The sequence below is a fragment of the Hippocampus guttulatus genome, chromosome 3 (genome assembly GCF_054856545.1).
Source record: "Hippocampus guttulatus isolate MCC_2025c chromosome 3, RoL_Hgut_1.0, whole genome shotgun sequence".
NCBI classification, from domain to species: Eukaryota; Metazoa; Chordata; class Actinopteri; order Syngnathiformes; family Syngnathidae; genus Hippocampus; species Hippocampus guttulatus.
In genome coordinates this window covers 26391159-26462736 of record NC_141263.1, presented here as the reverse complement: position 1 = coordinate 26462736, position 71578 = coordinate 26391159, and the positions used below count along the sequence as shown (strand labels likewise).

At 43.4% G+C, this 71578-nt stretch overlaps 3 protein-coding genes across 6 annotated transcripts; all 3 read right to left on the bottom strand.

The window, feature by feature from the left end:
• Positions 1–2568: 2568 nt before the first annotated feature.
• LOC147208014 (high-affinity choline transporter 1-like) lies at positions 2569–10875 on the bottom strand. 2 transcript variants are annotated; one of them, XM_086107756.1, is made up of 9 exons: positions 10780–10875; positions 10148–10373; positions 9540–9653; positions 8520–8675; positions 8297–8445; positions 7187–7330; positions 6924–7077; positions 5461–5678; positions 2569–5373 (listed from the first exon to the last, which is right to left on the bottom strand). In XM_086107756.1, the coding sequence occupies exons 2-9, from the start codon at positions 10329–10331 to the stop codon at positions 4699–4701; spliced, it is 1794 nt and encodes a 597-aa protein (XP_085963882.1). In that variant the 5' UTR covers positions 10332–10373; positions 10780–10875; the 3' UTR covers positions 2569–4698. The 2 variants fall into 2 exon arrangements, with proteins under 2 accessions (XP_085963882.1, XP_085963883.1); XM_086107757.1 differs by lacking the exon at positions 10780–10875 and having other exon boundaries at positions 10148–10464.
• A 1953-nt stretch (positions 10876–12828) lies between these two features.
• On the bottom strand, positions 12829–17572 carry arl6 (ARF like GTPase 6). Its single transcript, XM_086107755.1, has 9 exons — positions 17427–17572; positions 16245–16394; positions 16036–16097; positions 15890–15958; positions 15720–15814; positions 15134–15263; positions 14555–14610; positions 14397–14441; positions 12829–13941 (listed from the first exon to the last, which is right to left on the bottom strand). Exons 2-8 carry the CDS (start codon positions 16362–16364, stop codon positions 14416–14418), a joined length of 558 nt encoding a protein of 185 aa, XP_085963881.1. The 5' UTR covers positions 16365–16394; positions 17427–17572; the 3' UTR covers positions 12829–13941; positions 14397–14415.
• A 1055-nt stretch (positions 17573–18627) lies between these two features.
• LOC147208012 (ephrin type-A receptor 6-like) lies at positions 18628–61349 on the bottom strand. 3 transcript variants are annotated; one of them, XM_086107752.1, is made up of 21 exons: positions 61040–61349; positions 52016–52080; positions 47612–47740; positions 46467–46616; positions 46227–46388; positions 45901–46129; positions 35481–35636; positions 34325–34675; positions 26068–26192; positions 25804–25966; positions 24894–24999; positions 24127–24197; positions 22889–23014; positions 22088–22273; positions 21900–21961; positions 20988–21203; positions 20745–20912; positions 20476–20669; positions 20060–20164; positions 19583–19732; positions 18628–19391 (listed from the first exon to the last, which is right to left on the bottom strand). In XM_086107752.1, the coding sequence occupies exons 1-21, from the start codon at positions 61119–61121 to the stop codon at positions 19277–19279; spliced, it is 3111 nt and encodes a 1036-aa protein (XP_085963878.1). In that variant the 5' UTR covers positions 61122–61349; the 3' UTR covers positions 18628–19276. The 3 variants fall into 3 exon arrangements, with proteins under 3 accessions (XP_085963878.1, XP_085963879.1, XP_085963877.1); XM_086107753.1 differs by having other exon boundaries at positions 20745–20894; positions 61040–61348; XM_086107751.1 differs by having other exon boundaries at positions 20745–21203.
• Positions 61350–71578: the final 10229 nt, after the last annotated feature.

Below are 71578 nucleotides of genomic sequence, written 5' to 3'. Positions count from 1 at the left end.
GCATTTCTTAACGGAGCATCTCTATTTTCAAGACAACATTAGTTCGACTTGACATATCCCAAGAGCAATCTCTTATCTTCCTTGAGAGACGAGGTCACCTCAGCCTACCCGAGCTGACTTTGGGGCGCAGCCCAGAAGTGGTCACTGATCAAGCACAGGGTTGCCCCAGACTCAAACCTGGAGGCTCGATAATATTCTCCATGAGATTGTGTGGGTTAGTCCCAGGACCACGTGTTGTAAATTCACTGGCAATCAGTCCAGGGTGTACCACATCAGTCAGCTGGCATAGTTTCCATCTCCCATGTGACCCAGAACGGGATAATAGAAAATTGACGAATGGATAAAGTGGTCCACGACCTTTTTTTGTGTCACGGTCCAGTTGAGACAAGTACGTGCTGTTTGCAGACCGGCAACCATTTTTTTTTTCATTGCTTTGAAATTGTATATTTTAAAGCACTTGTATTGACAACAAAACGCCGATTTAGCAGGTTTCTTTGATTGCCTTGTTTTTGACGACAAAAGCCCGGCCAGCAGCTTCCTTTCACAAGAAGCTCTGGAGAAACCCCGCGAGGAGGGTGGGGGGTGGGGTGGGGTGGGGGGGGGGGGGTGGGGTGGGGGGGGGGGGCTTCTCTTGTCCGAATAGCTTCATTTTCGGAAATCATGGCTGCGCGTTTTAGCCATATGTTCGGTCGATTATGTAAATATGACTTTCTGTTTACTGCTCTTCTTCTTTCATTTATGGGTGCATTCTGTTCATTTTAACTTGCAAAGCAATGTTCGAAGGGGGACTTCGATTGGCACATTTCTGTGCTGCCCGGTACCAAATGGGCCGGTGGTTGGGGACCGCTGCTGTAAGCAAAAAAAATAATAATACTAAACAACTGCGGTTGAAAGTGAACGTTTCATCACGTTTACGGAAGACTAAAATTCAGCATTTGGCCCATCCGGGCAATTCCGAGATGCCATGCAAGTGTGCCTACAACCAAGTGGGCTGTGAGCAGCATAGAGAATGACATCAGAGCAACCGTAACGAGTTGTTTTGATCATCAGGTGATAAATTTGACATGCGTTTGTGAAACTAAATTGGCATCTATTAAAAAGCTGTGATGCTTTTCATATTCAGCCGTGACAGAAAATGTACTCAAACCGCTGGAAAGATAAGCAGAAAATACGTATTTTTTTTTCAACCGTACTATGGTGGCTTCAACCAGTTTGCATCCTGGTTTCGAAGCTCAGTCGGACTCGATGGGTAAATCCGTTGTTCATTGCTGAAGAGCAACATTTGAAGACCAAAATCTGCTTCGATCACCCATCCAATGACTTCAAGAAAAACGCTGGAGGGCATTCTAAATATAGCCAGTCCTCACCAATGAATGACTCTTTTGGTTCCGATCCAAACGGTCTCTTCGTCAGAGTCCGACGTCAAACCGTCCCCCAACTATCTCCCCTTTGTAAGTAAAGCACAAAATAAATGGATTGACTCGGGCAGGCGATAGTTTTCCGTCATAATTGTTCATTAGCGAGAGTGCTCGGTGAGGCCCCCACTACGGATGGAGCTGGGATGTTCGCCCCCCCCCCCTCCCCCCCGCCCCCGCCCTCCATCCTGTCCATTTTATGGAATTGGTCTTAGTTCTCAAGGACACAAAACAAGGACATTTAAGACGAAGGAGGAGTTGCAAGGGATGGGTGGGGCACACGCGTCATCCCTGCGCATTACTGTCGATGGAGATCGTACACGCCCCCCCCCCCCCCCCCCCGCATCCAAGTCAACCACAAGTGACCACCAGCAAACCCCGCCCAAGCCGAGCGGCTCCCGCTCCGGTCCAAGACGGGAGTACAGCACTTAAGGTAATGTAAATAAGCGGGGGCGGCAGAGCTATTTTAAGACGTCGCCTTTCACGATGGCCACGGGTGGGGACAAAGACGCTACCCGAGCGATCGTAATTTCACTCACGTTTTCAGACATGTTCTCTGTGTCTTCCAACAAAATGGCCGAAGGGGCCCGTAGAAAAGAAAAGCCCTGACGTAAGATGCTGTTAAGAAACTACACAGAGAAGAAGAAGAAAAAAAAAATGCTGTGCTGAATTCACTCCATTTTATTTCACCCAGTACAAAATCATCGGGATCCAGTTACATTTTCAAGTAGATACTGAAAAAAAATATGTATCTGGAGCCAGATGGTTTTGACAAAATAAAATTGAGAGGAAATTCAACAAATATCTTGTGTCTAAACAAGATATTGTACCTCTAAAAAATTTGATGGGCTTAAATTTACCCAATTTTATTTCATTAAGTGGTTGCATGAAATAAAATCATCTTGCTGCCGATATATTTTTATTTAGACTACACATCGACTTAAAAGTTGTATCTGCATCCCGATGATTTTATTTTGTGCAACCACAAAATGAAATGGAGTAAATTCATCACACCCTTTTTTCTATGTAGAATAAAATAGTTTCAACAAAAAAAAAAAAGACATCCAGCTAAAAATATTGCCACTTCAAAATGTTACTAATAAGTTGTTACTATGTTACAATGTTACTAATAATCACACAATCAAACTAATAATCACAATTTGCTATTCCAAAGTAGACTTTATATATTTCTTTTACATTATAATGTTACATTTATTTATTGCGACATCTGCTATGACAACAAAAATAAATAAACATTTAGATAACATCCTTCCTTCTTACATAATTAGCAATTTGTTATTTCTATGCCTTTCTCCCCATATTTATACAAACACACACATCACAGAGAAAAATCATCTGTACACGGCCATGAACAACACACACATTATAGTTTCGTAATTCAAAAATGACTGACACATTATTCTGCAACAATACGACTTGCAAAAATAAAATGCACAAACAGCAAATTACTCTTTTTTTTATATATACAGTATTACGAGATGATTTGAGATTACATTCATATTCATGTGGATATTTTCTTTTATTCTACAGTCAGGCCTGTGGAAATCCACACGTCTCTTCGCACGATTTACATTAAGGCAGCAGAATAAAAAGTGTCATTTTTCGCGTCGATGCTTCACGCAAAATCCGCTTCTGAAAGAGAACTACTGCGATGCTTGAAGTCAACTATTTTCACGATTGCTTGTCTAAGTTATTTGAAGCTTTGTGGATGGGTTGCCCGTTGATTCGCGGTCATGATCGCTTTATATCAGAAGGAACAAAATCCGTTAGGGTGGTTGGAGTGTGTGTTTCGTACTTGTTTGATTTTAAAGTGATAATTTGCATTCAGTAGCTTATATACCAAGAAATGTCGATTGAATGGATGGCAGCAAGGCTGAGGGAGATTTCGGGTCAGAAAGTTGCCCTTCAAACTCATCTTTGACTAAGATGCTGACGCCGTGCTTTTGTTGTCATGATAAATTGGAATATCATATATTCCTGGTTCAGGATGTGGCATCGGTAGCCCTCGCGTCACATCCTCAAGGACTTGTCGGGTTTGACCGGCGTCAGGCGATTTTATTTGCCAAGTAAACTTGTGCTGTCAAACGAAAACGGTTTCGCGTCTTCTTCATACTTGTGTCGTTTGACATTGTCCGATTGTGAAAAGAAAGAGAAGCCGATGATGAAATGGAGCGCCGATATGAGTGAACATCTAACGTGCGGGAGAGTTTGGGAAAGTGTTTTTGATGTGCTTGATGAGCATTTTCACGCTAGTATTGAGCAGGACGGCAGATAGTATGAAAACAATAAAATGTTTGAAAAAAAAAAAAGTTGAATTAATGAACATAGTTCTCTATTCTGAATGTTCGCTTCCTTGTTTATTGCAAATTCATCCATCCATCCACTTTCTGATCCACTTTATCCTCACAAGGGTCGCAGAGGGTGCTGGAGCCTATCCTAGCTGTCTTTGGGCAGCCAAGCCAAACGCAGGGCACACATTGATGAAAAAACCCGTCCACGCTCACACTCACACGTAGGGACAATTTAGAGTGTTCAATTCACTCACCGTGCATGTTTTTGGAATGTGGGAGGAAACCGGAGTACCTGGAGAAAACCCGCGCAGGCACGGGTAGGACGTGCAAACTTCACACAGGAAGGTCGTAGCCAGAATCGAACTCTGCACCGCTGCACTGAGATGCGGATGTGCTAACTGGTCCACCGCTGTTTATTGCAAATTAAGTGGACATTAATTAATACACGTTGGTGTCTGGTCAAAGGTGATGAAGTGGCACATTCGCCCAAATGTCATTCCCACTCGGTGACGGCATAAAGGTGAGTGTGAGCGGTCGTCTGCTTATATGTGCGCCGTGATTGACTCAAAACCAGTCCAGGGTGCAGACTGCCTTTTGCAGTGTCAGCTGGGAGAGGCTCCAGCTCCAGTGGTACCGAAAATGGATGGATGGACGAATATCCATTTTTGGGGTAGTCGAGTGTGGAGTATGCTATATTGTAACAGGACTGGTGATGGAGAGTGCACGTACTGTGTCGAGAGCCAGTATTGATGCAATGACTGGAAAATAAAAGTTTGAACGTGCGTTAATCATTTTCAGCTAATTTGGCGGGAATATATTGCTTGTGGAAATGACGCTAGTGTCCCGGTTCCTGTCAGTCAGTGTTGTACCTCATGGTCCCTTGGGGAGGACGTTTGCTCATCGTCTTCTTTTCGATTGCCAGACGGATCGCTTCTCTCGCCGTCTGCTGAAAAACCACATCCTGCTCTTTTTCATTCTTCGTGGTGGTGGGAGGAGTCAGGGCTGGACTCCTCCTCTTCTTCCTCCACGGTGTCCGTCGGCAGCGTGTCGCGGCGCGTGAAGGCGGCCGCCAAGGTCACGCTCAACCGCGGTTTGACAGGCGCCATCTCGGACAGCCCGATGTTGTTGCCGCGGGCCACCAGCGTGGTCTTATCCATAATCTCCCCGCTGTGCTTGGACACGACGGCGTCGAGAAAGTCGTATTTATGAGACAGCTTGCCGCTCTCAAACAGGTACTTGGCCAGGTAGGAAAACACGACGTTCCCCAGAAAAGAAGCCAGCATGGAGGCCGTCTTAAAGGGAAACTTTTGAATGACAATATCCTCCGTTTCGCCGGTGATGTGGTGCTTGCGCTGCTCGACGGTCCACCCGGGGTAATAAATGAAAGGGGGCAGTTGCAGGTAGGGCTCCCCGCCGCCGATGCGCAGCACCATGCCAAACAAGTACGCGGCCACCGAGCCGTACGTGTTGGTGCCTTTGACAAAGAGCACGCTGATGAGCTGCGGGAAGATGATGACATAAACCAAGTCGGAGCTGAGGTACCACAGCCCGTAAACTGTGCCCGTAACCAGCGCCATCAACGTGGCGAGACCTCCGAACACAAAGATGGTGATGCGCATGACCCACACGATCTCACGATCCGATGCCTGCGGAGACCAAAGGGGAGCGGACGGACGGCCGATTACGACGACGACGTTTTCGCCGAGCTTCGAGTACGGGCCGCACGTGCTCACCGACTGTCTGAAGGCCAGCTGGTAGATGTTCCTCGCAAACATGGAGCTCGCCGATAGGATGGAGGAGTCGGCGGATGACATGACCGCAGCGGACACGGCGCCCAGGCCGAAAAAAGACACAAATGGCGGGCAGAGGTGCTGGAGAACGATGGGCAGGATCATATCGGCCTCTTCCTTCTCTTTGGGAGGAACGGCGCCGTATGTGGTTTGGTTCCAGTCTGGATGAGGGACGGGCGTCGCACTTATTCACAAAGTTGAGTTGAGTTCATTCACATATAACATCAAGCCATGTGTCAGATTATTTTAAAATGTTTTTATAACAAAAAAAATTGTTTTTTTCTCGCAAAATTCAGTTGAAGAGCGAGAGGAGTCGGACAACAACCTGGGCATCGCGATTGGGAAAGGATACAGTGAGTGCCAATTGATTCCCTGCCAGATGCACGAAAGGAATTTATGTCAGTCCAGTCGCCTCGACTGTAAAGCTATCGTGCAGCCATAATTTTGCACTGGGCGGTGTTATGCACAAAAAGACTTCAAGATGAGGAAATATAATCATATAAAGTACAGTCAGGGCTGGAGAGTGACACGTTTCATTTTCTCTGTTTGATTTATTTCGCTTTTGGATCAATTGTACTTGTCGGAGTGATTTTTACGCAAAGTTTTTACTTTGAGTATTCTGGTTTTAGATTTATTCATTTTTTTTAGGTTTATTCATTCATCCATCCATTTTCCCATCCACTTTATCCTTACGAGGGTCGCGGGGGGTGCTGGAGCCTATCCCAGGAGTCTTTGGCCAGTAGGCGGGGGACACCCTGAACCGGTTGCCAGCCAATCGCAGGGCACACAGAGACGAAAAACCATCCCCGCTCACGATCACACCTCGGGACAATTTAGAATGTTCAATCAGCCTGCCATGTTTTTGGAATGTGGGAGTAGACCGGAGTACCCGGAGAAAACCCACACAAGCACGGTGAGAACATGAAAACTCCACACAGGAAGGCCGGAGCTGGGATTGAACCCACAACCTCTGCACTGTGAAGTCGACGTGCAAACCACTGCCCCTTTTACGTTTATTTAAGTCATATTACAAAGTAACAATACTCTTGCATGAGTACGCCTTTGGGTTACTCTGAGTGCGGGTAAAATGATTCCGATGAGGACAGGAAAAGCCGAGTTCGATGGCGAGTTATCGCGGAAGAATCCAAAATTTGGAGCGCGATCCGCTAATTTGATCGCCTTTGCCTTCTTAGTGAGTTAACATTTAAAAACGGATGGCTGCTACATTATGAATGAGTGGAACCAGCTGCTATTTACTCAGCTCTCTCAGATCTAAAGGCAACATGGGACCACCCTGAGCGGCGCACACCAATCAAGAACACAAACACGGCCGTACGCGCGCATCCACACAGGCGTGCACACAACATATTTCAGACACACGCCCGCTTGCGTGCGATCGGCCTCACCTGTGGAGGCCCCGATAGCGCCGATGAGAACGGAGGGAACGGCCATGACGAGGCATCCGAAAGCGGCGATAAAGGACAGGACTTGTGCGTAAGTAGCCGAGGAAGCCGACAAGACTCGCTGGAAATACACCTGCCATGGAATGCCGCCGAGCATCTGCCGTTACATGACACAACAATGAAATTAAATTAAATACTTCCGAGAATGGCACCATGATGGCAGTCTCAGAATCATTCGACCAAAAAGCCGGCGTGGGTCACGGTACCAGGAGGCAAAAATTGTCAATCCAGACCCAGGTGTCACTCCTGTTGACGCTGCCTCTCCATGGCGACTGGTACACATGCTTCACTGCTGTCACCGTGATGTCTGACACGGCTGGGTTGGTCAGAGCAAATGGGACGCTGATCCACTGCAAGTGGAAAAGCAATTGGTGGAAACACATAGAACAACCCCTCACATTCCGCCTGATATTCAAACAGCAGTCATGGCATTAGGTGTACCGTTGTTTATATATGGCGGTGGCTGGGGGACCAGTTTCTTATGCCGAAAAAGGGCCTTAAACTGACAGGTGTTTCTAATCTGGCGCCCCATCATGTGGTTGAATATGTTCACAAGTGACATAGAGAGAATCTCATCATCATACTGCTGGTGTACCGAATGAAGTGTCCAATAAGTGTGCTGCAGAAGAACAGGGTTCGACGTGACCAGTGGCCTGATGGCCCGTGGCCATGACATCTCTATGTCGGGCCACTTCTCAACTTCACACACTGGCCCAACAGGGCTAGTCCAAAAGTCACAAATGCTGAAAGTGGCCCGAAAGTGCATACCGTGTTTCACACCGAAATACTTTTCTCACCAAAACAACCCAGTTGAAAAGTATGTTGTCAAATAAACAGGATGGTCGCACACTTGACTGGGTAAAGGTGCATGAATCTAGGTTAGCCTCATGTCGCTAGGTTCGGCTTGCCCGATCGCTGCTCGCCTTCATCGATTCCCACAAGTACCAGTGGAATAGAACACGGGCAGAAACCGGACAAGCTCAAGCTAGCGACATGAGGCTAAGCTAGATTCATGCACCTTTACCCACTCAAGTGACACTTTGTCGCCGGATGATTAGGTCCAAAAACTTATGGACTACGCGAGTGGCCTGGCGAAAACTTTCCTCATCATCAAGGTTTTAGCACTTCACACAGGAGCACAATGTCACTCCTGACACTTGTTGGAATGTAGCATACGAACAAGTGAAGCTAATGCTGAGTGATATTGGTCATCTTTTTGTCATTTGTTTCTATGCCAGTTCTTCGAAATTAGAACTCACTCATTTCATATTCATCATTGATTATTCCCTTCCCACATTCTCTCAGAATGTACCTACCAGGCCAACAAAGATGCAGAAGAGCTGCACAACGTCCGTGTAGGCCACGGAGTAAAGTCCTCCCACCAGCGTGTAAAAGATGGCGATGAGGGCCGATATAACCACCGACATTTTGATGTTGATGTCCACGATGACGCTGAGCGTGGCACCTACGGTCACAAACTCCGGTGAGGGGACAACGGGACATCGATGATGAACTACACTGAGGCAGTCGTAAACGTACCGAGAGCCGACAAAATGGCGGCGGACCAGAAGATCTCCCCCATTAATGCGGGTATAAAGAGAAGGCCGCCCATGCGCTTGCCGTATAGCTGCTGGAACGGGTCCAGCATGGTTACATAACCTTTTGAGCGCATGGGCTTGGCGAAAAAGAGCCCTCCTATGAGACAGAGAATTCATGTTTTCACACAAAGATGGTTTCCAAGGAATTTAATGAATGAAGAAATGGTTCAAAATATTCAGGTGTTTTAAAAGAAGACTTGAAGAGAATGAACTGTAATTGGACAGCTGTTCATGCTTTCACCGGTCATGTCCAAAAATGACATCTCACTGGCGTCGGGCTGAAATCTCATATCTTGCAATTTGGGAAAATGGTTTATTTTAGTGCTGTCAAACGATTAAAATACTTAATCGCGATCGAATCTATAATTTCATAGTGAACTCAGAGTTAGCCGTAATTAATCACACATTTTTATCTATTCAAAATTTCCTTTGATTTCTTTTTCTCCTGTTTTCCCCCATTTTAATGTTCTCATCAACATGGAATCGTGGATCAGTTTTCTTTGTGCAAAATGCAAATATTTACTGAAACAACAATTTCGACTTTTAATTTTACATTAACATTTTTCACTTGGAGCAGTTATTCAAACTTGGAGCACATTTTCTTATTTTAGAGTAACGTAACATCGGTGACGTGGTGCCGCATTAATCTCGCGATAAAGGAATTAATCGAGTTAAAATGGTTTTAAATGAATGCCGATAATAACGCGTTAAACTGACAGCACTAGTTTATTTTTTTTCAAAAATCCATACGATTGGTCAGTCAGCACGTATGGGCCTCACTTGACACCGATACATGCTATTCAATGCACATCCTGCACAGACCAAGCATCTCAAAATGATGTTAAATCAACAAAATAATCGATGACCGCAAGCGTGGTTGGATGCAAGCATGCAAAAAGATTGCCCCCAACTCATCCAAATGGTAAGACGACAGAAAATACGTGCAAGTAGCCTCACTCACCGACAACAAGACTGAGGGCATATCCAAAGGGGGCTTGTGCCCAAGCCAAGCCATAATCTGGCAGGTAAACGTATTCGGCTGTGCCATTAATGTATCCTCCACCAACCCAAGTTGCTGAAAGTATCAGGAACAAAAAAAACGAATCATCAATCTTCAGAACTTGCATCGCAGGGCGTATTAGGACATTTTGCCTGTCGGTCTTCCACACAGATTGTACATTCAGTACACCTGCACGTCTGGTTTAAATTTTCCCCCACTCCACATCTGCTTTCACAAAGGCAATGATATTTTTGATGAGAAGCATTACTTGTTCAATACATGCATGGCGTGCAATAAACACCGACTCATTTATAAAAAAAAATGATTTGATTGCCGATATCCAACAAAACATTAAAGCGGTACTATTTTGGATACTTCAAGAAAAAAAATGAACACGTCAACAACAATTACAATGATCTTAGGTGTATTTAATAAAGTGTCCGGGAAGAGACAAAGCGATGTTAAGCAAAACTGAAGGCAACTTTTGAGGTGTAGACTGACACAGCAACCCCACGGAATCAGTCATTTGCGATTGTGCGTGTATGAACAAAAGCGCGCAGTCGATTTACCCGTCATGGTAAATCCTCCGACGAACAATCCGATGTCTCTGCCTCCGACCATGATGGTTTCGCTGCGGTCCGTCCCTTCGGCCTCCCCGGAGTGTTTGTTCTTCCATGCCGCCCAGATGCCCACAAAGAGGATGAGCAGGTAGAAGAGCGCGATGGCCACAAGCCCCTCGACATGGATGGTCATGGTCGCGCCGGTCTTGCGCTAAGAACGAGGACGCATGGAGACCTGCGGCGCGCGCGCGCGCGTTAAGTGATGCTCATCCATGGCACAGTCAAGCATTTTAAAGTACTTTCCCACATGAAGCTGCGCCCCGGTAACCAGGAATTTACGCTTCACAGCGGACGAGTAAAGGTCAGAGAAATCGGGCCACAAAAATGGCATTTATTTTCTACCGTGGGAGCTTGGTTCGTCATTTTGGAGTTCAACACGGAAAATAGCTCAAATGACCCATAGCGATAAGTAACCACTGATAATAATTACACTCGTGAAAAGAATCTTCCGTGCGTAACGTGGCCAATTGCGCCCGCAATATGACTTGCCCATATCTTTTAAGTAACAGAAACTAACAATCTAGTGGGGAGGAAATGGTTGACAAAATTATCAAACTGCCCCGAGGTCCTTTTAAACGTACCTGAAAAGTTTCTCGCGGCATGTGCTGGGCTCCTCGGACAGGTCGCTCCAAAGAGACAATGGCGGAGGTCTCTTGGGTGGCTTGGTGGGCTTTTAAGAGAGGGGGGGGGCGGTCACCGTCAGAGGAGTAGTAACACACGTCAGAGGAACCGAATGGCTCCCACCTCTCTCAAATGAGCAACTCGCACATGCGGGGACACGTCATGCGCGCTGAGGTTCAAGTGCGTCTCGAATTTTGAATTCCGGGCTGCTTTCAACGTGTCAATTTTGACTGAAACCATCGCAGAAAAGACCCTCCGTGCATTCATGGATATGATCACATAAAAGTCTACTGGGTCATTTCTTTTTTTATTTTGATCACATTCGGCTCGCAAGCCCAATTAGCTGACTCACCGCAAACCGTTTTTCAGTGTGACTGAGAAAGAAAAAAAAGAGCTTTGACGCATTAACCGAAGGACACTGCGAATTATACTGGATCAAATGTAAGATCGTTCTTAAATTTAACACCTCGTTGAAATAATTCTTAGCAACCGTTGTGCTGTGGCGTCAATTGCTACTGTGAATAACACCAAAAATGACAAAACGAATACAAATCTCCAGAAAATGAACCACCGTAAATCAGGCATGGTGTGGTCCAAGAGAATAATCTTCCAAAACAAATGAGTCAGAATCGACTGAATGGAACCATATATATATATATATATATATATAATTTATTTTATTTTTTTTTCTGCAGAGCGTTATGAGCTAATCTCCACAGTCGGAAGAATTCTGTGAGGCTCAAAGAGCACGACTCGACAGGTATTCAAAAAGTCATTGGACGTCCCCTGACAGGACAATGACCCGAAGGAAGCAAAACATTTTTAAAGCCAACGAAGTGGTTCTGTCAATGGCCAAGTCGATCGCCTGACCTGAATCCGATTGAACATTCGTTTCACTTGCCGAAGACAAAACTGAAAGGAAAATATCAGTCACTGCTTAAGAGTGACTGAAACTGGCCAATACTTGATACGAGTGCGTCCCTTGGAGTGGAGATGAACACTTGAGTAATTCTAGACCGTATCATAGAAGTACAACGCCTGCCTTTTAAATTCAGGATGTAGTGTTAAAAGTCCATCAATTAGGTGGACCCCGCTAATGGCGTCCTGCGTGTAATGTAAGATCGTCGTGTCCAAGCTGACAGGCTCCCAATTAGGATGACTCCCGGAGAGCAGCAGGGAGAGATCTAATGACACATCTGACTTTCTTCCTGGCGCGCGCACACACACACGCACACACACACGCACGCACGCACGCACGCACGCACGCACGCACGCACGCACGCACGCACGCACGCACGCACCGGGGGTGCCCACTAAGCCGACGCATCCAAACAGAAGCCTTATGCTGCTCACAAGCCTGATTGAGATCGCGCGACGTCAAGTTCAACACTCGAGCACACGCAGCGCCCCCTGCTGGTAAAGCACTGCAATGGTTTCAGAACCAGGGACAGAGATAACTGTTCGAACGGCAACAGCACGTTCGTTTAAAAACAAGAATAAAAAAAACAAGATACGCAGGGATCCTCGGTTCACATCGACATTATTGTTTACAAAGTCCTTGCCAATGGCTTGCCATGAACTGGTTTTCACAGCAGTGTAAAAATATGTCACATTTCGTTATTCATGGCCGAGAGTTTTTTCATACACTCACTGAAATCACCACATTAAATTTCGCACTACAAATACCGTTTGCGTTTTTATTACTTCCGAAAAAGACAATATTGTACTTTTATCAAGGTTGAGTGTACAGACATACAGTAACTTGTTGGGGTTACAAAGCCAAAATACCTTTTGGCCAAAGGGTCTCGGGAGGCCTAAAACAAAACGATGGAGCCTCTGAAACAGTGTTTTAATTTTAAGAGTTCAGGGCCCACCGGCTGGCCCTTTAATGAGCAGCTGTTCCTGGCAGGGCTGTTGGATGGAAGGGTGAGCAATGGCCAGAGAGACAAGACGTACGCATACACACCCACACATGAACTAATTCATGAGACATGGGAAGAGACCAACGCTTCAAAAAACAAAAAACGCTTTTATTCTTTGAAAACATTTCCACTGAAATAAAATACATACATCTTAAGATGATACATTATTCTCGCACGATCATTAATAGCTGATTTTATATCGTCCTAGTATTGTGCTTCGGCGGCTATGTGAGGCTCATTTACATATAAAAGCGTTTTTTGGGGGGTTTTTTGCAGTCTGTAGAGCCTCAAAGTGTTACACACACGTACAGAACTTTGCACTGCCCTCAGACATAATATCATTCATTTCACAACGGAGGACATTGAGAAATGAGCTGAAAGCGACACAAACTGCCCCATCGTCCAGAATTTTTTTCCAATCTCAAATGCAATGATCCGACTACACATGTGAAGTGTTTTACTTTTTATCGCAGCAGCGCAGTGTTCTCGTGTTCTCTAACGAGCCACGCTGAACGTGGCAAATCAGGTTTGGCCAATTGATTACAAACCTTCACAGGGCTCAGGCCTTCGGCCTCGAACGACCGACGTGATCACATTTTCAAACGAGACGCATCTTTTGACCGCACGTCTGCGTTTAATCAGTAAAGTAGCCCGGCTGGATCGTGAAGGTGAACTTTCATTGCGCCACTGGCGTAAGGCAGAAATTCAACTCGTGCTACGTACTCGACGGCTTACTCGTGACCGGCGTTACTCGTGGGCTTTGGAGAACTGTTTAGTGGCAGCTTCTAAAAGCGCGCCGTGTTCGAGGGCCACATAAAAATGACGACGACAACAAAACATGAGAAATCTTAAAAGAAAGCTGCACATGCATTAGCTGCAACGAACGATGGTGTGACGGCTTTGCCACGGCACTCCCTGCTCGTTTGGCCCACGGACGAGAGCTGCTGTCACTTTATTACCCCAAACCTTTTCTCATTCTCGGCAGCACGTTTTTTGTTGTTGTTGTTTTTTTTTAAACTGCTCACTGTCAACTACTTAGAGCTTAAAAGACATTTATAAGTGAATGATGGCAAGTTGTGGGCATTTCTTAAGTGGATAGAAAACAGGTGCACAATTGAAGAGAGGTGGTCAACGGGAGAAAGACGACGCTTTGGGTGCCTTGATGACTACCAGGCTGGGATTGTACATTCCTGAAAATAACTACAAAAAAAAAAAAGACATCAGGAGAGACTTGTTTGGAATCTGTAGCTACATGAAGGAAAGGGAAGAAATCAAACTTGGACTGTTCAGTGAATGCAATTCATTCTTAGGTGAATAGTTTGGATGCATAAGCATAGCTCGTGTCGGAATCAATTATTTTGCCCAAATTTGTTACATTGCTGGTTCATTCCTATCATAATTTTGTACCGCTATTCCATACTACTGTACACACGCAAGGGCTGCACAGTGTGTGTGTGTGTGTGTGAACATATATGCCGAAATAAATTGCAATGCAGCTATGATTCAACGATGAATGACACCCGCTGACCATCTACAAGTGGAATTCTAAGGAATTAAAAAATACATTTGGAAAATAATATTTTGTTGTCTTTGGAGAATCAAAACATGCACTCAGATTTGTATGCAAACAACAACAATTTTTTTTTTTTTGGTACCTCCTGCAGCCTGGTGGTCTCATGTTCTCATCGATTTGATTTGATCTGAAAAGAGCATCCAAAGTGAAACAAATCAGATACATGGTCAATTTTCAAAATACTCATTTGGGATACGCACGCGCACGCACAAGGATGCACACACACGCCACTGGGATTACCTTGTAACCATTCCACACCCTCCTGTAAACCATCTCCTTTCAGCGCGTCAGTTGCACTGAAAGAAACACCAACATTCGCATGTTAGATCATTAAAACATGTTGCCTGTGAACACGTTACACGTCCGCCGTTGACTCTCAACAAACAGCACCGCAAATCTCAGGACAAACATGAAATGGTTTACGTCGGGTGTCAAGCAGGACGACGCTTTGACGGACGTAGCTTGAGCTCCCGTCCAGTTTTAGGTTTAGTCAAACAAGTAGTACTGCTCAGAAATTGAGTTCCCAATTTTTTAAAATATTTTCCATTACTGAAGAAGCATAGCCCGGAATGCTTTCAAATTGCGGTCAAGTATAGCTTGTGGCGATCCCGCGTGTCCGCCATATTGTGAGCGAATCACCGAACACTTTACACGCACACCTCACTTGTGTTGCTGAAAAGCAGCCCGCTTTTGAAAACCGCTCAAAATGTCTCTCTTCTGTTCAATTTCCAACTCAACGCGAGCAGCTTGCGCATGCTTCCCAACGCCGAGGAACGATTTCACTGCAGATAGCAGCGCCAAGTGCAAATCGAGTCCTACCAGATGTGCCAAGGTTTGTCCTTGATGTTGTCCAAGCACAGCAGCTGGGAAACTTTCACTGATGACAGAGCGTCTCGGACGTCCATCTTGTTAGCCAAGAACAGGATGGGAATTCGCTTGTGTTTAATGTCTGCGGTGAGACAAGACATGGATGTTGTGAGATGGATGGCGTCATAAGCTAATCATTGAGACAACTCAAGGAAAAAGAAATACACAAATGCTACAGAGAGCAATCATATGTACCAATGCAGGCAACACGGGCCAAGATCACGAGCGACTCAAAGGCTATCAAGGATCGAGAGAGCCACAAGTTATGTTTTTTTGCAGATCCGCAGCTATTTCTGGCAAAATGAAAAACTCTCAAAATATTTTGCAGAAATGTCATCAATCAACATGCTGAACTGAATTCAACTTTTCATGTTAAATTTGAGCTCACGTCAGAAATGATGTGGTTCAAAGTTTGGCTGCCAGTGGCCAGCAAGTGACACGCAAATAATTACATTGACAAGAATGCGCAGCAATTTAAAAAGAATCCATCATAACGGCATGATTCGGTCCCTCCGTGCGCGCGCACACACAAACTCACCAGGATGGTTTAACAAGGTGTCCAATTCCTCTTTGGCCACGACCATCCTGAGCTTATCCGCACTGTCGATGACAAAGATGACAGCCTGGCCCTCCCTGCACAAGACAATTTGCGCAATGTGAATAAACGTATCCGGAACGCTGGCCGCAACGTCTCTGTGACCAACTGACTTGTAGTAGTGCTCCCACAGGCTTCTGTATCTGCCTTGGCCTGACATGTCAAACACTGTGAAGGAAAGGCTGCACAAAGACGAGACATTCCGTGACTGGTCAAGAGTGAAGGCACAACAAGTGAGCGTGAGATGCCGAAAAGCGACCTGGACGTCTTGAACTTCTCGATGCTGAAACCAATGGTCGGGACGATGTCTTGTGCTTGAGCCTGTGAATGAAATGAAAAACGTTACATCATCACCTAGCGGTCTGTCGTTGAATATATGTAGGTCATACAGAGTTATGTCTGACCAAACGTGAAGCTTCATTTTGAACAGAAGCTATGGATAGATTCCCCCCACAAAAATGGACTTACATGCGACGGCTTGAGTTTGTTGATGATGGTCGTTTTCCCGCTGTTGTCGAGGCCCAGGCAGAGGACGTTCACTTCTTTCTTGAAGCCCAGCCATCCTGCCAACTTGTCAAACAGCCCCATTGGCAGCAACCATCCGCACTCGCGCCCCCTCTACAACAGAGGCCGGCGTCATTGTGCGAATGCGGAGGGAAACGTTTGCATGTGGGGGAAAACGTCTGGTTTTGTTTCCCGTTTGATCATGGGGATAGCGGATCGTTCAGAAGTGAGTTAGTCGAGTTGGGCCATTCTGCCGAACCGATTATTTAGCCATCCTGCTGCGATATGCTTGAAGATGTGATATGAAAAGGACAAAATTGCATACTGGCTTTGAGTGTGCTTGAAAAGACAGGCGGGAGTCCATCTGTGTCCCCAGATTCTAAAAACACTCCACCTGTTCAACCTGCTACCCATGAATAAAAAATGTTTACAGATTGAGTTGTACAGTGCCATGCACAAGAATTTTGGCCCACTCTTCCTCGTAGAATAGCTTTAATTCAACAACATTGGAGTAGCGCCTCCTTCATATTAGGTCAACCCAGGTGATCTTATATTTATATCTATCATGCGCTGTTAGTGTCTTGCTTTGACATTAGTGTTGTTATTTATGACTGCCACATTACTGGTGAACTGTGCAGAATCTATATCCCATACCGGAGTCTGCTGTGATAGTCCGTCAACCCCAAATCAACCGACAACGCGTTACGTTCACGCTCATTTATGCAACCGGTGGGTTCGATGAGGCGCAGATAACGCTGGCTGTAGTGTCATCGACGATTCGCCCGTTAGCCGTTAACTCCGACTAAAGAGATTGTAGCGTAATTAACATTCACGGTCCTATTTTGTTAATCTTCTCTGTTCTGTAACCGTACGGGGTAGCCCGAGCTAACCCCTTGATAGTAACGCCAATTTTACGCTTCAGCTCGGATGATTTCTATCAGCAAGAAATTGAAGTAAAAACAACGTCTTAAAGTGTACGTTGTGAGCTCCATCCAAACGTTGCAAAATCCGACTCTAAACATGCAATTGATGCCACATAAACAGCCACATAAACAGCTAACGTCAGAGCTAGCAACGCTAACGGTAGTTAGCATACCCCTGGTAATTCTTACACAGACGCCTTTGTTTATATGGACTGAATATTACCTTTGATTAAACTTGGTGTTCTTGATGTGCACAGAAATACAGTCTGGGCTCGTTTATTCCATCACCGATGAGTCGTGTCCATTGCTTTCATTCATTTCTCGTACGCATTTCCATGGTGCCCAGGATACGCTCCTGATTTATGCTGCATTCGAGGAACTCGGAATTTTACCGTTTCCAAATCAACAAACAACAAGCGGAACGGCCTACGCTCATACGTGACGAAATCATTTTGTGCTTTGTGCTCGCAAATACACGTCTATAGCTCTTTCATGATTATTTATGTACGTGTTGTGTTTTATTTAGCGCGACAGTTTCTTGGCAACACTGTGTTGCAAGTGACAACAAACCTCGAGTCACTTACAGGATGCTACCCGAAAGCCAAAGTTACTATAATTTTAAACGTTGCAATCACTGAAACCACAACGGCAAAATGTAATACTCATCAATAAAATCGATACGATTACGTCGTGAATAAAGAACGTATTTTTGGAATAACGCATTTGAGGATGTAAATTTTGTTCAAATGCTTTGTATATTGTTATAAAGATTCAGCCATTGCACCACTTTAACCAGGATATTCTCAGAGTAGCAACTGAGCTTGGAGTGTCACAGTTATGTCATCTGCAGGTTGCAGCACTTTCAGAGAGACTACAAGTGTTACAGAAAGGCATCAAAGAAGGAAATCCATGGGAAAAAATATGAATTTTGCCGTTCAGTGTTTGAGAAGAGCGAGTTGAAGCATTGAATCGTCGCATGCTACATTTTAGCGAACCCAAATCAGTTCACATGTAAAGGTTATAGTGCCATAGGTTCATCCTGAAATTCCAGCAAAAGCTTAATTTCCTGTAACTCTTTGTGAGTGAAGTAGTGTATTGCAACAAAAACGTCTCTCTGTGGGACATTCAAATGTTTACACCAAAAGTGTCTGACGTCCAACCAATCTCTCCATGCCCTTCCTTGATGCCTATACAGTATAAGCGCCTCAGTGACAAACTCACCTGACAATTCTTCATGTCCAGAAAACGTGTCACTCTCTTGAGTGACAGGAGGAAACAATGACTGTACATGTCTGTGCCTGTGAGCGCATCCATGGATACTTTTGTCACTGCATGTGTGTGTGCGTCTGCCATCAGGTGTGAAATGTGCCTCTGCATTTGAAGTCCGAGAGATAACGCCAATGCATTAAAATAGAGTCGTTTATTCAGGAAGAAACAGCCAGCTTTCACGTAACTTTCAGTACAAGACACACTGCAACACCATGAGGATAGAACATATTTCTATAAAATCTTTTGACATTCACTCGTCTTCAGTTCAAAAAGAGAATTGCGTTAATTGTTTTGACAATTCATATTCCTGGTGAAATATTTAATAAACCAGCAACACATTTGTTATTAAAATAACCTAGGGGCGGCATACATGAGCAAACGTTCTCTCCACGTAATCTCTGGTCTTGAGGTATCCAATTTGAGACCATTCAAAGTCAATAATGAAAACCGTTGGATTGTCACCTGGAAAGAGCGGAGGCATTGACTGGCACTTGAATCAACACTGGAGGAACAAAAAAAAAAAAAGAACAAAAAAATCTTAAGTCTTAAATTCAAATGAATTTGAATATTTTGCTGAGTCAATGAGATCACATTTAGCCAGAACTGACTGAGGTTCCTCATTGTTGACTGGCCGCATTGACAGTAATCCGTGACACGATGCCCGCGTGACGTGTGTTGAACGGACTCGGCGACGTCAAGCTCCAGAATCGCTCTCATCAGCAGCGTGTGACACTTTGTAAACCCGGCAGTCTGGTGTGCAACTCATCAAATGTCTGCACACACGTCTGGCTTTGTGTGACGGCCTCACACTTGAAAGCCGCTCTGTTGAATATGGTGAAACTGCAGGCGCAGAGACTGTATGCTGCTTATGATCCTCCTCTGGTGGCCAATCAAACAGATCCCAATTCGCCTGATGTCACTGAGGAGAGAAAAGAAAACATTTTTAAAGAACCAGTCATAGAAAAAAGACTGTTAGTTCCCGATGCAGCATCCACGTGGGAACAATCGTCTTATTTTGAGTGACTAACACTCCGACTGGAATAAATCCAAGGGGGGGGAAATAAAGTAAGCGCAGAGGGTCAAGAATAACACACATTTGGGCTCACTCACTCTACGCTCATTGTTGAAATGGAATCCAGCGTTGTATATCCTGCTGCAATGAAGTTGTTCTTGTATTGGCTCATTTTGATCGAATCAAGCCAGTCTCCGATAGAGATGAAGAGAGGGTAGTCGGGCATGGCGTCGGGAGAATCAGGGAAGCTGAAGACAGCATTTAGGAAAGAAAAGGAGCAGAAGGATTAGAAGCATAATTAACATCCTTTGAAGGACCGACTTCAGCATCCATCCACTCAATAAAATAATTTATCGACTTGAAAAATGTATCTGGATCCAGATGATTTTATTTTGTGCAATAAAATGTAGTACATTCACATTGTTTTTTTTAGTGTAGTGACGCTAAACCAAGAGCCATTACAGAACCATTTCCCCGTTGTTCCCTTTACCACCACTTTTTTTCCCAACTTGATACTACCACATGACATTGGAAGAAACAAATCCAGTGAGAAATGTTGACTGTACTGTACTTACTCTGATAATAACGCTTTTCTCTTTTCACCATTGCCGTCCACCTGCATTGGGGCCATATGGTGCAGTGACCAAGTAGATCCAGCAGATGGTGCTGCAACTACAAGACTGGAGGGGAACAGTATGGCCTGCGTGTCACGGTCATTTCATCAAACAAGTCAGATGGACATGTGAAGGATTGTTCTGCTTTTAGTTAGGGGGACGATACAAGGCACAATAATTGTTAGTTGAACTGCCCCAATTTAAAATTGTATCGAAGTTTATTGACTTGAAATTTGGAGTTCGCTCAATCTTGATTTTTCTCGGGTGTCGGGGTATACAGTACCTTGTAATCAGGTATGCGATTCGATGTCGAAATTCAACCTGATAAGTGACTGATTTGCTCCTGGAATGCAACGCGAGTGCGAGATGATACGTACTTGTGTGACTCGTTCACCAGCGCGAGGAGCCCACTGGGGTTAATTATGAGTTTGTCCAGGAAACAAAGCACGTTGTTGAATCGCGGACGCTGACTCGGCTCCTTCTGCCAGCAGTGCAACATCAGCTGGTGCAACGTGACAGGGCAGCCCATTGGAGCGGGTAAGCGATATCCCTCCTCCATTGATAAAATGACCTGGGAAAGTTGGAAAGTTATTCTCCGAGGTGTGCCGCTGTGCCGTGCTGTGTCAATCTGGTGTCGACATCTTACATCTTGATTGGACATCTCCCAGTAAGGCCTCTCGCCATATGACATCACCTCCCACATGACAATGCCGAAACTCCAAACATCACTGACTGAGGAGAACTTTCCGTAAGCAATCGCCTCTGGTGCTGTCCAGCGTATTGGTATCTTTCCTCCCTGATGATAAAAGCAAGACTGAATAATTGTTTGAGGACAGCCGACCTTGGGCAGAAGTCGATGACCTGCAGCTAACCCGAATGAAAAACTCACGTTCACCGTGGCGGTGTACGCCGCCTCGGTATCTTCTTCCATGACTCTGGACATGCCAAAGTCGGACACTTTACACACCAAGTTCTCGTCGACCAGAATGTTGCGAGCCGCGAGGTCTCTGTGAACGTAACCCATGTCTGAGAGGTAGGCCATCCCCACTGCCACGCCACGCATCATTCCGACCAGCTGGAGCACCGTGAATTGACCGTCGCGTGTCTGGAGTGGAATATGGAAAGGTTACATGGTGCCTCAAATAAGTAAAGAGCAAGAATGGGTTCAACACACACACACACACACAGACACGCGCGCACACACACACAAAGTTACGGATATTTGGCTGCCAGGTGAAATGTGTAAAAAGTTCACACTACAATGATATCATAAAAGTAGGACATTTTTTTAATGAGAAGGGTGCACGAGTGATTTCTTCATCTCAAACAATTCATTGAAAGTGGGGTAGCATTCATCATCCGGTTTCTCAGGCCATCGTTCACAATGTCGCAGTCACCAGCATGGGATGGGGCCAAAGGTCGTCCACTTCTACATCTTTCTGTGACTCTTCCAGTCCCTCTGTATCTTTGTTGCAACTTGGTGATGACACTCTGACACTCTAAACTCAGTGGCCACTTCTGTCTAGGAATGTCCCGTTTGAAGCATCACAACGGCAAGGCCCGAATTGAACCGGGACATTTATTGGTCGATTCAAGAATCAAACGCCTGTTGTGAATTTTGCCGTTGAGCTCCCCATTAGAGAGCAGCAACTTGTGCAAAAAGAACTCAAACATTTAACATGTAAAAACCTATAAAAGGTTGAACGCATTTTAGGCTCGTCCTGAAATTTCACCTGAAAGCCCAAATATTCCGAATCTTTTGTGAATACTGTGAATATATTATGTGAGAGTAGATTCCAACCCGTAGGAAAGAGTCCAGCGCTCCATTTGCCATGTACTCCACCACTATCATCACAGGTCTGCCTGTGGAAATAGAGGCGGTATGAAAGTCAAGGCAGTTCCGAAGGTTAATTAGAAAATACCTATCAAGACATATACGTGTACTGTAAAATGTTCATCGGGAGACAGAGAAGCAGGCCAGCATCTTACTTTTGGTGACCACTCCCTCGAGTCTGATGATGTTGGGGCTGTCAAACTGTCCCATGATGGACGCTTCGCGTAAAAAGTTTCGCCTCTGATGCTCCATATAGCCGCCTTTCAGGGTTTTGATGGCCACGGCGATGTCCAGCCTTCCAGGGATGCGCAAACGACCACTGCAGACCTCTCCAAATTCCCCTTCGGGAGCAGTTGAGATGAAAACGTGTCATGCACCGGATAGCCTGAGCTGATATTGAATCCTTGAAAGACCTCACGACTGCGAGACAGACTCGCTAACCACGAACACAGAAAAAGTGCATTTGTTTGAAGTGGGTTGTCAACGTTATTGTCATTTGACGCATTGATCCAAATTTGCTCCAAAAAAAGAGCTGTGAGTGGCAAACCTTCCCCGGCAGATGGTGCTGTGTTCACGGAGAAAAAAAAAGTGGATTAATGGAAGAGCTTTATCATAAATTACAGCTCAATTCATTTTATCATTATTATTTACATTGTAGCCATTGAAAAATGTTTTGTCTGCATATTTGTAACTGGCATTGCCAATATTTTGTATCGGTGTGTGTTTGTGTGTGCAAATTTTATTCCATATAAAAAAGGATGTTGATTGTTGATGACGTGTTGCCGGGTTTTTGTTGCCCTTTTTACATCTTTGCCGGCATTTTTGTGCAATACGCCTTTGGGTAGGCAAGGGTCATTTTGTATGCAGTACAACTGTATACACAGTATATGATTATACAGAACTTGGTCAATAATTTAGTACTCCCGGTATGGGTGGACGACAATTTCTACATTCACCTGTGCCAATCACGCGGTCGATGCATATGGATGAGGGGTCGATCTCTTTGGCAAATTCCTCCACGGCCTGAGTGGGGTCCTCATACGTGTCTGGATCCACATACGTCTTGATCCCGGAGAATGGAACTGGTAGGAGAAGAAACACACAAACTTGGCACTTATGTAACAATGACATCATGTGAACAAAGGATATGTCAAAAGTACGGTAAATTACTTGAGATTGAAAACGTCAAGACTGGATTTGAAAAACTTGTCAGTGGCAAAAATCACACGTTTTAGAACACGACATTTCACCCGATTTGTCTTACCCATTTGAGTTATTTATTGTGCAGTCAGACAAGTTAATTTTCGACCTTAACTCATTCACTCCCAAAGACGTATTTAAACGTCTTTTCAGACTTGGTCCAGAATTGGCTGGTACTGAATGAGTTCATTTGAGGCTGCGCCAAGAAACATTGTTCATCTCAGCAAACCTGGGTGATGTATTTGTCTTATTAATATTGTGAAATGTTTCTGCGGTCGTGCAAGTAGTGTGGAGAACAATAACAGGGTGAAAAATGCAAAGAGGAATGCAAAAAAAAAAAAAATTACAATAAGGCTGTCAGGTATGCCTCAGCAGAGAACGGAATCTGTCCAGCAGGTAGTAGCGCACGTGCCGCCTTGTATCAAAAAGTCATCTGCAGACTTTAAAACGGTGTCCGTTCAAATTGTAAGGATTTGCGGGCTTCTAACCTACACATTCCAGTTCATAACGTTAACTGTGTTTTCAGGGTGACTGTACTTGGTGATGTAACAGAAGCTTTTTTTTTTTTTAAACGAAACAAAACACATTATGGCTGAAACCCTTACACAAGGGAAAAATAAAATGGAAGCCGAAATGAGGAGTTCTTGTCACAATTTAGTCATCAAACAACAACCATACCAATTTGTTGTTCATTTTCTGCTCAAAAACAGGACTTTGCAGCAATCGGATCTTCCTTTTAATGTTTACCTTTCTGACCATCTTTATTCAGTGCAAGTTTCAGAAAATGGAGAGGAGGTGCACTGCGCAAAACTCAGATTTCAGATTTAAACCTTCACTGGAAGAAACTTTTATCATGGAACACATTACCAAAGCCAAGGGAAAATCAAGTGGGCTGAAAAATGGAAAAAATGGGAAGAAAAAGTAGCCCGGTAAAAGTGAAACAAACAAACTTGTACTTCAGAAACAAAATAATACAAGCTCAGGAGATGATTACCGTGGCCACTACGGAATCGCTTCCTCCTCTTTTCCTGTGACTTCATCCTGGCTTTGATGTACCCCTGACACCTGTGAGGGTGAACACATTTACTGACCGAATGCAACAACGCACGCAAAGTGAGGATAGCGCACGTGTTGCGTCCTCTCGGTTTCTCAACAAGTCACCAAGCTTCTACTTCCCTCGCACTTTGGCATTTGGCTGTTGTTCATTTTCAAGCAAATAATAAAACGCCAAATCCTACAATAGCAGATACTTGGCGAGCAGTTTTGATTTGGGTACTATTTTACCTCAAACTGTATCAACTGTGAAGTGAAACAAGTTCGAATTGCCTTTATTTGCAGGAGGGTCAAGTTGAAGAAGACTGTCAACTCAGATTACACCCCGGGGTAGACAACTAAAGTTGAACAACATTATTGACTGTTCCTTGGCCATTTTTCATTGTTTACTATGAACTGCGGCTAATGGCAAAACTCTGCGAACCAGAGGCTCAATAATAACACGAATCTGCGCTAACCAGGGGGAGTTAATGGAACGGATCGAATGGCTGGTTGCTGCATTACATGCTGAGTAATTAAGCAGAAAATTTGTTCAGTCATTTGTAAAATAAGGGTGCCTGCTTGGTGGTAAAAAGAGAGTCCATTAGGAGACTTCTGGTTGCAGCGCTACACCGCCTGTGTGACTGTGTGTGTGTGTGTGTGTGTGTGTGTGTGTGTGTGTGTGTGTGCGTGTGCGTGTGCGCAGGTAAGAGCCATGAAGTGTCTCACCGTCCAGTAATGAGGAGGAAGAGGGTGAGAATGACCAAGAGTGAGAATCCGCCAACCGATGCGGTGACAACAACCAACACTTGACCCTGATCGGCGACATCAGGATCTGAATAAAAAGAAACGAATAAAAGGTTGCAGCCACTGGACAAAATAAAATGGAGTCAATTAAACGGAGCATTTTTTTAATGTATATGTTCACGTTTTGAGTTTCATAAAATTTACACAGAAAAAAAAATGGTCGGTTGAACTTCTCAATTTTATATCATCCAGCGGTCACACAAAATCAAATAATCTGAATCCAGATACATTTTTGAAGTAGATGAATAATCGACTGAAAAAGTTGATCTGGATCCAGGTGATCTGATTTTTGTGCAACCGCTTGGCGAATTCAGATGGAGTAAATTCAATACACACACACACAAAAAAAACCAAATTTTTTCAGTGTAGTTTCATGATTGGAACAGATGTTAGGAATTTATATGGTGCAGTTCTAAACCACAAAAAAATATATAATAATAATACAACCCCTAAAATATAGCGAAAATACAAGACATCACGGTCCTGTCCGTACTATTTTTGGACAGTTCTCGTACTTGCTCTCGCGTTGCAAATTTACATAACGTTGTGGCGAGTGCGGGAGTGTTTATCACAGATATGGAAATGTATATATAAAGAATATCCCGAAGGAAGTTTCGCATCTTTTGATAGTTCCCTTTTAGATTCAAGAGAGCACTATATATCCCTGGAAACGATTTCAAGTATAGCAGCCCACGTTGAATGGAGTTTCGAGTTTACAATCATGCTAAAGAAATGGATCATGCTCGAAGAAGCACTGATGGGTTTCACTGACCCATACAGTTGAATGGCCATAAATTGTCCGCAGTGACTTTCACCGGTTGTTGAATCCTACCTTCGGCTGAAGTAGAGAACTCAAAGTTGGAACTGTATGCGGTGTAGCCAGCGGTTGTTCGGGCGCGCACGTGGAAGACGTAGACACTCGAGGGTCTGAGCCCTGTGACCACCACGCTCGGATTATTAGTTCGTGTAGACGAGTAGCTCAGCTGCTCTTGTTCCTAAAAAACGCAGGAAACAAACGCAGAGAGAAAAATATACTGTATATCAACAAAATAAACTGTCCAGCAAGTATAGAGTGCAAAATAGACAATCGAATCACCTTTTCATAGTATTTGACTTCATAGTCGATAATGTCTAACGGTGGATGTTCCTCTTCTGTCCAGGAGAGGGCGATGCTGTTCTCAGAGGACCAGTCCTTCTTGATGACACCCACCAGAGCAGGACCTAAGAACCCGAGGGACCACGGAGATGACACAACTGCTCCTGCTACCGGGCGAGCGATACATTCAGCCGTCGGGGTTATATTTAACCGTACTATTCTTTACAAGGTGTACCCATCACTCGACATGCCAGCACTTTCACCACCGATCTCACCCTTTTTAAATGAAATCATTCGGTTGACCGGTTTGACTTGAGTGAAGCTGTCTTAAATGTTTGGCATGATATACCAATTTGATATACGTCAAACATAAGCACAAATGTACTGTAGTCAATATTGACAAAAAGTATAAAGAACACATCTAAAGCAAGAAAACCGACTGGAGTCTGCAAACATGTCGAAAGAAGCCCACATCAGATATTATTCATTGATTGAAGTGGACTCTAAAGGGTTTTAGAGAGGTGTTTTCACCACAGCATTTCTGAAGCCTCTTCAGATATCATAAAAAGAAAGAAAGAAATGAGTTTCATGAATCGAAAATAAATGCACACACAAATACACTGAAGAAAGTGCCGCTGGCACATACACTGGAAAAAAGATTTGACTCAACTTTATTTCATCAAGCGTTTGCACGCAATAAAATCATCTGGTTCCAGATCTTTTTTTTATTTTTTATTTTACATAGGCTCTACAAAAATATCAAAATCCAGATGGTTTTCTTTGGTGCAACCAGTCTACAAAATAAAATTGAGTAAATTAATAAAGAAAAAGTGCCGCTGGCACATACACTGAAAAAAAAAGATGTGTCGAATTTACTAAACTTTATTTCGTCGAATGCTTGCCTAAAATAAAATCATTTGGCTCCAGATCCTGGGTGGTCCTATATGGCTCTTTCAACATTTTGGGTTGCTGACCCCTGACATAGACTATATACATCTGCTTAAAAGAAAAAAAATCAAAATCCAGATAATTTGACTTTGTTCACCCTCTTAACCAAATAAAATTAATTAAATTCAACACACCATTTTTTTTCAGTGGACAAAACATAAATACTCACTTGTCTGCCGAAGACAACATAGTTTGCTAAGTACAGCACACCTGCTGTGACTGTTGTCAACATTTACTTTTTGTGATTTTTTTTTTTTAACTAAGATGCAGGAATAGAAGCAAAGACGTTCTTGATGAGAACCAAATATTTACCATCAATTATTCATAAACCCCTCAGTAAATAGAAGCAAACTAAAAGATCCAAGTGCAGTCTTGCTAAAGGTAGCAAGTGCCATTCAGGAGTTTATTACTTGAATGCAAATTCAGGCTTGGAGTGGCATCCTTAAAGAGTCCTCATCATTTCCAGCCGGAGATGACCTCGAAGATGTAAAAGGCCAAAAGCCACAAATCAGCTCTTGAGAGAGGTGACGCATCGCACTAAGTCGCAAGCAGACGCTACTTCACATCTTGTCATGAAACCAAGATTTTCGAGCAGCAACTCAACCCCTACAGGATGCTTCACAGTTCAGCAGCTACACCGCTGCAGCTATTTTAAGTCAAATCTAGCGGAGGGGGCAGCGGAGGGGGGCAGCGAGAACGGAATGTAGAAGTCGGATGCTGACTGCCGCAAAAGTCATGGCCAAGGTGCAAAATGATGTTCGTGTACGGTTTGTAGCTACAAAGTAACTTTCAAAAATGAGAACTATTCAGTATGTGACAAATCAAGCTTTCTTCCATTTTAAATGACAGAGTTGATAGAAACAACAAACGTATTCCCGCCAAAAGGGGAAGTTTACAGAAAGCAAAGCGGTTGGTTCACTATTCTCTGTTTGCGTTGCAAGGGCCGATGACTCGTACATTTTCTGATGTCTCGTATTCGTGGTAACACACAGCCTTCCTGCTGTGGAAAAAGGTGGTCAGGAGAACACGCAGTATCGAGTCAGAAATAATGGAACACCCTCAACACAAAGGTGCAAAAATGAGATAAAACTATTATTTGGTTACATTGGCAACGTGGTTCATATGTGAAATTAAATTTCAGTTTTTTTGGTCGGTGGATGAGTTGCCTCGTCTCTCCAACATTTTAGGCTAGCCGAATGCACCGCAAACAGGTCAAAACAAATTATGCAATATCAACATCACGTCCCAAATTGTGCGTTCGGAGCATTTTGAGATGAAAATAAATGTGTCCCCGTGTTATGCATCATCAGACGGCATCATTTATTTGCATTTAACTCCTATTCTGACCACTTTAGACGAGGATGAAGACAACACTGAAGTTGACTGAGTCTCATTTTCTTTTTGCTGTGCCTTTTTCAAATATAATCCCATCCTGAGGGAAATAACTGCTCCCACTAAGAGATCTTTTATTTTAATCAGTTGCTAATGAGAACAGATTTCACATTGTCGTTTGGTTGTGACGCTGGGCGGGATGTTTGTGATCATGTTTTCTTTGAAAACTGCAGGCCGCTGTAGGCAAACATGACGCACAATGGAATATCATAGTTGTATGTGGAGGGGTGGCAGGAAATTATTTCCGATATCGTTTTCACGTCCATGTCCCCCCCCCCCGTTTGCTATGCTGCTAAGGCACTGCAAGGTTACGAGGGGGAAAGGGTGACAGGCGGCTTGCAGGCTGACTTAAAAACAACAACAGACAGCCAGTCACAGCCACCGATGGACAATTTAGAGCGCGACAGAAGCGCAGGAATCTCCAAACAGAATATGCATACAAACCTATCAGAATCATTTAGCCCGTCGCCACGACCACCTGCACATATTTGTTTTCCGTATTGTTTGGAACAAAATACGAGTGACCACGACTCAAGTAAATACGGCCACAAGATGCAACATTTGCGAGATAAGACCTCTCATCCTCTAGGCAGGTGCATCAGCCATCACGGTTATGCTGAACTAAGCCAATGCAGTGATTTTCAGTGTGTCTGGCTCAATAAAAATGCATAGCTCACACCGCTTGGTGGAGGAGGAGGAGGTTCCCTGCCAAAATCCAGACTTCCAGAGGGGATCTCTCAATGCAGAGAACTATTATGAATGTATCACCATGCATACATATCGCCCACACTTTAAATTGGAAATGTTTCGCTCTGTGGAGGTTTTGGAATGTTGCTTCGAAAAAAATATTTTCCATGCAACTCGAGAGAGAAGTGAGTTACGGGGCAAGATAACGCACTCTACTTGGGATGGACGTTGTCAAATTTCTTATCACTTCTCTTCATTTCTCAGTGAGTGTGCTCATTTTGAAAATTCACTTCCATGCATGAGGTGGGGGCCTCCTGGAACAGATAGTGATGCAGGGATCTACGTTTTGGATATCTGAAATGTATTGTGGACTACGACATGATTGCAATAAAATGGAAATAAGATGTGGGAAAACGCTGTTCAGATAGATTCGGGTGTTTGTCCGACAAGCTCCTTCATTGATGAGCACCCATTTATCGCCATTTTAGGACTCGTCGGCAGCACGAGTGGGAGTAGCGGAAACCTGAAAGACGAGTTTAGTCAAGCTTAAAAGATGCCAAACGATGTGAGAATAAATGAAATAGTCACCTCCAGCACAGTATATAGATGGAGATAATAGTGACAATATACGGAAAGGACAGGAGGTGGAGAGGGAAGAAGAAGCGGAGAAGGGAAGCTGGGAGAGCTGTGAAGATGGTCCCATGAGGGTTGGATCTCTACAGTATCTGAGCATATAAATAGATGTCGGCCTTATTCCCAAAGGAAGGAAGATGAAAACAGAAGCGAGCCCACCAGAGATAAGCGGGAGCGCCATGAGCAAAAGCAAGAAAATCCCCCTCGTAAGGACAACGCATTATGCTGAGAAGAAGGTAAAAAAAGCAATATGCAGACGACAGAAAAAAATGCATGCATGACCTTGTTAGTTGAAACTTTGGCCACGTTTAATATTACACTGGCTATGAATGGCCTGGTTCCCACCTGGGATAAGCGTGCATCTTGAGGGCTGTGAACTCACGTGGGCAGCTGCAGCGCAGGTGTGAATGCGCGGGATGCACACCGGGCTTCTTATTTTATAGCTCGTGCTGAAACATTATTTCATATTCTTGTCTGTAGCTTTTTTTTTTTTAATCCATGTAATCATGTTTATTCTACTTCTTAAAAGAGTTGATGTGTGTCATTTTTAATTCAACAACTATTCTGGACAGAGAGCAATTCATATGTTTTCATCCACATCATGACTTGTTTAAATACATAAACGGAGCGATGATTCCGCCGCCTGTGCTACTGCGCGCCCCTTGGCAGCGCGGTGAAATTTGAGGGTTGAATAAAGCTTGGATAACGCTTTGCTGAGCAATAACGGAAGTATATTTAGAAGCGGAGTGCAGTTCACTGTTGAATGCGTTCAAGCGATTGTCCTGCACTCTCTCCTTGCACTGATGCATTGAGAAGTGTCCGTGTCTCACCTAAAGCCATCAACCTAATAAGCCAAGGGAAATAAAAAAGAAACCCGTGAAACTTTGCACCGCGTTTGAATCATAGCTGGGCATATATATATGCAAATGGGGACTATTTTTGTCGTTTGTTTGTTGCCTTCACTCGGCGCGTCCGGTTCGTGTGGCTGCTTGCAGAAGCTACACGCGACACGTCTGCATTTTTAGTATGCTGACCGCGTCGGAGAGCCAGATCAGACACATCACCCCTCTGGAATCAAGAACACTTGTCAAACTGTCACTGGTCTGTGTCTTGTGTAATTCTTTTTTTTTTCTGGATTCTTTCCAAACATGTCAAGTTTCACTTGACTCAACTCTAGGAAAGGTTACCAAAGTAACTGTCCCCTTTCATTGGGTTGCCGCAAAACATAGAAAAAAAACAAACAACTAAAAGTTTTCCCTTCCATTGTGATGTTACAAGCGCATTTTTAACTCAGGAATATGTTTGATTGGTGACTGATATGATATATGCGCGTATATGAGGGCTACACAGCGTTGTGTGATACGTGGTGTTCGAGAGTGACACCAGGAAGCGTTTGCACATTAGCCGGCTAATGAACATTAAATTAAACTGTTCCAGCAATCAGTTAATAAAGCCCATCCAGGCAGTGTACCAACAACTTTGTCATTACTTCACAGTTGGCTTGTGTTACCTAGCATGAAGGGAGCTTGCTAACTTATACTTTGGAACGGAGAAACAAACCATCCCAGGTTAGCTTGGCGCTAGCTAGCTGGTACTACAGAACATCATTGGATTTAAAACTTTAAAAAAAAAGGGTCCCCCAAAAACTTTCTGTTGATTGACGTAGCTGCTTTGGAGAACATATGGTGTAGCTAAAGCACTATATAAGAGCACTCTATTTACCATTTATAAAATTGAATATTTCATTTTTGGCACAGATACTACACTACTCAACTACACAGATATGTCGCCGCCACCTTCTCCCTCATAAAGATTTCTTTGGCTATCCTCTTTCAGTCCAGTGTCAAGCTTCCGGGGAACCAACCTTCATCACACTGCAAGAACCGAATTCATAAGACAATATCATCCACTTCTTCCTGCTGTCATATTCAAATATAAATTACACTTTAATTCTCTCATCTCGATCATTTTCATTTCTCTTGGTTGAACTGAAAATCATTTCACAAACTTTCAATAATGGAATGAAACAACTTTCAACTGATTTTCATTTTCACCTAGCGAATAGATATTGATTCCATATAAAATCAAGTGTTTGTGTGTGTGTGTGTGTGTATATATATATATATATATATATATATATATATATATATATATATATATATATATATATATATGGTATGCTAATATAGAAAGCAGGTGGGCTGCTGTCTTACTACTCATGCAAGACTGTAGGTGGTGAGCGCAGAAGGTGTCAATGCCTGAACACACGTGCGTGTGTGTGTGTGTGTGCGTTTGTGTGTGTGTGTGTGCACGTACAGTATGTCAATTGAGAAGAGGCAGTTTGACAAGTTAATCCTTTCTCGGCACCCTAATGGGAACACCCCCCCCGGGCCGCTTCACCTCTCCAGAGATTATTTTGCATCGCAACTTCCTCCTGCCAGTCTGGTGGCCTCAGGATGGTTTGTGACACACATAACATACCTGACATCTGGTTTCCACATGATGACAACCCAATAGCAGAACATTTCAGCTTGGAAAAATACTAACTCATAAACATGCGCCTTCATCTTAAAAGGGCAAACTCAGGACAATTGGAAACGTGGTACGGTATATTTTTTTTCGTGAAAGAATTGGATCATTCCTAAAGCTGATATAAATATGCAGTACAACAATCCAGAGTGTACTCGCCTCATCGTAATGGTTAGCTGGGATTGGCTATGGATGGATGGACAGATGGATGGATGCTTGAAATGTAACATGACTCTTGTCTTTGTGGCTGTTTAAAACAAACTTGGCTAATCCATCCGATTCATCCATCCATCCATTTTGTTCCACTTATCGAGGGTCGGTCCACAGTGGCAGCGGGTTTAGCAGGAAAGAAAACCAGACTTTCCTATCCCCGGCCACTTCGTTCAGCTTTTCCAGAGGATCTTGAGGCGTTCCCATGCCAACATGAAGACATTCTGTACTCTCTCCGGTGACATGACTGGAACACCTCACCATGCAGGGAGGCATCTGGGCAACATCCTGATCACATCCCCGAGCCACCTCATCTGACTTCTCTGGATGGCGAAGAAGCAGCGGCTCAACCCTCGAGCTCCTCCCGGTTGACCAAATTCTCAGCCAAAGGGAGAGTCGGGAGACCCTCATTTTGGCAATCTTTTTTTTTTTCCAGTGCTGCCTAATTACTACAAAAGGAGAAGTTGGAAAAAGACTCTTTTTGACTTTGAGACAAAAAAGGCATTTTAATTGCAACAGCAATGTTATCCCTGCCCTGACTTTCTTGCACAATCAAAAGGGGAAAGGTATGAGCACACGTGCTGTATATGCACCCTTCATAATTTATTCATCAACTCTCCAGCTTTTCCGCAGTTTATGCTGATCTATCAATTATTCAATCTATATTTGTCCCCACAGAAAAGAGAGTTCAAATTTCCAGTGAACTTTGGGTTCCTAATTCAAGGCCAAGACAAAGCACCAGTGAGGATTGCACACTGCAGATGACCTCAGATCAGCGGGGATCTGCAAATGAAGACAAAGTCCACCGTCAAAATGGCCGAGCCAAGCGCCAAAATGGGCTTCACCTTTTGACATGAACGGCACAAAACAGAAACCGCAACCTCCGCTAACGAAAACATGAAAGCTCAAGAGACCAACTACGACTCCACAACAAATACGTAAATGTCTGCCAGCACTAATGGCGACATATGTCACGCCAAAGATTTGAACATAAATATTCATAATTGTGATTTCTCGGCTACCTAAAATGGCGACCCAGTTTTGCGGCCACATTTGTATTACACCCAATGAGGAATATTTTAATTGATCTTGAACGCGCATTGAGCATTTTGGCAATGATATAGAAGGATTATTTACAAAAGAAAGGATTCTGATACATTCGTGTGAGAATGACAAGTTTGAAAACTGATTTTTTCCAAACATACATTGTGTTATACCCTGTTGAATTGAAAAGTGTATCACTTTTTTTTAATCCCACCATCCTAATTTTTACTTTCCAATAAAATCTCTTAATTTTTTGTTAAACTAAGTGTAACTTTTCACTTAGATTTGTACCTGCTTGTATTATTTGAGTGGTATATGTGGGCGTCTTATGAAACCGTGACTGTGGATGGTATGATAAACAATGATTTCTCAGCCAATGTTGTTTGCTTGCTCGGGTGTGGGAGAAATGATTTTGATTGATGCTGACTGTAACAATTCCATTACCTCAAGACAGATGCTTTAGATTCAGATAAATTGTATATTTATTCTATAAATATGATATTAATCTTTAATAAAAAAATGTGGCCAAGCATTTAATAATATTGGATCCATGTGAAAATGGCAGAAATATCACAAATAAACATTTTCCCCGAGGTGTGGGAGTGGCCGGGGGAGTGGCCAGAGAGTGACAATGGGTGGCCACTATGTAGTCCCGCCCCCAAACAAATGCTCCACCAATTGTCCATGCAAAGCATATCATACAGTTCTCAAGTAATGGATCTCAAACAAGGCAATGGAAATTATACAACCACGAGCTTGAACTGTACTGAAGACAGTCCCAAGGTTTCGTCGCTGAGTCAAAAGAGACACTCACCAGCTTGGTGGGTATTGACAGTGACGTTGATCAGCGCACGTGCGGCTATGCCAAGCCCGGACACACCATTCACAGCCTCCACAATGAAAGTGTAGTTGGCCGGTGTGGCATAATCGAGTATGGCCACCGAAATCCCAGTCAGACCCAGTGGCCGCGGGATGAATCTCAGGTCTGGCTCGCATGGATCGCACTGCATCCCGCCGCCGCTGTCACCGTCGCCGTCACAGCGCTGGCATAGGACATTGTAAGTGATGTCGCTGCGGCCTCCTGTGTCACTCGGAGGCATCCACTGCAGGAAAAGGGCCGTGTCATTGATTAACGACACCAGGTTCCTGGGTGCCGATGGAGGCCCTGCCAAGAGAAAGACAAGATGTAATATCACAACGTGTCGCGAGAGCTGTGCATGTTGTCGCGACAACTTCCTGAACCAATTTTCCCGTTCGGTGCCATTGAGAGCTGTTAGCAAAAGGCACCCTACAGACAGAAAACATTCCTATTGGCACGATCACTGAAGTCTGATGACGGTTAACCATTACACTGTCAGTCAATGCACTTACAACTTAAGAGGCAAAAACTGGAGCGAGATCGCCCTTCAAGAGTGACTATCATGAGGAAACAAGCTGCAATACAGGTTTTTTTTTTCTTTCGGAAACTACTTTGAACATTTTCTTTCAAGTGGGAAGGTGTTTACAGGAACAGTTTAAAAGTGATGCGCAGAGGAGGTTCTTGTACCCAACTACTCACGCGCACAAAATAAAACAAAGCAAGGCCTTTGAGCAACAAGCGGTCTAATTTTACACCGAGCAAGACACGTGTGAACCTTCTTACTTGGTGATGAAGTATCTGATTTGGCAACGTGAATACAACTAAAGCGGTGAGCGCATATTTTAGTGCCATGTGTGGGTGAGTTGGTGGGTGGTGGTCAGAAGCTTCAGGATTTTATTCCAGCACCGTGGGTGCCAATTACAAAAACACATTAAAACCTGCGAGGGCTATGATGAAGCCGCATTGGTTGCATTGCTCACAATCGGAGCCATGTCAAACGGACGTGAAAAACACAAACGTGAAGCAAATGGAGGGAGGCGTTATTGCAATGGAAAGGGCGGTTATGAAAAGAAGAAGACAACTGTTTTGCAACTATTTCAGCTGTACCTACTTGTACAAGCCATGGTTGAGGGGTCCTTGTTGGCCCTGTAGAAGCCTTTTTCACAGTGGCACATGGTGGCGGCTTGGTCGTGGCTGGAGCTATGGAGAGGACACTGGGAGCATTTCACGTTCCCAGCAATGGGCTTGAAGAAACTGGGTTTACAAGCTGGAAAAAGGGAGACGCAGAAAGGAAAATCCATCAAAACAGAAAATGTCCTTAAAAAAAAAACTCTTGAATTTGGTCTTTTTTTTTTTTTTTTTTTTTACATTTTATTTAGTTGCCCATTAAACAAGTTACGCAGCACAAACTGCACTGTATAGACATCACTCTCACCGTCAGATTTCAAAAAGTTACTTGAAGGGACCTACTGTACACAAAGCCCTTCTGATTGATGACAATTTACAGGCAAGAGCAAATGCAAGGCAACTTTATTTATATAACACATTTCATCTCAATGTGCTTCACACAGCCAAAGCACAAGCAGCTGAATCCATTGTCAAAACAAGGGCAACAAAGATAGCTAATTCAAATGACAACAAAAATATGAAAAGAACTTAATCAAAACTATTTGTGGGTGGGCATCATTTTTAACATGGATTTAAAAGCATTTAATCTTAGGGCTGACTTCACTTCTGTTGACAAATTACAGTATTCCATTTGTGTGCAGCGTAACAGTGAAATGCCACATCACCGTGTTTGCTTTGAAACCTGGGCTCCACTAATCGACCAGAGTCTACAGACCTCGGAGCTTTGCTGGATTTAGATTCAAGAAGCATTCCTTTCAAATAAAGAGTAAAGAGTTACAGTATAGTAGAGTACATCCAGTAAGAACCACGTGTGTTTGGACAATGATGGTCTTTATGATTTTATATTGCGTCACAGTGCATATGGAATAAAACTATTCAAATGTGAATAAATTGCTGACATTCAGCATTGTTAAATTGGAATTCTGCGAATGACTGCTTAAAATCACTCCCCGAAGACACTCTGGCCAACCTCCTTTGCAACATTCATTTTTTGTGAGTCTTGTTCCAGACAAATTTGCCTTCTGGTTGGAAAAAGAATCTTATCCAGTGACTTGGCCATTGAAGTCCATTGCATTCATTTGCCTTCAAAACACATCGATTTTCTTTTCACACAAGACAAGTCGGGGATGGTAGCCGCATCCTTTTCTTATTGGAGGAAAATACATCAACAGACGTCAAGAATACTCCGGAGGGATGTCGGCATTCCACTGTCAAAGTGTACAAGCCAGACACACTTTGATGAATACCAATAAAGAGGGTTTAGAATTTGGTGCAAACAACACGTAAGGTTCAAGCACGGGAAAGCCAGATTGAATGATATTTATTCAACATAAATTTTGCCAGATTATTATCTGGCAAAATAATATTATTATTATATTCCAATATAAGAATGGTTGAACCACCCATCCCATTTTCCGATCTGCTTTACCCTCAAAAGGGTCACGATGGGGGTGGAGCCAATCCCAGCTGTCTTCGAGCAGTGGGCAGATTCCACCCTGAACCGGGTGTCAGCCAATCGCAGGGCACACACAGACAAACAACCATTCATGCTCATAATCACACCTCGGGATAATTGAGATAATTGCCTTCCAAGGTTCCATTAACCTGCCATGCATGTTTTTGGAATGTGAGAGGAAACCAGACTACCCGGATAAAACCCACGCAGGCACGGGCAAAACATGCACACTCCACACAGGGAGACCGGAGCCGGTATCAAACCCTGAACCTCTGTATTGTTGAACCTATTTAATTAAAGCCCAAAGGCTATACTGGATTCATATCTTGTGTTATAAGAGAAAAATGTATTCTGGTATATAAAGCCCAAAAAAAAATGACATTAAAAATAATAATCTAATAATAAAAAATAATAATAATGAAAAAAAAAGAAAAGAATCTAGACTGTACTTTAAAGGAAAAAAAATCCAGTTCAAATTCAGTCTGCTGCATTTGTTTGTGTGGGAGAATCGAAGTCTTCAGTGACATCTGCAGTGCTTGCGCATGACACTGAAGCGGGGATTCATGACTATTTGAGAAGTGCCGAGTGAGAGTTTGGACATTCGCATGAGGTTTGCGCAGGAAAAACACATCCAGTTAAAAAGGTAATGTGGTTCCTCACTTTTTTTGTGAATTCCCTTGAGGACCTTCCTCTTTTATGGCCCGGCGTAGTGAGGAGTAGACTGACAATGTTTTGGCTGCAGGAAGCCCAAAGTTTTTGTTGACAACTTCTGTTAGAAGGCGTTATAATGGAGTCTATAAAAGGCCCGTGCGCCGCAGTCAGGCTAGACCTTGAATAGCTGATGTAAAATTCATAGCGGTCCATCTGAATATTGCAGGGATATTTTACTCGGAGCCACAAATATCCATCCCGCCGTGATGCTGATGTTTTCGACACACGCGGTAGAACAAACCCGGTCACAAATACCGGAACGGCTGCCAAGATTCTCTCTGAAAAGTGTGATTGACAGACGGACAAATGGGTTCAAGCCGTAGTTATCATCTTATTTAGGGTAGCGGCTTATTTCATCCCTGAAAAGTGAAACGGGTGCATAAATAATAGTTTAGACTCTCGCATTTCCCAATATTTCGGAAAATAATTCATGTCTTCATGGGCGTTAAAAAGCTATTAGCATAATAATAACCTGACGTTAAAAACTCTTTTACTCCAAATATATATCCAAATATTTATTTAAGGCTCATTCTGCAAAACCACACGTTCCAACTACACCTTTGTCCAATTTCTCCAATCTCATTTTTTTTTCTTCATTGTCTCAACCAGCCCTCCTTTCCTATCATGTGCTTTTTCTCTGCCACATTTTTTTTTTAATACGTTCCTGACGTGTCTCTCTCCTTTCCCGTTTCCATCAGAAGTTGACAAAAAAAACATTGTGGAGTGATTCCTTTTCCCAACCACTAATATTGCAAATAATCGCACATAAACTGTAGGTTATATGGTAAATCTAAAAAAAAAAAAGAACCCCCCCCCAAAAAATCTTCTTCTTCTCGAGTCATGAGTGAATAATAATTTGAATGATCACTTTCAGCCCACCACACTCCATATTAACATCTCTTGGTATTATTCTGCTTCACTGACAATGACTCTAAAATCCAGTGCATATGACACATTTCCCCACACCAATCAAACCCCCCCCCCTTTGCCTCCCCAAAAAGATTCTAAATTGGTGGGGAGTTTTATACGTGGGTGTTAATATGACACAAAATATTTTCTTACACTTGCACAAATGCGACCAGATGCTAATGATGGATACCAGAAAATCAGGGTACCGTATTATACATTGGTACAGAGAATAAACAACGCTTTAGGATGGTGGTGGTGGTGGGTGGGGGGTGGGGGGCATTATACGCAGGTGTTAATATGACTTCCAACTGACCTAATAAACGTCCATCAATGAATTTTCCACACCACTTGTTCTTTTTAGGGTCACGGGGAGCTGGAGTACATTCTAGCGGACTTTGGGCGAAAAGAGCGGCCGGTCGCCAGTCAATCAAAGGCCACATCTGGAGACCGACAACCACTCGCACTCCCATTCACACGGTTACTAAACTCCCACTGCCTGTCGGGCCAATGAACAACTACACCACCGATGATGTGTGCTAGATGCAGATGCAGAGGCGGTAAGTCAAGTCAAGTCAAGTCAACTGTATTTATAGAGCACTTTCAAATAGCCATCGCTGCATACAAAGTGCTGTACATGGAGCAATTTAACATGCACAATAAACAGTAAAACAAATCGGTAATAGAGACGGTAGAAAGCACTAAACAGTAAAACCAAGAACAAATCTAAGTCATGCTGAGTCGAATGCCAAAGAATACAAGTGAGTTTTGAGGAGGGTTTTGAAGATGGGCAGCGAGGAGGCTTGCCCAATGTTCAGTGGGAGGTCATTCCAGAGAGAGGGACCAGCAACAGAAAAGGCTCCATCCCCTCTGAGCCCTCTAAGTGTGTTCCAATTGCATCGAATGCGAAAAAAAATCTACATTTGACCTTTTCTGAAGCCATAACAAAATAAAATATTGCTTGTTACTGCGACTTAATGTGACATGGTAAGTTTTGAATATATTTGCTCACTTTGGGGACTCCCAAGGTACCGCAGCAGCATTTATAAGGCCCGTCATACAGAGTCTAACTTGTTACCAGGAGGTCGCTGTCGATCTAACTTTCTTGACACAAAAAGCACTCTCGGTACATTTTCATTTGGAGATTTCACAATTCTCTGCACAAGACAAATTCCAAAAGCCAGATGACACACATAGGAAAAGTGACAATCTAAAGGCCCAAGGACAGATCAGAGTCTGCAGAAGTAAATATATCGACTGTAAATGATGAGAAATATCTGTATCGCACCTGAGAGCCGTAGTCAAAATCATGCCCGTCTTTATTTCTGATGAGAAAAGTTACTTGGTAATTTGATCCGGTCACTGACCATTCAACCATATTCGCTTGCATGTTAGATCGCGCCTACGTTTGAGCTTGTGCCAAAGGCGAGAAACAGATTTATTTGAGTTTGCAGCCGTTTGTTGCACTCGGCTCGAAGCCACGAAGATCACCTTCAGAAAGCAATTTCAATCCAATTTGTTCACTATCACTTCTTTGGCATTTTATAAGCCAGGGCATTCTTATTCATGAAAGGCGCAATTTCCACAAAAATATGGCCTCACAATGCAAACCAACAGTGGCCTCATAAAAAAAATAATAATAATAATAAATAAAATAAAATGCAAATTTGCTCTAGAGGCTAAAAAACCTTTTCACCGGAGGTGCGACCACCTACATATAACTTAACAATTGCATATGAATAGAAAGAGTTCGACTAAAGTGAACATTAACGTGCACGTCTTTCAAACTATGAACGAGTATACAACCGGAAAGGAACTAATCGCAAAATGACTACATTGGTATTCCTTTCTAGGAACATTAACTGAAAAAAATAGGTAGTGACAAATGGATCAGTGATTTGTTATTATATATATATATATATATATAGATAGATAGATAGAGTGAGAGAGAGAGAGAGAGAGAAATATAAACACACTCACACACACTCACACACACACACACACACGCACACTTCTGTCTTGAGACTTTCAGCGACAGGGACGCGACACGGCTTAAACGAGATCACCTGCAGGCCCTCGTCATGCGCATTTGCACAAATGTCATGACACGCTTGATAAGTGTTGTATGGATGTCGGGAGCTGGACGTTTTCTCTTGGCTTTTGCTTGTCAGAAACAGATGGAGCCAGAAAGCGTGTTGACGCTGGTCTCCCGCCTTTGATATGCAGATGGTGAGTTCAGAGGGAATGAGCCATGCTCCGTTCTGGGAGGACGGCGTTCCGGGCCGCGGTAAACACAGACCTTAATGGACAATGACTCAGATAAAACTTAAGAGGAGCGTATCGATTTCCTCATGGCTCATCCGAGCCAATCGATCCGGGGCCTTGCGGCACAATAGGGCGAAGAGAGCGCAGCGCAAACTATGCGGGGTCAACTGACCTCTGGTGCTGAGGGTCACAGACAAAGAAGAGAAAGAAAGGCCGTGCGGGTTTGATTGCGAAACCTGGCGAAACATGATTCAACCTTCAACTCAATGTGTTTCTCGGAGGCATTTTTGTTGTGGAAAAGATTGTGCCTTTGGATGTGCTGTATTTGGGTCAAGGTGGCCCCAATCAAAGAGGTGCCCTTGGCGAGATTTTAAGCGGCGATTTACTTCTACATTAACAAAGGAAGTCCACTTTTTTTAAAATATTGACCTTCATTTATCAAATAACACAGAACTATTTCAAATACAACACTTTCTGAATTTCTTTGGTTACAAACAAATAATGTGAGTGACTTGCTATTGTGACAGCTGCACGTTTCCAAAAAAAAAACAAATCTACTTGGGTGAACTCAAAATTTCAAGGCACCGAACTTCGATAAAATGTTAAGTTGGGCAGTTCAAATAAATGTTTTGCGTTTTGCTCGAGCGGAAATTGGTTTTCCTGTGTTTCACATCGATGAAATCACAGAACAGTGTTCTAAACGCAACTTAAAAAAAAAATGTCAATAATTGATATTTTAAATTTGTTCCAACTTAAACGACCGTTTCAGCTCCCAAAATACAAGTTGTGTTTTGTGCAATATATTTGGAGAAACCAAACGCAGCAACAAACTGACCTTTCTCTTGTCTCTTGATGTTTTTTTTTTGTTTTTTTACTAAAAAGTACAACATTTCAAATATTGTTGCTCAATCGTGGAATAGTTTAATATTCATCAGCCATTTAAAGTGCCACCAGAGCCATCATAAATTTCGAACGATACAGCAACCAGAGTGAATGAAGAGCGAACTCAACACAGACGACGCACAGTGTGCATCCTGACGCTGATTTCATATGAATTCACGCTGCTCCTCTTTGTTGAATTGTTTTTATTCATTTCAATTTGCTTTTTGTTCCAATTTTTGGCACCATCGAGAGTCCAAGGCGCCCTTAAGCGTCCGCCTATTTGCCTCATGGGCACTGATTTCAGTCTAGCAAAACTTGAGGCAGATATGAAGCCCCCCCCCCCCTCCCCACAACAATGCCGGATTTGTAATAATTATCGTCGAAAATGATCATTAGCTCTTCAGTCAGACCATAAGAAGAGGTTCATCTTCCGTCGGAAATAAAATGTGAGCTGGAAGGCGCAAAACAGGACATCGAAAAGACCACAGCCAAAGAATATTTGGATGTGAAAACGAGGAATCGTTTAGCACACTCACAGTTTTTTTTTTTTTTATCTCTTCTTTGCATCGATATTGGCATTCCAGTCATGTTCCAAAAGACGTGTCTATTAGCTTCCCCTGTAGTGATGAAAGGATATGGAACAAATAGCATTAGCACTATGATGTTGCCTTATCTAGGTCATGATATAACCAGCCGATCTTTGAGTAATCCTCCGGTGGCTGACGCTGAATGAGAGGAATGGAATAATCAGGCACTCGACAGAGATGTCAAAACAGTCTGGCAGCATGCTATGGGCTTGGAAAGCGGGGCGTGATCAGGCCCGATTCCCTTTGTTTCGGCTGACGGGAGGGAGAGACGGACACGTTGGAGAGAAGCTGTGCTCGTATTTGGAAGCGGCGCTGGGGTTTTCCCTATTCTCGCTCTCTCTCTCTCTCTCTCCCTCTCCCCCCTCTCCGGCTCTCACTCGTTCCCCATGCTGCCTCTCAGACAGCTTTGATCACAGCTCCCTTTGAAGCAGTGTTCCAAAATGAAAACGAGGAGAAAGCAGAAGTCATCGCAAGTTCACGCCTAAACTTCCTGCAACTACTTGCAAAGTGCGCTGCTTTTTTCTTCCTCCCCCCCAATGCAAAGGTTCACCAATGACGATTTTATTTTTAATTTCAACTAAATCGCTGATGAAAAGGCAAAGCGGTAGGATTGCCATCGATTACATTTTCTAATTGAAATTTGACTGATGTCACTGATATAACGATTGCGCTGTGAGAATTAGAAGAGATGGTTGTAGAAGCAATAATCACATTTACCTCACGCGCACAATGATAGGAGCACTTAGGCTGGCAAATATAATTAGTAGATGTACTGTATGTTCTTTTAACAAAAGGCTTAAACTATTTAATCATGTTTGATTTTCAGAGTTAACTTGTGATTGATGGCTGACTGCTCACACATTTTGTGTCTGTTCGCAATGTGTGAAACAATACTCCGATTAAGATGTGAGATAAAGCTTGGCCCCGTGCTTCTCAATTATTTTCAGTAACGCCCCAAGTCTCTGCTGCGACTACCTGTATAAATAGTAGGGGGTGGGGGGGGGGGGGGGCAAAAAAAAATACAAAATTTGAATCGGAAAATCATTTTTAAATTTAGAATTGTCCAGCTTTGAAATCTCTTGAGGTACGTATGGAATCGTGTTTTGTTGGGGAAATTAATTTTTGAAGGAAATGCCACATTTACAGCACTGACATGTTCATTTAAATGTATGTAAAATAACAATTAAAGGGTTCATTGCCTCACACCTTCTCAAACTGAGCCGTACCATTTCGAATTGAATCGTAATCCCACTGAGCGGATCCGAATCAAATCATTCCACTTTCAAATCGAGCCGTTTTTGAATCGTTTTGCACCCCACGTATCGAAAACTGCGAGATATGCACCCCTGTTAAACAGTTTCATGAGTCTATACAATTGTTAAGTGCACAACTGCACACTTGGACAATGAAAGCACCACTGCCACCTACTGTAGTGGATGTGCAATTAACCTTTATTCTACTATGGCCTCAAAAAAAGGTATTCATCCAGAGGCTGACCAGCACTGCACCCTGGCCCCCAGGCGTGCCCACCCCGCTATTTGAGAACTCGTTTGAATTTGTTGCACTTATCATAGCAACATCTAAAGCCCCACAAGAAACATCGGAGTAATAATAAATACATAGTTAGTCTAATAGCACAAGTCATTTTTAACTTACTATCACAATATCAACAACAACAAAAAACAGCAATGTGCTTGCTAAAAAGTGTTTTATCTTCATGTCTGTTTGGACTGTCAGTCATTCCGGTCATGGCAATGCGCCAAGGTTGAATTGAGGTAAAGGGACTCTTCCTGTTTGATTAATTTCGTTCTGGTTCTCCGAAAACAATGAACAAATGACTCGGACAATTATGTCACTGGGCTAATGACACCTACTGTAACTTTGTAAGGACCGGTTGATTTGATGCTCCGAGAATGACTGTCCTGTTCATCGAATTGTCTGTCAAGATTCGCCTGACGGTGGCGCCGCTCCAGTACGAAAGAGAATGTCAAATGACTGTCGGCAGGGGGCACGCAAAAAGGGAGGATAAATGTAGGGCAGCGTCTCTCGTCTCATCAGTAATCACATGTGAAGGGCCTCCGTGGTGTTTAACCACACTTTAAAGTTCCACAAATATACCGAGAGCAAATGTGAAAGAGACAAAGATGAAACGCACAAACGCAGTAGCCAATAAAGGCGATATTAGAGCGCGTTCTACATACGAGCCGCGCTAATGACCGTCGGCTCTTTGTAATAACTGCGCTTACTGCGTTACCACTGGGTTTGCATCTGAATTTCGACCGTGGTCTGCGGAGACTCTTCTTTCAGTCCATAAAATAAATGACAGTACGAGCACTTCAACTGTAACCATGCCGGGCATCTTAATTTACCGCACGCCTTCATTACTGCAGTACGTATGAGCCTTAGGAATGAAAAAGAGGGTTGGGGGACTTCTGGAAAGGACAAGACGCAAGCTAAATTAGCAGCGGAACTAACAAATGAAGGCAATTAGCCGGCTAGCCCCTCACTCTGTCTGCACTAATTGAGAAACCAGGCCAGCAACTATCCAGAGCAACCCAACAGCTGTGGTAAACTTTTCGTCTGACTCTCGGGGCACATTAAGTAATGCTGATACAACTAATTAGAGTTCCATATCCCAAAAAGCCTTTTACAGAAACCTTGCGGTATTTATCAGCCTTCTCCGGTCTCATAATAATCGCTCACGGATGCACGCTCTCCAACAGCCTGGCATTCATTGCGGTAAAAAAAGGACAAAATGTGTGACAAAGTGTCGCTTCCCCCCTCGAAAGAACACGACCGAGTCCAGAGACGTCCATACGGAGCCGGTGGCGATTTGTCAGAAAATGCGCGACTGGTGACGTACTGCCCCACTTTGCTTTCGAAAGATAAAATAATGGTCGCGAGCAACAATGCAAATGAAGAGGGCGAGCGAGGCAATGAACAGAGAATCAAATTAAAAGGACAAGGCAACCCGATGAAGTCAAAGGAAATCAGGAGGAACAAAAAAAGAAGAGGGAATGATGGGAGGTAACGTCGAGAGGCGGAGAGGATCCTTTGGGAAAGGCGCTTTATTTATGTCGATCCCCAGCAAACCAGAAGACCGGCGAGGTCGATTAATGTGATGCAAGGTTATTGCTCTTACACTTCTTTTGGTGAAGTTTTCCCCGCCAACAAAGTGGGAAATGCGCCCGACGGTCTGTTTGTTGCCGGTGCTACTCTATGGATTGTCAACAGGTTCAGAAGTACTGGAATTCGTGACCGTTGAAAGAATTCGAATTTAGCTCGACAGATGGATTCTGGCTCACGTGAGCAAAATTCGGATTGCTCGGCATCCTATTTTTTCAATTCGCTTTGCTTTGTTCACGAACTCGCTTCATGCTTTCAACGGATTTCCATCAGGCCTGATTCACCCAAAATATAAACAATGCATTCATGAATTGTTTTTTGAAGTCAGTACCTCGACCGTGGTCTCCCAACGAGTTCTTTCAGCAGGATACACACACATACCCACCAGTGAATTTGAAAACGTTGAATATCACATTGTTCTCGCAAAGTCACTGAAGTCGGACTCCGGATCAACAAAAAGGAGTTCTTACTCTGGCAGTGGCCATCCTTTTCCTCGTGGCCGATGCTGCACACGCAGTGGCCCAGCGGCACCAACCAGTCTCCGTCGGCACCACAGTACAATTTGGGCGTGTCTTTCTCTTCCGCGTTTTCCACACAGGCGCCCTTAACCTCCACCAGAGAGGAAGAGTCCCGATGTGGAACGGTGTCAGGAAACACCGCCAGATTCCGCAGAGTGGACGGACAGCGTTTGTAGAAGACCTGACGTAAACAGTCAAAAGAGCTGCATCAGTCGGTCACGTGGGACAAAAAAAGTGAAGAAATAAATAAGAGGGAAAATTCCGAGCTCTCGGCTGACCTTGACGGAGACGAGCGCAATACAAGCGCCGACGTCCTGGAAGGCCAAGTAGAAACCCCTCTGCGCCAACGGCCCCACCTCCCTGATTTCCGTGTTGAGACGGAGAACGCGATCGCCAAGATCCGTCTGAGTGAAACTCTCGTCTGCCGCGATGGTGTCAACCTGGAAGTGAGAATAAATGCTTTAAAACAATTGGGGTTTTTTGTTTTTTGTGTTTGGCGCATTTTTGGGGATCCTAACCTTGGCATAGTCAGTGGGCCGGAAACGTGTCCCTGAGGGCAATGGTTCATTTGTCTGTAGGTAGAAGAGGTTGAAGGTTTCCTTACAGGTGCCAGACACCCAAGGAATGGAGTTGCAGTCCCTCAGAGTGAAACGAAGCTCCACGTATACCTACGAGGTCACGTAAATACGCACACAGAAATCACCGTGAGATTCTTTATCACTTGGAAACTAATATTTTTGAGTGAAAGGGTTTAAAAAAAAAACTACAGTGGTACCTATACTTATGAATGTCTCTTCATACGAAATGTTCAAGTTACGAAATGTCTCAGCAGGAAAATATTGCCTCTTGTTACTAAAGAAATCGAAAGGTAAAAATACAATATGGGCTGCTACTCGCAGCTCCGAGTTTCCTGAACGCAACATACTTATAGCTGCTCTGCCATTGGCTATTACCTAGCACCTTCCTGGCATCCCATTGGCCGAGAGGGACCTCTACCGTATGTGTCTATGCGTGCCATTCGCCCCACGGGCCATGGAGGTGGTCCGATAGTTTTACGTATATGCGAATCACCCAGAAAAAGCGTTCATTCGTTGAAGAGCATTTACATGGAAAGCGCGTCTCTACTTACAAAATGTTCGAGTTCAGAAATTTCTTCCAGAACCAATTAATTTTGTAAGTAGAGCTACCACTGTATTGGAGATGTGGAAAATGATTCGTTTGTCATATCTTTAAACGCTGAGGCTTGTAAAAGTGTGCGACACAGCCAAGGTTCAGTCAAGCTGGGCCGTACTCCATTCGGGAAGACTTCCTTTGCCATGAATGATTGAAACAGATGTTTATTGATCAATCTGTATATGGCCATAGGCTTGCATAATCTGCTTTCTGACACATGACTTGGAAGGCTGCTTCGCCCGCTTGGACTTGATATTTTCAATGTCCTACGACAGCGTCTCAGAATTTCGAAGCGATACAATTACAGCATGTGTTTGAATGTATGTATGAGTGCATGTATGAAACGGAAATGTGACACACTGTGGCACACCCGGCCAACGTTGCTTCTCTCTGATTGGTTTACAGACCACCAACCTAAACCTTACTTTCTGAGTTTAAAAAAAAAAAAGAGCACGTGAGGATATATTGCGAGTGTAGAAGCGGCGCAGACCCTCTGCGCTGCTTGTCGCTGTATCCATCCCGATCGGAGCCAGTTGTTCTGGTTGAGCTCCATCACATGGCAAACTTGGAAGGTGTGAATTGGTCTGTTCTGTTCATCCATCTCGGTGATTGCATCCCACTGGGGGGGAAAAAAAGGAAATAAAAGGGGGATGGGGTGATGACTTTACTATGCAGAGAACAAAAACATTTTAAAAACACCAAAAGAGCCTCTCTTTTTTTGGATTTAAATACTTTTACTTCATCGTACGCTGTAGGTTTGTTGCTGTTGAATTTTCGAGATTTAAAAAAAAGTGTTTATTTCTGTGGGGACTATGTGCGGACAATCTAGACTGGATAAACCAAAAAGTCTGGGGGTACACCTTTTTTATTGATGAGTGATTTAAAACCAGTCCACAGTCTCTCTCGCCTATCGCCCAAAGTCTGCCTGGGTCGGCTTCAGCTCACCTGTGACCCCATGCATCCATCCATCCACCCATCTATCATTGTCCTCCGTTTAGTCTGGGTTGAGTCCATGTGAGCAGCAGCCTTAAGCCCAAACTTCACGGTGCAAGGCAACTTCATCCAGCTCTTTTGAGGGGATCCCAAGAAATTCCCAGGCCGGCCAGGGAACAACGTTTCTCCAGCGTGTCACGGGTCACTCCTGCTAGGACGTGCCTGGGACACCTCACCAGGGAGGCGTCCAGGAGTTATCACCCCACCAATTTAAGAAGCCCCTCCCCCCAAGCACTCCTATACACAGTGTCAATGCTGCACCGCTTCCCCGTACTGACACAACAGATGGCGGACCGCAATTTGCTTAAAAACGTTCGCAAATCATTCTCACCCATCACAGTCAACTTTTTGCCTCAACAATCATCTTAGCCTGCCAGTAGCAAACAGCCGCCATCGGAGTCCCACGGGTCAAAAAGACTCCTCGAGGACTCCCAAGGAGTCCCGGACAGGAGAAGTGGGAGAAAATGAATGGAATGAAAGTTGATTAATCAGTGCTCAGGCTCGACACCAGAAGATCCTTTTTGGTTTCAGGATGAAGATGGATGAATCCCAGCGAACAACTTTGAGATGAACTCCAAAAGTGGTTGCGGGTCCAACATCAGTGACCCATAAACTCACACGTTTTCTTCTGGATAGATGAACACAAATGATGACACACACGCACACCCACCCTCAGTCCAAAAAAAAAAAACATGTTCAAGCCACGCACCTCCCTGATATAATTTAATAAACAGTATCCCGAGTCACTTTCACCAACGTTTTCAAGACGTTGCATCAGCCAGCTCTTATTTGTCTGCTCTGCTTCGAGAGTGTGTTTTCATAAAACCAAAATGTTTATTGATAGAACGCTTCTCTCCGCCTGTCGATGAGTTGGGGTTGTTGCACCGTCGACTCTTTTGGGGCTTACCCCCAATCACCGTGTTCTACAACTACGCATCGAAGAGGAGATGACAACAACCACTTGAGATTGGGATCTTCTGATGATGTTTCTATGATATTCTGTTTATTTCTGCCGTGCTCTGAATTGCTTTTTTTTCCTTTTTTTTTTTTCTTTTTTTTGCTGTTTTGCTCGGCAGAGTCATCCGCAATCGCAACTGCTGACTGCCAACATCTGAAATCAGACTTAGAAAAATCCCTCGGCGCACCTCAGTGCTTTGTCAATGTAAAAAGTGACCTACTTAAAAAAAAAAAAAATTTTTTTTTAAATAAATAAATTATGCAATTTCATTCCAGCGTGACTTTATATTTGTTTTGGTATTGTCGTTGGCACACTGCAGTCAGATATACAGTATTTCATAAAGCGAAAGAGGATAATCGGGCACTTTTTGCAAGTCATATAAAATCACAATTAGTCCATTTTGCAAATTTGACACAACATTAACTGTCGCGATGCGAAATTGGGTGTCCTACTTATCGATTTTGTGGGCAAGGCAGTCACTTGGATTGGATTTTATGCTTTGCATGAGCTCGGCATGAAGTCATGCGAGTTCCGCGAGGCTCTCAAACCGAAAATGACAATGATTTGTTGTTCTATGTTTTTCGGCATTCGAAAATGCACCCTTGGGATGTGACACGGTTCAAAAAGGAAGGGGGGGAAAAAAACAATTCCGCCACCTCGTCTGAAAGATGGGCTGCATCAGATATGCACCAACTAATCACAGAGCCTATTAACTGTTCCACATACTCGCACGCACGCACACGCGCACACACACACACACACACACACACACACACACACTTTTTTTTTTTTTTTTTTGCACAGACATTTCTTTTGTTTTCTGCATTATTCATTTGACATTTTTAATTTTTCCACAATCTGCAGTGGAGTACATCTGGACTGTATCATCATGTTTCTTTTTCTAAAAAAAATATATATATATATATATTCTTAATCTTTTTGCAGCCAGCTTTTGTGAGCCTTGAGTGTGCGCTAGCATGGTTTTGGGCATCCCATTTGTTCGCACTCCGTCAAGTGGAATCACTTCCATTTTGACAAGGCTCCATTGTTTCAGCAGATTGTTTTCCGTCACATTCACCTTCTCTCTCGCGTCGTCAAATTCGCGGTGTTCTTCTGCAACTTCTTCATTGAAAGACTTTCTCCAAACTGTGGTCACTTTCAAAATCTTTTGGTTGCAATTTTTTTCCCCTCCCAACAGGACTGAATACAGCTGGTGAAATGCATCTTTGACAGCTGAGCTCAAACAGAAGGAAATCTCTTCCTGGCTTGAAACGGGACCTCTTTTCTTTTTTTTTGAAACCTGGTATGACTAATAAACACGAGCAATAAAGTGGCAATGTCACCGTGCTGACGGTGTTTAAATGAATACGACTTCAAAGTCAATCATGTTGGGTCTAACCACACCGAATGTGACAGCAGCCCAAACGACACAGTGGCTTTTTGTCATCGTGTCACCGTGCTCGCAAGAAATGCAGAAAATGTGAACTATGACAGATGATGAATCAGAAACCTAATTATGCAAAAATCTGATTAAGATGTTAGACGTTTCATTGATAAAGAGGCTATGTATGAGTAAATATGCACATCCAGTTAAACAAACGCATGCACACGCACACGCACACACACACCATGATTATATATAGCAAATAGCAGCAAGATTTAAATGACACCAGCCCAATTTGTCATCGTCTCCCTCCACGCGAGAGAGCGAGAAGCACTATGAAAATAATGTGAAATCTCCACCGTCGTGATGAATTATTGATTTGATGTGAATCTGTGTGGTGACGTTTTGTGTTGTTGTTCAATCAATTACAGGTCACGTGATCCGCAGAGGATGCAGGGCTGTTTCTACAGAGAACATTTTCCGAGGTGACCGTGGCAGTCGGCCATAAACTTTGTTTGTATGTTCATATTGGCTTAGCTGCAAAAGATTGAAGATGCTTTTTTTTTTTTTAATATTATTTTTAATGAAATCCAAGAGCACAAAATGTTCAGCGATCATTTCGTGGCTGAGATTAGACCTGACATTTTTGGAAAAATTACTGGTGCTCCATGCCGATGGTTGCAGTTTCATCTCATACGATTCACCTTCAGCTTTGCTTTTTTATTTATTTATTTATTTATTTTTTTAACCAAGCCAACTGAAAAAGATTTACAAGCCAAGGTTCTTTTATTCTGTCTTTAGCTTTTCAAGCTCAAAACAAGCACTGGAGTGAATAAAATTGCTTGAATATGTTGCAATTGTTGTCTGAACTTATTATTCACGGTGCAAATTTCACACTGTAAAAAAAAAAAAAAAAAAAATGGCTGTAAATGTATTGTTTTCCTAAATCCTCCTGAATATCATGAAGTACACCTGCAAGCTAAAGAAGAACCTATTAAATGATAAACGTATGGTTGTTTATTCGTTATATCATCTTTTGTTTTTTTGTTTTTGCTTGCTTGAGATCCGTGGGGTTAACCTGCAAAACGGCTGCTCGTCAAAAGGAGAAAAATGCTCTCACTGCTTTGCCAAAATGCTCCGCAAAGAAAAAAAAACAATGAGAAGACTTCAAGCCTTGTACACACGATTATAACTTTATGCTAGAAGATAAGTCATCAACTTTGCCATATCCCGTGTATCAGCCGAATTGGAAATGGATTTCGCTTCCTAACATCTGCTGTTTTGGTATGGATGATGTGACATGTGATATTCTGGAGATGTTTCATCGAAATCATTGCCCCATGAGAGAAGGGTGACCTTGAGCTCTGGATATTTTGTCTGCTTTCGATGCATGTTCAGATGACCATTAAACATGCCAGCATTCGTTGGTCTATGTCAATTGACATAAAAGGGGGAGCTCTTTGCAGTTCGTCATCTCTATTTCTCAATAGTTTACAACCTATTGAGTTTTCTTTCTTTCTTTTTTTTTTAATTTAAACTTATATGCCAATATAACTCACCCCATTGATAGGATAGGTTTTCCAGTCCAGTTCCCCCAGCACCGCCGTGGTGTCCAAAAGAATCACTGGAAAAAGAGCAGAGCGGCGAGAGAGAAAGTCATGTAAAATGGAGAAGAGAGAGCAAGAGCACGGCGGGACAAACACAGCGAGCGGCAGAAGGGTGGCGGAAAAAACAACCAACCCAAAAAAAACCCGAACAGGGCGAGTGCAAAAGAGGCTGGCCGGGGAAGTTACAGAGAAGAGAAATGCAAACGACAAAAAAGGGAAGAGAGCAGACAATACTTATCAAGCTGTCAATGAGCAGTGGAACGCGCCCTAACGGCCTTAACGGATTCAACCAAGGGTGAAATAACAGCTCTTTTCAAGGTCTAGGACAAAGCGGCGCTAATAGACAACTGGCTTCCATCTACAGGGAAAGTCAGGAAGATAAGAACTTTCCTGTGAAGAGGTCCGTCTGGGGGATTGTTCTAAATCGGAAGGAAAAAAAAAGTCAAGAGTGAAAGATGAACGGTGATGGTGCGAACGGGATTCTCATAGACCAGTGGTGTCAAACTCATTTTTGTCATTGGCCACATCGTAGTTACAGTTTCCCTCCCATGGAAAGCATATAAACATACGTAATATGTTCACCTCATATTTTTTCAAAAACACAACAAATTGATGGATAGCTAAATTCAAAATCAAAAGTTAATGAAAGTGTGGCGCGATAATTCATCATATTTTGAAAAGGGACCCGGTCACAAAATAAAATGCATCTTAAAGGTTGAGGCAATTTGTAATATTGGCATTTATTTATTTGATTTTGCTAATAAGGTTGACATTGATGATTTGCTTTTGTGGGCCACATTACATCATGTGGCGGGCCAGAGTTAGCCCCCGGGCCACCAGTTTGACACCTAGGTCATCGATGCTATAAACGTAGTTGTCGGTACAGATTTGGACTTTAACGACCAATCTTGAAAACTCTTGTTCAGTGACTCGTGACTCCAAATATGCACATTTTTGAGTAACAGCTAATCTAAGTGAGATTTTCCTGGTGTGGTCGTTTTAGGGGGCACCGTTCTTGGCTGTGAGTGGTTGCATGTAGTGCAGGGAGAGGGAAGGCAGGGGGGATGCACAAAGCAGCGTGGAAGTTCCGAAGGGAGAAGAAAAAAGGATCCAGCAGAGGGACCGGGACTCGGGGAGTCGGTGCTGGCGGCTTGGCCGCCTTCCAGTGCGCTATTGTCGGCCGCTGCACGCACATCACTGGGGGCAGTGTGGAAGTTGGGAGAGAGGGGAAGGGGGAAAAGTCTTTGTAGTATTCCCTAATAATCAACTCCATTGCACATATTAAGCAACATTTCTGACAAGCGGTGTTCTCATTACAAGAGGACTAGGAGTAATTAACGGGAAGCCATGCGAAGCACCGAGCTATTTAGGAATGATGTCGCAAAACACCAAATGAAGCGCTTAGGTACAGCGCACCTTTGACACAATCGTGGTTGGAATCACAGAGGAGTGTGCGCAACTACAGACAGCAAATCAGCAGGTCATTAAAAAGTGTACGTACAAAAAGATCCGCAGCAAGTGCACACGTAGAAAATGAATCAGGAAATGATCGGACACGTCAGCCAAGAAGAGAAGCCTACAAGGACAGCAGCACTATATTTACGCTAATTGGTAAATTTTGAAATGTGCATAGTAAAATAAATTTGAATTAAAAACATTAAATATTTTTTGATATGCTATTACTATATATATTATATATACTGTATATAATTATATATATGATTATATTTATTATACATTCATTTAATTTTGCCAAATAATTACACAACCAATTCAGAAGAACTTCCATTGTCATTTTTTTTTACAGTTAAGTTAATATTGTGATATATATTTTGACCGTGTAATCTAAATTTTAGTTCATATCCGACAGCCCTAAATTAAAGCCATTTTCAAGCTACACCAGTGTCCAACTAACAAGTGAGACAATAACAACACCAAATGGCAAGAATCAGACTCAATGCACCCCAACTCTCAATATTCAATATTGTTTGTTAAAATTAATTTCAAGAAAAATCTTTTCATCTGTCACGACTTTTCCAATAAAATGTCATCCAAGCAGAGACGCCGGGCTGTAAAAGGCATTTCACTGCCATCTGTGGTAGAACTGTGCAGAAAAGGCGCCACTCGTGTCTGAGTGAGACGCAGCCAAATCCGTTCCGCTAAAAATAAATCTGTTCATGGAAGGTATGGACGGTGTAGAGCCACTCTGGGTCGCATATGCACCCCGTGCTTCGACGAAAAGGCCTCGGAAAAGTCAAACTCGCTGCGCCGTATAAGATTGGAGCACTTTGCGCTTTTAACCATCGACACGAGCGACAATTACTGCAAATGACCAACATTCAATTTCTCTTCTGGGGTCATTGCTGCAAACAGCATTTGCAGATTAGACTGTGACAATCACCCAAAAGTCCGCCCCTTGACATCCCATACTCCCACTGATGAGTTTTTTTTCTTTTTCATAATTAATTATCTATGATCATTATGACTGGGAATAGCCTCTGCGGCGCCTCTGTTCAAGTAGAGTGTCACTACAACGCGGCGTCCACAAGTTGCGGTCATGTTAATTATGGACACAAAAAAAATGGTGACCAAAATAATATAGCCCTTTAATTTGTGGACATTTTAATATTCAATCCCTATAAGAGCATTTTATTGACAGCTTTTGAATTTGGGACCAAACGGGGTCCCTCCTCGTCTCCTCGTCATTGCAGCCCAAGCGGCTAAATTCCGTTTGAATCGTCTTTAGACGCGTCGGCATGTTTGGAAGCAAAAAGCAAAACCACTCCTATTTTCGGTGATAGTCGTTCCCCGCGAGCAACGTTGCAGTTGTTCTTTTCCAAAACGTGCTGCTCAATGTTGTCACGCTACATCTGACCGAAGTGGTCAAAGGTCAAACAGCCAACGGCATAGTGAATTGACCTCGGACTTGGTTTCTGCATGGTTGACAGTGAGAATGCTCTTGAATCGCAAAATCCGCGACAGTCTGCTTTCCTTAAATACGGCTCCTTTAGCTGTTGTTCTTCCTCTTGGGAGAATGTCACACATTGGCCCAAAACCAAAAGCAATCAGCTGTCCAATCAGAAAACGAGAGTGCAAATAGAGATTGGAATTACCTTGCGATTTGGCCTCAAAAATCCTGTTTGTTCAATGAACCACGACGCACACGCTCGCTTTCTTTGTCAAAAACGAGAAGAGGAAGAGAATCGCACATCAATCGCACGGGTGCACTGTCGCCTAACCCGAACGTGCTTCCAAAATGTGTTCATCCACGTGTTCGACCCGAGCTCCGTGTTTGTACTCGATATCCCGAGCTGTGTTAACAACTTTTTTTTTTTTTCTGAATGCATGAGTGCAAACGTGAAGAATCTCGAGCTCTGCTCTCTGGTCACAGCTCAGGTTGGACGAGAGTCATGATGCGGCGCAGGCCTGCCAGACAGTTTGATCTGATGAATGGGCAATTTCCTTTGTCTCGACACAAACGGTTACCAATCTCCATCACTGAAGCCAGTCCCACTTCAGGGCTCGACATGATAGACCGCAGAGTCACGTCTTCTGATGACCCGCCGCTCCAGCGTGGCGGCTGGCTTTTCCAAATGTGGATGAATGCAGCGGTTGCACGGAGCAGCGCTGATCACCTTTAGGTAGTCCAAATGAAGCCGTTAGTCACTATTGAGGAAGAGCCTCGCCGGCACTGAAATAGCGGCTGGCGTACGATGACAGGGTGGCCGTGTAACAGTCCGAAATAGCCCATATTTTTTTATAAAGCATCACAAATATACTCAGGGTGTAGGAAATGGGGGGGCGGGGAGGTGCGTCCGTCGAAGTCTGCACGGCTTTTAAAGGGAACGAGAGGAGACAATTCAATTAGCGGTGAAACAAGTCAGCTGTGTTCATGCTCACAAATGCGCAAAATGCCCTTTTTAAAATGCACCACATGGGTCTGCTGAAATACCAAAACTTAGTCTCGCCTGCCCCTTTGCAGATTTACACCTCACCCTGTGACAGACTTTCACTGGGCACAACAAAAAATAAGCTCTCCGTTTTGAGTTGAGAGGTTTCACAAAATATGGCGTTCACTGCCCAGGACTTTCAAGCCTTATACAGTGGACGCTTAGCATGAAATCGAAATCATCCTTTCAAATGCTTGCCGTCATTGCCTCCACGTTAAGTTTGTGCGTATTTGTGGACCTTGGCCAGCCTTAATTTTTGTCTCCTCCCTTGGCTTTAGATCAGGCGACTGACTTGGCAGTGGTGATACAAACCCCTCCACAGCATCAACAGACATCAAGAGTGATCCATAGAAGGTAGATAGGCTCAAAATCATTGTCCAAATTTGACTCCAGAGATGGCTTCATGCTGCCAACCCCTGGTAACATTGACGCACAGGAAAGCAAGATTGGACCGTGCCAGAAAGCATCGAATTATCATCCGCCGCGATACAACTCGACAGTATTTCAGCAGCACTTGAAATCAATCGGCGCTGTATACAAAGTGCTGGACATGGAGCAAAAAGATTTCGTATAACAACAAACAATGAAACAAGAAATGAATAACATCCATAGAGAGCACAAAAACTGTCAAACTGAAAATCAAGTCTCATGCTGAGTCAAAAGCCAAAATTAAAAATTAGTTTTAAGACCAGTTTGAAAGATGGGCAGTGAAAGGGCTTGCCGAACGTTCAGCGGAAGGTCATTCCAAAGAGAGGGACCGGCAATGGAAAAGGCTCCATCCCCTCTGAGTCTCCGCTTAAGTCTCGGTACCCCTAATGGTGTCTGGTCCGGGGCTCAGAGAGGTAAGGTGGGGCAAGGTCATTTGAAGATTTGAAAACAAATAATAGGATCTTCAAAAGAACTCTAAAATGTATCGGGATGTGAGAGTAGGAGTTCTGTGCTCCCTCTTACTAGTACCAGTCAAGAGGCGAGCAGCAGCACTTTGGACCAATTGGAGATGCTTAATGGAGGATTGGTTGACTCCAATGTAAAGTACGTTACATTAATCCAGCCGAGATGTGACAAAGGCATGAATGAGTGTTTCAAAGCGCTCTAGATTGATCGAATGCTTTGGGCGAGGGATCAATCAAAAATGATTGCCATGAGAAAATGAGAGAGCAGCGGGAAAAGATGTGGATTTCCAGCAATTTGGCTTCATTGACTGCAAACGATTCACAATTTAACTATCGAAGAATTATTTGTAAATTAGTCCTCAAAAAAAGTACGTATTCTACATAAAAAAAGATGTCATCCTTGACAGGTGCTATATTTGTTAAATTATAGCTGTAGGCAGATACTTCATTTAAAGTTTTATTGAAAATCGTTTGCAAAAGTAGGTGGAGGAAATTTTTTTTTAAAATGTTCGCATTTGACATATGAGTTAAACAAATATGAATTGACGCGAGGCAACAGAAATTCTTGTCGTCCATAAATTTCTTCTATGAGTTCAAAAAAATATAAACGGTGCAATATTTGAAAAGTAATTCTAGCGCGCCGTTTACTTCGCACCTCTATAATTCAAACTGATTTTGCCAGCCAAAATGTTCGGCTCACTGGCACAATTAAATGAGTCCCAATACTTCTCACGGGCAGTCACGGAGAGATATCACCAATGCATTCATTACATCGTGTCCATGACTTGGCAATGAGTGTCCTGACAGATATTTTTAATATTTTGCTAACCTAATCTGACTTTATGAAAGGGGCAAATAATAGACATATCCCTCAGTATGCTTTGGTGCAGTTTTGCACCACCACCATCACCTCCAACAATAACAAAGACATATTACACATGATATATTTCAAAATCTCTTGCCCGATCTCCATGATAACAGTCAGATGAAATTCTTGCATTGAATCTGGTTCACTTGTACAGCCTGTGCACTGGTGACTGTTCACGACTAGGCGTCGTCAAGACGAATCGTCTCCGCAGCCGTGCCGTCTGCGGCGTCTCGACCGGAGGAAGGCCACGATGGCAAAGTCAACCAAGAACAACAAACCAAAAACTTCCCCGACTGGCTTTCATTCTCAGAGGGCGATCAGGAAAGAAGTCAAAATGGAGAGGAGCACGAACATTGCAAATGTTTGTTCTCACAGTGAGGCAAGCTTCGCGACGCGGGGAAAAAAAAAAAATCAATGCAATTAAGATGGTGACACTCACCCAATTTATTTACCTCCTCCAATCAATGGCATCCTTTATACCACAATGACCCCCTTCTTTTAAGAGCGATCAGTCAATTCAAATAACACCGGGAGCATCTGGGCTCCCTAAGTACGAAGATAATGCGGGCCAGTCGGCTTCCATCACAAACTGTGAGAAACACTCGCTTGATAATGATCATTGGACTCTGGCATTGATCTGCTCCAATTTTTTTCAGTGCGGGTGTGCGTCATGGTTGGTTTTCTGGGGGTATTTATTTGTCAACACAAAAATGCCTCAAACCTTTTCATTAATAATTTGAATGAATGAGCTTGACTGGCTTCAGTCAAAACACATTAAAAAGCCTTTTATTTTATTTATTTATTTATTTAGTTCTGCTGAATATACGTTAAATTGGTAGCACGGCTGCCTCACAGTTCAGGCGTTGTGGGTTCACATCCATGCTCCGGTACTCCAATTTTCCTCCCACAAAAATGTGCGTGTCATTCATTGAAGAAATTGTCCGTCAGGGGCCAATATGAGTGCGCCGGTTGACAAGAAGATAAGCGGTATGGAAAAGCCAGCAACTTGAAATCTTCATTTTACAACGTATTGTTTTTTCGGCATTCAAAAACTGCCCAGCGTGAAGCAAAAACTTTAAGTTGACATTGAATAGATTATTTGTTTTAAGTAATTGAGCCAATTGAATTTTTAAAAAATTTCAATCCACTTGAAGGAACTTGCTTGCGCCAACTTGAGAACTTAGCGCAACCTAAAATTTTTATCACGTGAACTAAGTGAATTATTAACATGAGTCAAAACAACGAGGCGGTTTTTCTAAGTTTATCCAATTTTTCATATTTTTTTTTCTCTGTAGTTAACAAACAAACTAAATAATGACACCATTAGTACGCGTGCAGTTGACTTATGAAAGATTTTAATTCTGACCTGCCTTGCCCAAAAAAACTTCCTATTCCAGACTTGCACCTTGGTCAGTCTCGCCGCTTTGTGAGCACATTTGAAACTCCTCACGTTGTAGTTTGATCAAGTTCCTCCCGTACGCCTTCCCTCCCCCTTCAAGCCTGTCTCTAGCGCAGGCAGGCGAGCAGGCAGACGCGCGTCCTGTGGGGGGAAAACTCGGCGCACTGACATCAAGTGATGTGCACGCTGAGATGCAGTGAAGGAGACTCTGACATTTGGCTCGCGCAAGGAGCTGTCTGTCCTCTTTGAAAAACGTGCATCCTAAACATCAAACCCGCGGCGAGGAATAATAAACTGACCTCTGTCGACGTGTGAAGTGGAAGATTTTCAAGAGGGGATTGACATGAAGGAGACCGTTTAGCCATGTGGCTCATGAGCACCAGTCAGAGCTGATAACATGTCGATGAGAGCCCATCTTTCATCGTCCATATGCGACTGACGCTGCCCATTCCGTTCCACAAACCAAAATCTTGTCGTATTGCGAGTTTGTGAGGGATTCTTCTGGCAGCGCAGAAGCCGACACGTCTGATAGCAACAAAAATGGGCGCAGAGGTGGGAACAGGCATGTCCGAAGCATTGGCGGAGCTGACAAGTTGCCAGAGGCTTCCATTGAACTCTCACACTCTCTGTCAGCGCTACAATGTTGGTGTGCTCTCACACTTTGGACGGTAGACAACAATGCCAGAGCATTTTTCATAATTTACGTGGAGACCAACAAACACTTTATTGGGCCCGTCTTTTAAAAATATTGACTAGAAACAAAGACAGGTTGAAGTAGACGGGTCGATTTTGCCATCCGTCCAGCTCCTGTCCCGCTTTTACTTTTTAGGGTCATGAGTGAGCTGCGGACTATCCCAGCTGACGTTGAGCAACCCTCGCCACTGCTCAGTCACAGAACTACGTTACAAATAATAATAGTAATTATAATATTAAAGATTTTTCAAATATTAAAAAATGAATCATAATTATTTAACAAGAAGTAACCTATGAAGCATTTTGGAGGTGCAGAAGTGGTATGCGTGGAGAAAACCTATACTAGCCTGCGGAGAACGAACAAACTCCACACGGTGATGTTCTGATGAACATACAAAGTCTGACCTGACCTGATTGGGAGGCAGACGTGGTCACACATGTGCTGCCAAATTGATGTGGTCAAATGAAGTAACCCAAAGAATTGTTTGGGGGCCAAAATTGAACGGTGATTTTTTTTAATTTTTTTAGCATGCTGAAGGAACGATATTTGTCTCCAAAGTATTTACCTCCTTTCCCACCTAGTCCAGTTCTCTTATATTCTAGTAGTACACGACATACACGCAGGTGCATCTCAATAAGTACGCACATTATGCGAAACTCTTAGATTCATGAGAAGAAGAGAAACTTCCCGTTTCGGGGTATTTTTTATTTTTATTTATTTTTTGGTTACAGCAATAGAAAACCACTTATTTGTGAACTGGCCATTTTGTTTTTATAAATCTGCATATGAGATCACTTTTTGCCTACTCAAATAAATGTACTTTTGTACGATATTACAATGTATGGGATGTTGAGACGCACCTGTGTATCGGCCAACAGATAAATATGCATACATGATAAATTACGAAGCGTACCACTGGTGCTGAAGCAGAAAGAGAAACATAGATCATTGTTAAATGTAATCACAGCCCCAGTGGGATTATATAACATATAGCATTATTTATGAACTCGAGTATGTAGGCACATCTAAAATGGAAGCTCGAGCTCTGAGGCTGGTTAGTACCTCGCAAGTAAATGAGGCTCGTCGCGCGTGTTTGGTTCCGTCTTTAAACGAAGTTCATGACAAGCTTGAACCCTTTTGTTGTCACTCATAAGCAGGGCGCGTGTCCTCACCTTGATTTGAGACTCCTTGGTCACCCAGGTTACTTTTGGCGAGCAGGGCCAGAAGCAGGCAGTATTTCCCACAGGAGAGCATGGTTGAGTCAGACAGGTGCGCTCTGGAGCGGCCAAAGACCTACGCGGAACCCTCTCACTTGACCCTCCAAAATAAAAGCTACTAGCTTTGAAACGAAAGGTAGCCGTTGTATCCACACTCACAAGGTTGTCCGTCGCCCCGCTCCACACGAGTTGTTCTCCTCGCTATTCGCCCATTTGGAACTGCAGGTGGAGGTGGGCGAACGGGAGATGGACATGCGATGCCATTGCGCGCGCGGGGGGGGGGGGGGGGGGGGGGGGTCCCCACCACTTCGTTGGCGCTACTTCCAAAATAAAAGAATTTGCGAGTCTTGATCGACGGCGAAGTTTTCAGGGCAAAGTACCGTACCTCATTTGAAGGCGGTTTATCCCAAAAGCAAGCAAGAGGAAGAACAAGGCTGAAGATCCAAACATACCGCTTCTCTCTCTCACTCTCTCTCTCTCTCGCTTTCTCCGTCTCTCTGTCTGTTTACCTCACGCGCGCTCACCCTCTCTGGCTCTCTCTCTCTGTCCCCCTCTTCCTCTCCCTTCTTCAGCAACAGCGGAGAACAAGTAGGCTACGAATGTGATGTTATTTTCCCGATCTCATTTCTATCTCGCGTTTTCTGCATGTAAACGATTGAAAACACATGGCTTTCTATTTTGGGGGTGAAGGATGAAAAAATAGAAGTACGGAGCCAAACGCTCACATGCTATAGTGCAGCTGATATAGCTGCGTCGGATGATGTGGTTTTGGATCAGTACGCTGTCTGGAACTGTTTGGACTGACAAGCAGATAGATTTCAAATTCACGATGTTTGCAACTATGCCAGCACGCGTGCGCGCATGTCCTTGATCAAGTCAATTAGTCACCTTGCTTTCCGACAGAAATTGCCAAACAATGGAATCATGCATTATTAAAATCTTGCGAGTTGTTGGGTTTCTTTTTGTGTGCAAACAGTCATGTGTGGTCACCCACGAGTAAAAACGCAGTGCTGCCTGTGAACTGATGCATATGATTCTATCACCAACACACACACACACAGACGCACACGCGCACGCACACACACACCACACACACACACACACGCGGGGTCGTGATGAAACATGAGGCCCTGTGCTAAAAATAAAAAAAGAAATAAACAATTTCAAATTGTACCAATGATTCAGAATATGTACAAATGAGATGTTACTGTTTGGACTTTTCCAAATATTTCTATTGCGTTTGCTTGCGAAAAACGATGTCTTGACATATCTGTCAAACGGAACGTTATTGACAGCAGTTGTTGGCATTTGGTGTGGAAATTAAAGTGACTGGTTGTTGCGTGTTCGGTTAGTGTCACTGCACTGGCGGAGCAGCATTTAATCAACATTTTGATCGTATCAGCAGTGACTTTGGGCGATCGACGACAGAAAAGAAGATAAAGATTGACGTGTGCATTTAACAACTGCAGCTTTATTTTTCCCCTCGTTTACGCCCACCGGCACTTCCTGCCACGGGGTACCGGTTTGCTGAGATTTTTGGAAAATTCACATGAATTGAATTCTACTTTTTTAGTCACTTGTTTGTATGACAGCTACATGTTGTTCATTTATCAATTATTCCTTGATTGTCTTTATCACTTATCTTAATTTTTGTTATTGTTAATAGCCTGTTACATTTCTTCCAAAGATCTCTGTGGCAAGTCTGGACATTTTTGGATTTCAGCACCAGGGACAGTGACGCATGACAGGGGAAGAGTTTACGGTGGCGACAGTTTGACTTTAGCCGGATGGAACAGTTAGCTGCAAGAGTCGTTACGCACTCGATCTTCAGGGGAATTTTTGACAAAATAATATCTCTGACACATGGGAACTGTTTTGAATAGTGGGGTCAAATTTTCATAAAACGTCTCTGATAAACACCACGCTGAGTATATTAATTTTTATATGAACTACTTGCCAAGCAAAAAGGAAGCTTTCTCATTATTACCACTTTTGTCCTGCGTGGAGGAAGTCAAGCCTGGATACTATTAAACTTCTTCAATTGTAATGAAAAGGAAAGTTATGGTCTTTAGTCCCAGTGTCCTTGTACTTCGAGGCAACAGTCTCGAATTTGGGTTCTAAATTGGATAGTGATTTTAAATCAGACCGGCAAACTGCTGCTGTTGTTAAATCCAGCTCCTTATTTATTTTTTCAATTATTTTACACATCTGGCTAAGGCCAAGCCTCACTTTTCACAACAGCACTTTAGTTAACATTAGTCCATACTTTTGTGACATCTCGGCTGGATAAATGCAATGCATTTCATTTGAGAGTCAGCCAGTCCTCCCTGAAGCATCTCCAGTTGGTCCAAAATGCTGCTGCTAGCCCACAACTGGAGCTCGTAAGAGGGAGCACATAACTCCAATTCTGGCCTCCCTTCACAAGCTCCCATTTTAGAGTTCATTTGAAGATACTTTTATTTGTTTTCAAATCTTTAGATGATCTTGGCCCACCTTACCTCTCTGAGCTCCTCCACATCTTTGTACTTTTCCGGTGCCTCAGGTCAATGGACCAGATGCTAATGGAGGATCAAGGATGAAGCAAAGGCTCAGAGGGGATCCCTTCAAGACCTCCCGATAAACATCTTTGTCCATTTTTACAACTTGTCTTGAAAAACATTTTAGTTTTTTTGTCTTTCAACTCAGCATTGCAGACTTGGCGTTGTTTTCGCGTTTTGTTGTGCTGCTTTTATATTTTTCATGTTTTGACTTTATTTTTATATGTCAGATTTTTTTTTTACATGATGCACAGCACTTTGTGTGCGGCTGCAGTTCTTTTTCAAGTTCCCCAGACATAAAGTTGAGTTGTTTTGCTCCAAATACTGCTCCATCCTCTTTGCAGGAGTGCCTGCTGTTTGCGAGACTGTCGGCGTGTACTTTGGTACTGTAATGGTCAATCCCGAGCCATTTAATTCCTGCTGGGTATCATAAATACAGTCCGCGTTCTATTCATTCAATTCTATTTTCGCTCTAAAAGTGGCTCAGCAGATGGACGATTGGATCCGTGTATTTGTTCACAGCATGACAACCTTAACTGACTCATAATACGTGCTGCAGATAGCCGTGATCAGTGAAGGCATATTTTCATGTTATCTGTTTTGTGAGGTCATTTGGAGATTTTCTGCAAATGGTGATTCAAACCAAAGAGACACACATACCAAGGGCCAATTGTGCTTACTGGAGGATGATCCGATTTCTATTTCAAACACCGCATGAGTTTTCCCATTGCAAAAGGGGGTGGGGGGGGGGGGAGCGTTTTCCCACAAACAAAGGAAACAGGCACAATGCCACCTGATTTCTGTGGAGGTCTTTTGACTGCTGAAACAGTGGGGGGGGGGGGGGCAGGGGGGGTTGTTGTTGTTTTTTAGACTTGCTAGTGATAGTGCTCTTAGCAGACAAATATTGCAGCCCTCAGCGCCTACAAGCAGGGATTTATTTCTTGTTTGGACGCAAAGCACCTTTTGTGTTAATATTTGTATTGAGTTGCCTGTACCTTGACCTCACATTGTTCAGATTGGAGCTCCATTTGTATTCTGAAAAAATATACTGCAGCGCATATTGTCTTTTCATACAGGCATAAAGCAGGCGATTTTTCTTCTTATTTTGTCTCATTAACATGACATACATTCACTACGATGGAATACCCAAAGTAGTGAATGTTTCCAATATCTTTTCATTTTAAATAACCGATTACACAAGTTCTATGCTGTACAACCTTGGGAATGAAAGGAGCCACTTGGATTTGTGGCGAATGAGGTTGGCTGTGTTCACGCCCACAACAGTGCAAACCACCATTTTTTAAGGATACCGTCTTGCGCACAACTGCTTGTTCCCCACATGCCTGGATGGATGGATGGATGGATGGAAGTCCTTTGCTCATTGTAATTCGCATTTTTCCTCATGATACATTTGTTATGACAAACCTGAGGAACAAAACACATTTATGTTCAATTGCAAATATTTTCAGTTTCAAGCAAAAATGAAAGAATTGGCGTCATCATTCCAATGCTCCTGGATTGGAAATTTGATTTCTGTAGATTTGGGCTGAATTTACCCTGTTAAAAAAAAGGAGCAATGACGATCATCAATCTGGCATTTCCCAGTAGTTGACAGTCACGTTACATCAGCTCAGCAAAATCTCCATTTCCGAAACGATGTCATACCTTTGAATGGAAATTGGATCCGCGTGCTTCAGAATTACACAAGCGTCTGCACCTGCCTTTTGCGAACATGTTTCTCACACGCTGTTGTGTGGGAAGCAGTTGTTGACAGACAGCTTTGCTGTAATTTAGCAATTCAGAAGCTGTGTGAGACATCTGCAGTGCATCATCGCGCAAGCCACTTCATACAAAAGTCAACGAGACCGCATTTGCATTTCCGTAAGGCGGTCTACTTCTCCGCACCGAAATAGAATCACAAATTAACCAATGATCTGTTGGCAGCAGTTGTGTTAACTAATGTGTAAAGCAAGCAATAATGAGACTGTCAAAATAAGCCCTTTTTTTCTGTTCAGACAGGCCAATGTTGTTGCTTCATTGAAAGACTTACCACCTTTGGATAATAACTTCAAAGATCTGAGCATGTCGACTTCTCCATCTCGGTGCCTCAATTACTAATGATCTTGGAATGTTGGAGAGTAGAATATTCTCTCGTTGGCTTTGCTCATCCGCCTCAAAATCGGTCATCCCCACTGCCTGACTGGAATTATCCTGAGGCCGTGACCTTGTGCAGGATTGGATGGAACGGTCCTCAAATGGTTCAGGTCCTACTTGGAGGAAAGGAGTTACTTTGAGAATCATGGAAAGTTTCGAATCTGATCGAAAGGCCATGATATGTGGGGTGCCTCAAGAGTCAATCCGTGGACACTTTTTGTTCATGTTATCTTCAAGGTCAATCATGAACTGTTGCGTTTGTAAATGTTGTTTCCTTGCTTGTGTGAAGCGCATTGAGTTGGCTGGTGTGTGAAATGTACTTTGTATAAATAAAGCTGCCTTGCCTTAAAACTTTGACCTCAGAGGTTCCGCAGTATGACATTAGCACCCATTTAGCACTTCCCAACATATAATCCAACATGACTTCGATTCATAACGCTCCGCTCACAGCCATTCAGCCAGAAAATATTCGCTGTGAAGGGGCTTGTTCTTCCTGTTGCAGCGAGATTGTCACATAGTTAGCAATACGATCTTAAATCACAAGAATTAAGTGAATGATTGATTTAAGACGATACAGTGGTGGTGAAATGAACTGCTTTGACAACAGTCTTTGAGGACAGCAGCGCAAGATGACCCATGACAGAATAAAGTGTTGCGAAGTCCTGCAAAGTTGTGATGACTACTCAACTGCAGACTGGCTTAGACCATGGCAGGTTTGACAACTTAGTTTTCTTCACCTTTTTTCACACACCTTCCTCACTGGAGGGCACCGTGAAGTGTCTGCACGGCCTGATTATTATGGATTTGATCGGCCTGTCAGACGATATCTATATTAAGGAAGCCACCCTTCCTCTCCCTCTGCTCCTTTGCCTCGTTCTGTCTTGGCCCTCACTGCGTCTTATTCTCCCACATCACAGCCTTCGTTCATCCTGCCTCCCTCAGCGGTTCGTCTGCGTTTCTTTCCCTCCTTTTTCCTTTCCACAAACAACCCATTCCTTCCCCTCAGATCCTCTGCTGCAGCGCCGAGGCACCTGCCCACACACTTTTTACCCTCAGTCCATCTTATTCTCTTCGATATGAACTCTCTCCCTCTCGCTCGGTTTGCTGCCGCTCTTTCCTCCCTCTCTCTCGCTCTGAATATTTCATGATTTGTTGGCAAAGTGCTGAGGTGAGGAGCCTGTCTAGAGCTTGCACGGCACAAATATTTACGCTCTGAACTTGGCTTAGTTGAGTGTCGGGACAAACTGTGTGTGTGTGTGTGTGTGTGTGTGTGTGTGTGTGTGTGTGTGTGTGTGTGTGTGTGTGTGTGTGTGTGTGCGATCTATGTAACTGTGATTACATGTGACATGGCTCCCCAGAGGGCAGAGAAGGGTTTTGGTCTCTCATCCTGCATTGTTGAGGATACAGCTCCATTTCACCTTCTCTATGATGGCGATGGATGATAGATAGATGGAGAGATGGAGAGATGGAGAGATGGAGAGATGGAGAGATGGATAGATGGATAGATGGATAGATAGATAGATAGAATAGGTCATAGGACAGGAACTGAAGGTGGAGGACAAAGAAAGCCTCTCGTTGGCAAATGTCTTTTCTATTTTGGCTGGCAAAGGTGAAGCTCAATTGCAGGTCTGGAGGAACATCAAAACACAATTAAAGGCTGACATGGAACCGGTGATGCAGAAGAGTGAGGACACGCAAGGAGGAGTGGAGCTCGGCAAAGAGAGAAGGACAAGAGAGGGAGTCTCTGGGGAAGTTGACAGAGAAGCTCAGAGAAATAATTGTATTTTATTAATGGAGAAGTGATAGAAAAGGAGCAATCATTTGGATGGCGTGTCTTGGTTTATGTGTGAGTAAAAAGAAGAAAATAGGTTGGGTTAAGTTTATTACAGATTCATCACATTATAAAGTGGATTTACTCCCATCAGTGCAGACACCCTTGGTGGCCACTGAATGAATGCTAATGACATTGGTGATCCCCAGGCTTCATATTCTCACCACCTGCAAGAGAGACGATGCCCGATCAATTGATGCTTACTTTGCTTTTAAATTGGAGGAAAACTTTCTATACACGACTAGGCCACATGATTATTACAGACGTACTTTACAGGGTACCAGAGTAGACAGAGTGAAGGTTTTTGGAGCCAGTCAAACATGTCTGGAGATGCCACTTGTAAGAGCTCTCGTGGTCACATTACTCAAGTGATATTGTTCAGACGATGATTGCTTGTTGTCCCGTCATTGAACAAGGGCATGACTCATTTCGAGCAACATCTGACACAAAATGAGTGACTGAGCTAAGGTCAAAGGTCTGACTCAGACATCTTTCCTTTCACTGCATGTGGTGGGTTTATTCAATTTTTGGACTCTTTTTTTTTTTTTTCGTGACCGGCATGAATCCTGGGCAGAGGTTGGTTAGACCTGATGTTGAAAATTTCGCAGATAAACACAGGCCGGCGGATCTGCAAGCAATAGGGCTGTGCCATTGTGGGGGTGTTCACAGCCAACTTCACTTGTGGCTAATTAAAGCGACACAATTCATTCACTTGAATTGCAGCCTGCAAGTCGTGTGCTGCAATCTCGATAGCCGCTCTCAACACACCTGCAGCATGAGTGGGCACTTGCAAATGTTTACGCTCTCATTCACACTGTCATTGAGTGGGCTACTAAACTCCACATGACCTGGATGGAATACCAATTGGTAAAAATATTAATAGTTAATTATTTAAAAAAAAAAAAACAGAACATTTTATGCTAAGGAATGATCAGAAATCCAATATGTTATCGAGTATAAGTTGATGCGTCACCAAAAGATTGACAATGTATCTCATATAAGGACTGCTGCATAGTAATATAAAAGTGCAACTGAATGGTTCATGTAATATAACACTGTTCATCAGTCTAACCAATTTGGGCCAAAATATAGTGTTGTTGTCTATTCAAGCAACAATTATATTTTTGTTTGACTCACAGCAAGAGCGAAAATTTCACATCTGCAGCTGTTCTCATTCGAATACAATTGTCATGTGTGAAAAACAAAAAAAATCGAAATAAAGTCTTCTGTATGTTGACTTTCATATCTATAAGGATCATGCTGCCCTTTCGCAAGGCTGAAGACTTTGATGAATATGCAGTGTATTTTACCTCCCCCAGGGTGCTATTTCAGTTTTCTAAAAAAGGGAAAGGTCACAATTAACATTTTGTAAATGTTTTTTTTTTTATGTGTTTTATTTCATGATCCCGGTAACTTCTGCATAGAGACGTCAACGTGACAAAGCCTCACGTTGAGGTTCAAGAATAAGCACCGAATATCCATCCATCCGGCCATTATCTGAGCCGCTTACCCTCATTCGGGCCGCGGGGTGAACTGGAGTCTATCCAAGCTGAATTTGGTCGCCAGCCAATCACGTGTCACGTGTCGACAAACAACTATGCATTCGCGCTCACATTCGCACCTATGGACTATTTTTCAATGAACTTCACATGCATGTTTTTCTAATGAGGGCGTAAGAAGCTCATAGTCAAGACTGAAACCCAAAACCTCAAAACTGTAAGGTACAGGTGTCATCCACTCGTCACTGTGCTGTTCAAGCATGAACTAATTAGAAGGCTTTACACCATCAGGAGTAGCCATCAGTGAGTTTAAAAAAAAAAAACATTTTAAATGAAAATTAATCACCGATTCGATCAGAAGATGGACCGATCTATTTAGACGGCTTATTTACTGTTGACAACCAATCACTGGATTTTGCCTCCACTTCAGCCGATCAGACCTGTGCAAAGCCCACAAATGATCTGCGCTCATAAGAGAGTTCCGATTTCATTTGAGTCTTGGATTGTAGATGTTCTATTCCTGTCATGGTCAGAAGACATTTTCTGTATTCACCTCGTTAGCTACAGCGAAACGGCAAGGTGACACATCAGCCCTCCAGAGGACCTCACATAAAGTGTGATCCTCCCTTTTTGTGTCCCGCTGAGCTGATTGCCTTTGTTCTAAAAGCCCAGCGAGGCTTTCAGTCGATGTGCGACCAGAGCTGAGCACCTGTTGTTTGAGCATCGATCCTGGTCGCAGGAAGTGAGGCAAGATCTGTGGTGAAAGAGTTTGACTGACGCTGCGTCCAAGTTGCCCAGTAGGATGTTGAATCCTTTCTGTGATTATGGGATATGAACGGCTCCGTGCCCTTGGAACACACCCTCATCTTTGACCGCCATTGTAGGCAACCGGTTTATTGACTCCTGGATATAAATCATTATCTCGGTGCATTAATCCATACCGGTTAATATACTTTCTAATCTGTGGTCGGTGCCCAATTCTTGAATAAATGTCTTTCGGCAACGTCTGCAACATCCAGGATGCTGCTGTGACATGTCCCAGCTAGTTTGTTTATTTTAAAGGTGAATGGCAGAGAGCGCAAGGCAGACTTGTCCGTTCTGAACGGCTCCCCCGGCAGGCTTTGTTTCTCTTTGTTTGCACTCTCTCACTCTCCGAGCAATGTGTTGTGATTGAGGATTAAGCTGCAGCCTCAGTTTGATAAAGAAGAGTCGGTGAGACCCGTGTGCCTGTTCTCCGGGGGCCAGCTTTAAATGGCGGCGGCAGGCTCCTGCCCTCTCGTTGACCACACAGAAAGCCGACACAGCATCTCTCAGCTCGGCTCCTACCAACACCAAAGGAGTCAAGCTGTTCAATATTTTAGGTCTTCAAACGGGGAAGTATTGTTGCTGGTTCACATTTCAGTGCACCATCTATCCATGTTCGGCTGCTTAGGCCGTGCATGCTCGGAGGGCACCCAGTCCAGCTCAATTTGATTTTGCAGAATTAACAGCTTGCCAGGACCTCCCAGCGGTTTCCTGAGCACTGCCAAGGGGCCCTTGAGCAATACTCCAAATGCCAGACTGCACAGCCCCTCCTCTCCGACGTGCTCTCCCTGATGTGAGTTAAAAATGCAACATACAAATGTGGTTCACGCGCATGACTTATAGGCCGAAAAAAGGCATCCAATGCCCGTGAGTGACCCTTTGTTCTCTCAGGTGGCACAGCATGAAAAACTGGCATCATTGTGTTGAGGATGTTGCCACGTGGGCTCAGGAAGACTTCAGAAAACCATCGTCAGTTAAACGATTTGTCACAACATCGACAGATGGAAGTTCAAATGCTGCCATGCAGATTGTTGGCTTCTCTGGGCTTGCGCTCATGTGAGATGGACGGATGCAAAGTGTGCTGTGGTCTGACGAGGCCGCAATTGTTGCATAGCAGAAAGCAACTCAAGCAAAAGATTTTACTTTCCTGTCGACTAGTTAGCCTCATATTTTCTCTGGAGGGTTTTTGTCCTTTTTTTCCTGGATCTTGTTTCTCCCCGCAACAGGTGGAAAGTTTTGTAAAGCTGACACAGATAAGGCGCGGTGAGAATAATTATACACCGCCTAAGTGTGTCACTAAAATCTCCAAGCACCTTTTGATTATAAATTTATTATTCATGATGATAACTGAAGTACTTGTGTAGAACCATTTATTCGTATGCATTATTCATATAAACGAGCCGCACATAATGAATGTGGCAAATCAGCAGCGACTCGAGAAGAAGGGTCTGTTTATGTTTTCCCTCCCATTCTTTTGATTACACCCGTGCTACCCCCAAGGTGCCGCTTTTTTCACACTGTCTAAGAAGAGTTTTCTTGTCACAAATTGAAACATAATGCAAACATCCTTTTTGTATTCTATCATGTCATGTTGTATCGTGTCTGTAAATAATGGCAATTTTTTTTCATTAAGTGGCTCCACAAAATAAAAGCTGTATAGTCTACTTTA

Bases quoted from the DNA above. Each gene is read 5' to 3' on its own strand.
- arl6 (XM_086107755.1), bottom strand. From the start codon at position 16,364: ATGGGGCTGTTTGACAAGTTGGCAGGATGGCTGGGCTTCAAGAAAGAA. The intron at 16,098-16,244 runs GTAAGTCCATTT...TTTCATTCACAG, and splicing joins ACAAACTCAAGCCGTCGCAT to GCTCAAGCACAAGACATCGT. The intron at 15,959-16,035 runs GTCGCTTTTCGG...GTCTTTGTGCAG, and splicing joins GAGAAGTTCAAGACGTCCAG to CCTTTCCTTCACAGTGTTTG.
- LOC147208012 (XM_086107751.1), bottom strand. From the start codon at position 61,121: ATGCTCTCCTGTGGGAAATACTGCCTGCTTCTGGCCCTGCTCGCCAAA. The intron at 22,274-22,888 runs GTGAATGTAGAA...CTGCTCCCGAAG, and splicing joins CGACCGCGTGATTGGCACAG to GGGAATTTGGAGAGGTCTGC. The intron at 19,733-20,059 runs GTAAGTACAGTA...TGCTGTCTTCAG, and splicing joins AGAAAAGCGTTATTATCAGA to CTTCCCTGATTCTCCCGACG.
- LOC147208014 (XM_086107756.1), bottom strand. From the start codon at position 10,331: ATGACCATCCATGTCGAGGGGCTTGTGGCCATCGCGCTCTTCTACCTG. The intron at 9,654-10,147 runs GTAAATCGACTG...TGATACTTTCAG, and splicing joins CGGAGGATTTACCATGACGG to CAACTTGGGTTGGTGGAGGA. The intron at 5,374-5,460 runs GTGAGCACGTGC...TGGTCTCCGCAG, and splicing joins AGCTGGCCTTCAGACAGTCG to GCATCGGATCGTGAGATCGT.